This window comes from Coptis chinensis, chromosome 8, assembly GCF_015680905.1.
Source record: "Coptis chinensis isolate HL-2020 chromosome 8, ASM1568090v1, whole genome shotgun sequence".
Classification (NCBI taxonomy): Eukaryota; Viridiplantae; Streptophyta; class Magnoliopsida; order Ranunculales; family Ranunculaceae; genus Coptis; species Coptis chinensis.
This window is the reverse complement of record NC_141463.1, coordinates 35530468-35602556: the sequence shown is the minus strand read 5'-3', so window position 1 is coordinate 35602556 and position 72089 is coordinate 35530468. Positions and strand designations below refer to the sequence as shown.

Below are 72089 nucleotides of genomic sequence, written 5' to 3'. Positions count from 1 at the left end.
CCATCGAGGCACGGCGTCGCCGCCGCCGGGCGATCTAATGGTGTTAGCCCATCAGAGCCGGGGAGCGATCTCGGGACCGTGTGCCCTCCGCTACCGATGCGAAGTAATTAGGGATAGCATCGTTTGATGTTTTATGTTTATTTGTAGTTTCATTATTGTTATTTATTTTAATGTAAGTTTTATTTCCTTAATTTGAATTTTGTAGTGAAATGTACTCCGAATGAAAATTTTAATATAATGCGGTTATTTTTATTATGCGTGGTTGTCTCATATTGATCCCACCTTCCCAAATTGTTTGGGGGTGGTTTTATCTATTCCAGCATGATTTTTATATAACCCTCGTGTTAGAATTTATTGCGGAGTCAAGGTGAAAATATGGCCGATTAGGCATATCCAGGAATAAGTATAAGGGTAGGATGAAATCTAGATTAAATAGGTAGATTCTATCATAAATTCAACCTAAAAGATACTAGGTTTGAATTAGAATCAAGATAATGAGTTGTTTCGTTTTGGGTTTGGAAATTTTAGGATTTCGAAACCGGCCAGTAATTAGTTTTGGCAACTTCCCGATCCGTTTTAGCAACTTAAAACCTATATAAACTTCATACATTCTACACTCACAACTCACACTGCACCTAAACTCCATCACTCACCTTTCACTCCCACGATACCCACGTTTCGGCTCATTTTCCGAAGTTTCAAGAACTCCGAGCCTTTTCAGCCTACTGAGCGCCTCTTTCGCACTCTGCATATTTTTTCTGAATTTTTGTCGAGCGCACTCGGCGCTTCAAGCGACGGCGACCGCTCAAACCTGGAAATTCCAAACACCGGAAATTCAACTATTCAGAGCGACTCGCGCCGACGACTTCGTGGACGAGAAAAATTTCCAGTTTTATCGGGAAGTATCCGGATCATTCGCAGCTATTCCAGGCGTAAGTTTGAGATGACATCTCCAACATTGATACCGAACAGTCTTTGAAGATTTGTTCCAAAGCACTACTTATGGAGCTTGGTTTTGCGAGGCGATCACATACGTTGGTGGGAGCCGCTTTATGGTAAGACCGATGCACTTTATTCTCCAACACTAGCATCTTATTTTTACGATAACTGCATTTTCTTTGAAAGACCAGATGGAGAACAAGTGCATTGATAATGAACCAATGGAAATTACCAGGTTCTTGCTAGCATTTGTTCTTGGACTTGCTATGCCCGGCTGAAATACAAGACCCATGGTGCTATTGGGTAGATAATATGTATGTCTACACTTACGAAGTTCTTGCATGAGTCATAATGCGGGCGGGCATTTTTGTATCGAGGACCAAGGGGACTATAACGTCGCTTTTGGTAGCCCCGGGTCCATGAACATAGGAACGGTTATGTTTTGGATCATGCTAAATATTTTAGGGAATGGCGTTTTCTTACGTGAATGATGCCACTTGCAGCATTTTCCTTGCTTTAGCCCGCGGGACGTATGTGTCATGACCTTCCCGAACCTTGATGTCTAGTTTAGCTCGATCCCATAGCATGAGGCATAAATTCCTTCTTATGCCCGTTCTAGTTTCCCGTATTATGCTATGTTTCTTTCCTGTTTTTTGTACATGTTTCACGGATTGGATTACGGTCGACACTGTACGACCCACCAATAGTATTATTCGATCCTTCCATGCAATGACTTGGCAAGGGTGGAGGATACAACCTCATCAGGTTGCACCCTACACCCCATCAGACCAAGTGGCTCTTAATAGGTTAGCAATAATAGATGATAAATGGCGGGAAGCCTGGCAAATTATCATGGCATGGCAGGACGCAAAGGAACCTCACTTCTTTATGGAAGAAGAGGATGAGTAAGATGATGAGTAAACGGGGAGATAAGGTAAGTTTTCATTCTAGTTAGTGTGCGCTTATGTCCCAAGCAATTTCATTCTTGTTAACCCCATAATGGGTAGAACTTCATTATAGAGTCAAGGCGTCGCTTTTATTTCCTATATTAGTGCGTTCTAACTTTGTTTTGCAGATATCCTTGAATTTCACGCCAGCGTTTCAATGGTATTTTTCCTACCCTCTTTATTTAAATGCTTTGAGGACAACGATGCTTCTTGTTTGGGGGCATAGAAACGTGTAATTAAGGCATCCTGTTAAGATATAGATAGAGTTAATATGCATTTGTTTTCTAGTTAAAATTTTAAAAATTCAAAAATATAAATAAATAAGTTCATGTTATACACTTAGGAATAGTGGTATTGTTTTCCTTCTCTATGCTCTTAACAATCTAGAAATCTCCGTAGCTTTTGCATCGTAATAATTTTTAGAAACATAGGTTAATATGTAGGTAATAATCTTTGCATCTATTTATAAATATATTACATGAGTATCGATGATTTTAGCGAGAAGTTTTTCTGAAATCTAGGCTAGAGTACTTATTCTACAAATCCTGTTAGAATATAGCCTAAAGCCTTATATGAATAAACATTTGAGAAATGACACAAGGGAGAAGTAAAATCTGGATAAAGATATCACATGTCCACTTGCTTGATCACTAAACCATATCCTAAGCGAGAATTTAGGCCCTCTTTGGATCGATATAGCCAGAAATTCAAACCTATGAATTATTTTCCGCTAGTAAGCCCCTCTAAGCCTTTCTTTAGCCTTTCATAAACCACAAATCCTTTATCCTGTTATAAAAAAAAAAAAAAATATATATAAAATAAAAATAATAATAATATTCAACCTATTCCCAATTAAGATAAGTCCGAGAATAGAATGAGGAAGAAAGAAGAAGAGAAAACCACGTGTAAACAAAAGTTAGTTAATTGCATCGGAAAATAAAAAAAGAAGTTTCCATCTAAATAAAAGAAAAATAAAAATAGAAATAAAATAAAAACTCAAAAAAAAGAATAAAAGAGAGTCAAAAGCCAAAGTAAAGAAAAAGGAAAAAAAATATGGCTAAGGATGGAAACAAAGTATAGAAGCAAAAGAAAATAACAAGGTTTTTTCTAAGTTACATAATATGAAGACTCTATTATCTCGGACTTGTCCTTTTGAATATCCATTTCCTTCCTTCTTAAACCATCTCCTAATCCCCAGAACACCTAATAAAGACCTCTAGCTCAATTAGGAATAGGTTAGTGTGATAGTAAGTGGCAGATGTGTTTGATCGACTCCGCTTCCTTGTTGTCATTGAAGATTGTAAGGTAAAGTGTGCCCACCGCACTAGACTAGAGTAGTGAAACTTGAGTGAAAAAATCAGAGTGTTGTATCTTGACTATTATTGTGAGAACCTACTTAAGGGCGTTTATTCCGAAGTTTCAGAAACGGACATGCTATTGCATTTCATAGTATTACTCATTGTATATATGTTTATTGTAGATGATTGATTATTATGCATATATTAGCTTAGGGTTTCGACTTGATTACTCTATATACATTGCTAATGAGAGGTATAGATAATTTGGAGCATGAATAAGGAAACAATAGTTTTATTTCTTAGTCGTTGTAGTATAGATGAAGTTTTGTGAGTACCTTTATGGAAAAAACTCTCACGAGGCTATAACTTCGTCCACTAGGGAATTCCTAGTGGTTTAAGGCCTTGTTGCATATGGTCAATGCAATCGCACTCAAATAAACGAGAGTAGTTAGAACTCCATTTTTGGTCACTTATTCTAATTTCTCATCTTTGCTTGAAGAGAAGCAAAATGCTGTTGGGGGTGGTTTGATAAGAGCCCAAAACTGTAGTTTTAACCGTGAATGACATACTTTTAGACCAATTATGTGAGTAATAATTAAGAGTTAACACCGACGTGTGTTTTTATGCATTTCGAGGCTTCAAAGTCCATTATGTGCAGTAAATGTGCCACTTTTAGCGAGATAAAGGAGCAAAGGTCGGTTACTAAGGAGTTCCGTGATTAAAGGCCAAGATTCAAGAAGACAAAGCTTTTCTAAAGCTTGGTCAAAAGCTGAAAAGTCGACGCGAGCAGAAACAGCACACAAAGTCAACAGAACTTCCGAAGGCCATATCTTTGGACTCAGACCTCGGAATGGATCCTACCTTATGTCAAAACGACCGGCTCGGAAAGAGCTTTCCAATGGTCTAAGCCGTGATCCAATTAGAGGAGCAAAAGTGGATGAAAAGTCTGTTGAAGCCAACTGCAGTTGAAGAGGCCTTTTTGGACTGAAAGAATTGGGTTTTGGGCCTGATTCTCTGGCCCAAAACATGGCTCCAAGCCCATGCACGATTTTTGGATCTGAAAGTATAAAAACAAAAGATTAGCTCTTTGTTAATGGTAGATTTTTTTAGTAGAGAATAGTAGATTTTTAGGTTAGAAAATAAAGGAGCTTAGAATATAAAGTAGCCATTAGAATAGCTTATAGATCTAGATTTAATTTTTTTAATTAAGTTTAATTTCAAATCCAATTCTTGTTTTAGATTAAACTATTAGAATCATTACTCTTAATTAGTTTGATTAATAAAATAGCTAGTTGTTAAATTTCGATTCTTGTCATTTACATTTGTGTTAGATCTGATTCATTTACTACTTGTTATTCAATTCTTAGTTATTAATTAGATTTTAATTATTGTTTAATTTAGATTAGTAAATTTCAATTCTTTATATCATGTTTAGTTTAACTTTAATCGAAATGATTGCGTAATGATTCTCGCTAAACCTCCATTAGAGGGGGTTGAGAAGCCTTGATGAAAGCTTGATTCGACTATCGTGAGAATCGCCGTAATTTCCTTTCCACTCTAGAAACGATTAGTTCACCATGAGAATGGGTTTAATCATTCACATGCTAGTTATGAATTGGTAGGAATGTCATGTGTAATTAGGGATTAGGAAAAACCAATTGTTCGCGATTCGATTCAATTCGGATTACGATTCGTCGTTAATAGGATTAAGTCGAGTTAAGGTGGAATCAATCCCCCTCTAACTCCTTATCATCGAATCAACGTAGCATTCCCTTAGTTATTTTGATAACCGACTAGTTGCATCTTGTGGGTAGTTGCATCGTAGTCTAGTTGCCTTTTTCGTAAATCTCTCATTAGACCTTAAGTAGAGTAATTACATTGATAACACGGACATCTTGGAAGGACTAGGAGTGGAACGAATCACTCTACTCCACTATATCTCATAAGATTGAGAGTAGAAATCTTTGATAAATTAGGCATCATACCTAGCATTTAGTTTTACTTACGTTTAGAGTTTCATCGCTTTATTTCATAGGTAAAACTATTCATTTTATGTTTTATCAGTGACAGTTCTCCCACCAGTTCTCCAACTTCATCCCACGATTGGAATATTGGAGAACGATGAAGTAACTATCACTAATCCTACCTATAAAATCCAACCTTCATCATTCTCCAGAACTACGCAATCGAGACTTGATCCCAAGTAATATCTTTGGGTACGTAAGCAACTTCAAACCGAAGTCCAGTCTCAACTCTCAACAACAACCATCATCTTCGCAATCTCTTCCGAAAAGATCACTTCCGACTCAACTGGTGTGTTTTGGCAAATCTTGTTGAAACATATTTGGCGTCGTCTGTGCTCATACTCTCAACCACAAAACAAAAGTTACGTCAATGGCTTATCTAAAAACAAACAACGGTGAAAGTTTCCCTCTTACCGCACAAGTTCAACACTCACCTTCTGCTGGGAATTCACTTTACAAGTCCGATGGTCCTCGGCCATCTGCGACTGAGAGAGTGGGTATTCATGTAGCCGATCCAACAACTCAAGTCAATCGTCGTCTCTAACAATTGGAAAGCAAGAATAAAAATTTGAAGAAACAGCTACGTCATATTCTCGAAAAAGATTCAGGGTCCATGACAAAAAGTGTTTGGGATCGTTTGAACTCTGAAGCATCTTTGTCAAAGACTCCATGCATAAACTCCCACACCAAGAGAAACCGTGTGAGTTGCTTACGAAAGGCTTCGCGCAAACAGAATGTGCAACGCCAAAAGCCAACACTTTCCAGTGTAATCTTAAGCGAATCCACAAACTCCTCTGCTGACCTTGATGTCGACCAGCCTGTGAGGGATCGCCAACTCATGAAAGATCTCATGAAGAAAATAGGTTAAGCCGATTCAAACCATTTAACTTTCAAATTCAAAAGCTAATGGATATTCCCACGTCTCCAAAAGCATTAATGGTTCCCAACAATCATCTAATGCAATTGAGAGAGTGGATATCCATATTGTGAATCCAACAACTCTAGTCAATCATCATCTCTAGAGATAGGAAAACGGAAACAACCATCTCAGGAGACATCTACGACGACTACTTGAAGTTAATTTGGAATCAACGAAACCAACACGTAATGATAGATGTATTTGGGATCGGTTGGACACTGTTGGATCTTTGTATAGCCAATCAAAGAAAAAAAAACACTTGCTCACGCTTCAAGAGAAATCGTGCGAGTCGGTTAAGGAAGGTTGCTCACCCAAATAAATATATATATATATATATATATATATATATATATATATATATATATATATATATATATATATATATATATATATAAATTTAGTTTTTCACTTTGGCCGATCCAAATGGTCGGCAAGAATTTTTTTGTCTTAATTGATTTTTCAATTTTGGCACTCCATACAATGATGTCAATAGCCTTCTATTTGTAGCCTCACTGAAGAATGGATCGACATATAACAAGGACAGTGGTTGACCTCATAATGGAACTCGCACAGTCGATAGTAGCCCAAACCTTAGGGCTTATCGACATGCTTATCTGTCCATATGATGATGTTGATAGCCTTCTATTTGTTGCCTCACTGAAGAATAGATCGGAGCTAGAACTGATTGACCTTGTCATGGAACTCGCACAGTCGATAGTAGCCAAATCCTTAGGGCTCATCGACATGTTGATCTGTCCATATGATGATGTTGATAGCCTTCTATTTGTTACCTCACTGAAGAATGGATCGGAGCTAGAAGTGATTGACCTCGTCATGGAACTCGCACAGTCGATAGTAGCCCAAACCTTAGGGCCCATCGACATGTTGATCCGTCCATACGATGATGTCAATAACCTTTTATTTGTAGCCTCACTGAAGAATGGATCGACATATAACAAGGACAGTGGTTGACCTCGTCATGGAACCCGCACAGTTGATAGTAGCCCTAAACTTCGGGCTCATCAACGTGGCTGATCTGTTCCATATGATGATGTCGATAGCGTTCTATTTGTAGCCTCACCGAAGAATGGATCGGAATACAACTAGAAGTGGATGATCTCGTCATGAAACTCGCATAGCCGATAGTAGCCCAAACCTAAGGGCTCATCGACATACTGATATGTCCATATGCTGATCAATAGCCTTCTATTTGTTGCCTCATTGAAGAATGGGTCAGCATATAGCTAGAAGTGATTGATCTCGTCTTGGAACTCGCACAGTTGATAGTATGCCAAGCCTATGGCTCATCGACATGCTGATCAATCCAATATGATGATATCGATATTCTTCTGTTTATAGCCTAAATAAAGAATTGATCGGGCATACAACAAAAAGTGCTTTACCAACGGCTCAAAGAATGATGATACTTACAACCTTTCTACCTCAAAGTCATATTGATTCACTACAAAAAAAATATTGCAATAACGACATTCACTCAACCATCAAACGAAAGACCTTCCATTCATACATGGGGTGTCTTAAATAACTTTTATATTTATAATTCATTTGTTATTCATACATACATACATACATACGTATAAATGAGCATTCATAGCATTTCATTCATACATTTTACTCATTAAATCATTATATTATTATTATACTTTGGGCTTGGGACACCCCAAAATTCAATACATTACCATTGCACTTGTGGTCGGCGACACCCCAAATTTCATTACGTTATCATTACACTTTGGGGGCGGCAATACCCCAAACTTCATTACATTATCATTATACTTTGCGGCGACACCTCAAATTTCATTACGTTATCATTATACTTTGGGGGCGGCGACACCCCAAACTTCTTTACATTATCATTATACTTTGGGGGCAGAATACTACAAATTTCATTATGTTATCATTACAATATGGGGGCAGTGACACCCCAAATTTCATTATGCTATCATTACACTGTGGGGCGGCGACACCCCAAATTTCATTGTTATCATTACACTTTGGGGGCGGCTACACCCCAAATATCATTACGTTATCACTATATTATAGGGGCGGCAACACACCAATTACGTTATCCTTAATTCTTATATCTCTTTTGCCGAACTACCTCAAGGCCAGATTACCCGACACTTATATCTTTTGACCGACCGCTACTAAAAAAAGGAGATTTTATGATGGCTAAATTTTATGTTCCTTGACATCTTTCGTATAAACCGTCAAGAAATGTTACTCAACATTCTTTTTATGACACTTGATGTATATTGTTGATAGCTATAGTAAAGACGTCATCGACTTTCTTAACGGTTTTTGGATAAACTATCAAGAATCTTAACTTTACATTTTTTTCATGACGCTGATAGTGGAGCCGTAATAGATTTTATTGATTCTTTTTCTAAAAGCGTAAAGCTAATTATATTTAACTTTTCTTATTTTAAGCAACCATTTTTTTTAGGTCAAATAGTCAATACCCAATATAGAATATCTAAAGTATTCTAAACCACACTCGCCAATTGCCACCAAGTAATAAGAGCATTCCCAATGCAAGTCATTATTTTTCCCCTCTTTTCACCTCCACGTAGGCAGTATTTTCCCTCTTTTCCATTGTTTTGGTGAAAAGCAAGGTGAAGCTGCCCAATGCAAAGGTGAATATTAATCTCGAACGGGATGTTAGATTCCGTCTGGACGTAAAAATTGAAAAAACGCTCCGGACGGAATGAAACATCCCGTATGAAATTTTTTTTTAAAAAAAAAGTCGAAAAATCATGCGAGACGGAATGAAACATTCTGTCAAAAAAACCCATTTAAAAAAAAAAAAAAAAAACACACACATGAGACGGAATCCAACATCCCATCCGAAGTTCACAACTTAGCCACTATCTCAATTGAAGGTTTCACCTTCGTTTTGACTTGGAAAAATAGTCACCTTAGTATTCACCTTTGCATTGGGCAAAGGTTTTGAACTATTTGGAGGTGAATAAAGTCACAAACCCACCATAAGAGCATTTGCAATGTAGGGATTATGAGGGGTTTGTGACTATAGTCACCAGTTTTTGGCAAAAATGGTTGTGTAATGCAGTGGTGAATACCTGGTGACTATTTTCCCTAGTTGATTTCAAAGGTGAAACCTTCCACCGAAATAGTGGCTGACTTGTTAACTTCGGATGGGATATTGGATTCCGTCTCGTGTGTTTTTTTCGATTTTTTCTTCGGACGGAATGAAACATTCCGTCTCATGTGTTTTTTCGATTTTTTTTTTCAGTTTTTTTAACTTCAGACAAAATACCGGACGAGATGTTACATTCCGTCTGGATCAAAAAACCTCTAGACAGAATCTAACATCCCGTCCGAGATCTTTTATTCACATTTGCATTGCACAACTTCACCTTGTTTTTCACCGTTTTAGTGAAAAGATGGTGAATAAGTGCTGAGGTGGCGATGATGAGGGGGATTATATTGCATTGCAAATGCTCTAATGACTTGCATTGGGAATGCTCTAAAACCCAAAAAAATTTAACCTAAAGACTACGGTCGTCGCTCAAAACTCAAAATTTCGGTACTCAAAATGAAAGTAGGGACAATTAAATTAAAAAAAATGGTGCGCATGGATTCTTCTCTCCAATCTTTTCTCAAGCTCTAACCTCTCTCCACCATTTGCTCCGACTCCGGCTCCGGCTTTGGCTTTGGCTTCGATTCTATAATATTTAGCTTCAAGATAATACCGTGGGAGATAGACGTACGTCAAGAGCTTAAGAAAAACTAGTGTGGTTACCCCCAGCTACTCTCCACTCTCATCTCATCTCATATTCTTATCTATAAAACAAAACTGTTATCTCATTATTTGTAAACCATGCCTAACCAAATAAATTGGAGCTCCCACATTCCAATGGAGTAAACGAGAAAGATGAGTATTGTGTCCCCATGAAACATAGAGGATGCGATTTGCGTAACCATCTTTCTACCTAACTTTATGGTAAAAAACGGTTATTTTCTCTTTCATTTCTTTTATTTAAATCTCTCTAATCAATCTTCATCTTATATGGGTATTCAATTCCCTTTTTATTATCCCTATTTGTATTGATTAGTTGGATATGCAGAAGAAATAGGCGTGAGCGTGCTAGACAAGGGAACAACAACGACAATCCTTATCCTATCAATCAGTGAGTTAATACCTCAAGGTATAGTATTACTCTCTCTCTCACAGCTAGTATGAAATGAAAATGGAAATGGAAAGTTTCTTGCAATTAATTATGTTTGCTTTTTTATCACTATTATAATGCATATATATAATTCGATCATTTTTTAAACTGCCTGTGGTCTTTGTGCAAGTGCATATACACTGTTTGAATGAACTTCTAATAGATATATGCCTGGTCTTGCCCTCTCATATTCTGATTCACACTAGCATAGTACTACTTAAATATTACATTGTACATCATTGATCATTTAGTGCTTCTAGTATTAAATTAACCATTTTTCTTGTCCATCAAACTCATAGTGATTCATAATGTGGAATGAGTGACTGAATTGTTTTTGCCAGGTTATCAAGCCGAAAGAAATCTAATGGTAATGGAAGTAACCAGGTTCACATTTGGATCAAACTAGAAAGTCAATGTTATTAATTAAAGAAGGTATGTACTTCGCACAGCTTGAACTAATGTAGTTGCTAATTATGTCAAATATATATTGATGGAGAAATGTAAGCTTGTTTGGAAATTCTTGGACTTGGTAGAAGTTGGAATAATATAGTAGGAGATATAAGGATGGATATGAGATCTCTGTATGTGGGTGGTTTGTTTGATCTTAGGGCTATTCAATTAAACATCGGTCATATATCTTAGGTAGTAGAACACTGTTAGAAAGCATTGACGCATTAATCACCACTCGGATGGAACATGGAAGCTAAAATAACTATGTTTGTAGTTGCAACTTATCAGTAAGGGCTTGTTGCCATTGATTAACTTTGTTTGGACTAGCATAGTCTGAATTTTCAGTAATAACTTGGTACGTTCTAAATTTTCAGCACTAACTTGGTACGTTTCTATGTAATTTCATCGTCTTTAATTTGGAAGTGTGTATTAGGTCCTTGGCTCCTTGCCCAATAGGTTTCCACTCTCAAGAGGAATGACTTTGTAAGTGTTCGGCATAGATGAGTATTGAAATCATTGAAGTCACATTATTAAACACACAATCTTGTTCTAATAAGATAGAAGTTTAATGAGCTAAAGGTGTCACTTTGTAGAAATTTCTAACCACCACGTACTATCCTTCTAATACAATTTTGCTTCATTTATGTCCAATAATCTTACTATTCCTTTCCTTACATGAATTATTAATTGGTGCTTACTTAACTTTTGCAGTATTGTATTGAGTCCATTAATATCACATCGGTGGTTTATTATGCTTTCAATTTTATCTTATTTCGTTGTTTTTTCTTAGGTTTTGCATGAGGTTCGAAAGATGAATGAAAGACTGCAAGTATTGGCTGTTGATTAACATTTTTGTTGGATATTTGTGCTTAATAATGTAGTTAGTTTTTTGTAGTTTTTCAATAGTGTATCCATGTTAATTGTGAATGAATATGTATAATGATGTTATGATCTTGTTATTGACAACATATATAGATTGAATTGAAATCTCTTCTACACTAATATAGTACGGTTTAAGTTTATGGTAATGAGCATAGAGGTTGAATATCTAGTCCATCAGCGATAGAGGTTTACAGTATACGAAATGCAATTTTTTTTTTTTTTTTTGAAAAATTAGAAATTTTTTATGATGTTTGTAGCATAAATGTCATTAAGTGAACTATATCTTGACGCTTTTTGTCATTAAATTTTGACAATTGTACAAGAAACTATCATAAACAGTGTCCTGTTATAACATTTCTGAACTAATTTTTACCAATAAAAATAGAATTTTCTTGACACTTTCACTTAAATTGTCATGGACTTTATATGACAGTTTTGGTAAACTTTTTATGACACCCCAAGAATGACGACTATTTTTTCAACTAGAAAGTGTCATTATATGTATTTCATGACAACTTTTAACTGTTATTAAATGTCCTTTTTTTAGTAGTGGACCCTTTATATTTTGATCTATTTTGATTACCAATCTAATAAAAAACAGATAAAATCCAAATATCATAAATACCGTGCAAAAATAAACATAATAGAGAAAGAATAAATCGTAATCTAACCTCATCAATAAAAAATAAAAAAACAATCTTCATAAACCACTAGGACTCTCTAGCTCACCAAAGACAACTATGTCCATAACCTGGTTTTTTAGATCCTCTCAACATATTATAATTCCTTTGCCGCTACTATATGTTTGACAATCACTAACAACAAATCAATTTTGAACTTGCCGCTGGACACTATCTGATTTTTTGATGCCGATTAGTTTTCGAAACGATTCAAACCGACCGAAATTCCAATCATTCTCCCTATTATATATTTTCAAATCAATCTATCAATTGCTTCTAAATCAAATTGTCGATCGTAAGTTTATAGCCGATCAATTCATTTCAATAATTTGCCGATCATATATATATATAAAAAAAATACACACAAGCAAGTACGTTGTCGCTCCAACACTTAACAATTTACTGATCATCCTAAACAAGTGTACTTCAATCAAGTTGTCGATCCCTTTGAACTGCCGATCCTTTTGAAACTGACGATCTGAACAGTTGTGATTGCCACTGAATGAGTTGTCGATCCTCTGAATTACCGCTGTATACTGTTGTCGTTCCTTTGATAAGAGAAACCGATGCTTTTTCCATTATATTACTTGCCGATCAAATTCCTAAAACCAATTAACGTGCCGATCAATTTGGTTTAAATTGAAATCATTTGTTTTGAGCTTGCCGCTCGTTGATACCGATCAGTTTTCGAAATAATTCAAACCGATCGATACCAATCCTTCCACCACCATCAACGGCGACTCCTGCATATCCACCACCTGTAGAGGCAGCAGCAGCAACAACAGAACAACTGATAAGAAGACAGAACAGCAACATAGATAGCGCGTTCTCTAGCATGATCTATATTAGGCCGATTTGTTTGCCAATCTAATTTTGCTGTTCTAATTTGTTTGCCGATCCATAAGCAGACATTTTTTTTTGCCGATCCTCTTGGTGAAGGCAAATCTATATATACTAAGCATATTAGCAAAAACTCACTTCTTTTAGTCTACCAATTCTTCAACTGCCGACCATACCTTAATTTTTTTTTTTTTTTTTATTTTTTTTTATTTCCCACAATTTTATTTACCAAGCAGCCATTAGATTTTATTCAACCAAAAAAGTCCAAAACCCAACTTTAATCTTTAACCTACCCAAGATCTAAATTGTCGATCATTTTATCTAATATATATCTCATTTTAACAAACTGCCCTTTGTCATTTCAATCAAATTAGCCGACCCTTATATCTTTTGGCCGACCCCCTTTTAAATCTTTGGCTTTTATTTACCTATCTAAATTAAATCTAAAAATTCCGAACAGATTTTGGTAACCCAAATTGAAAATTGGATTGAGTTTCTAATTGTTCTAAACTTCTTATATTGTTACCCGATCCCTTTGATTGGTAGCTCCATTTCTCTCTCAACCTAAAGCAAGCAATTGTGAATATTGGTACCCGTCTTTTCCTTTTTTGGGTAGTAGCCTAGATATTGTTTGCCGATCTAATTGTCTTATTTTGCAGATCCTATTCTTTCCTTTGTCGTCCAAACTTTCTAATTAAAACCATAAAAAAGTTTGCCGATCCTTTCTGTCAGAATTAGAAAGGTCTACGCCTAATTAATTAAAAAGCCAATACCCAATTTTGATTTTTTGGCCCACCCCTTTACATTTCAGCCACTCTAAAAATCCCATGGACCCATCTTTTATGGTCTTTTAAGTTTTAACTTAGCCTCCAATTCCTAACTGCCGAGTGTCAACCCACCAAACAATTCTATGCCGTCCAAAACAAATCAGTTTGAACTTACCAATCAGTCTAAACTTGATGATCAAATTCAATTTCTCAAAATCAAACAATTCAAATATTTCCCGCTCAATCACTTTGCCTATCAAGTTTGTCAATTGCCCAAAACAAATCAGTTTGAACTTACCAATCAGTCTAAACTTGATGATAAAATTCAATTTCTCAAAATCAAACAATTCAAATATTTCCCGCTCAATCACTTTGCCTATCAAGTTTGTCAATTGCCGAAAAAAAAAAAAAAAAAAACAAACAAACACGGAAAGGAGAGTAACACCAGTGAGTGGTTGCTGTTTGAGAGTAAAAAAAAAAACACTCATCAGGTTACGATCACAACACTTATCTTTATATCCATCTCATTTTCACCTTGCTTAAGCTATCCGTTCTATGTTTGCCAATCAAAATAACTTATCAAGTTATCGATCTGTGCAAAGTTGAACTTGCTGATCAATTTGAATAACTGTTGCCTCACCCAAACTTATCAGCCTTACCGATAAACCAAAATTTCTATCAAGTTACCCATCATTTTGTCGTGCATATGCTCTGTTCTATTTTGTCGATCCTTTTGTGAAGGCAAATCTATATATACTGCGCCCATAGTTATATGCTAAGCCCAAACAAATCAGTTTGAACTTACCAATCAGTTTAAACTTGCTGATCAAATTCAATTTCTCAAAATCAAATAATTCAATTACTTGCTGCTCGATACCATTGCCGATCATTGAACTGCTCAATTTTAAATTTTGAGCCGATTGGTTTTTCGAAAAAGCAAGTTGTCGATTGGTCAATTTGCTGATCAAGCTCGAAACCGAAACCCAATCTCAATTGGCTGGGTTGGGTCATCTATCAATTGAAATTGAAATTCAATTACTCATCCAATAACTTGCCGATCAATACAAAATTCTCAATCAATCAATATTCACTAATCTAGCTTAGCCAACCAATACAATCAAAACCGATCAGTTTTACGAAATTGTACGCAATTCACCTAATTAACTTAAGCAATCCAAACAATTCACCTCTCAAACCAATCGAAATTACCAATCCTTGATCCTTCTCCTATTATATCTTTGCCTATCCACCAACAATTACTTACATTTCGAAAAACCTAAGTGTTTCAATTGCTCAACAAAACAACATAACCTAATATATTTCTTTGTTGAATCTTTGATAGCCGAGCAACTCAATACAAGCGTGCCTAATCAAACTTTTGTTAAGTTAACATCCCTTATCAACAAACCAATCTATGTGTGTGCCTATCCCAATTACTTTTCAAAGAAATATCAGTACACCTGTTTGCCGCCCCATATATAATGTTCTTTCATGTTTTTTGCCGATCCTCTTGGTGAACAATCTTTCCATCTAATTTAATTTAGCCTATTAGAAACCCACCATCAAAGCCACCTTTTTAGATTTCGTCCGCTTAACCAAATAAAACTATAAAAAAGGCCCATAGGCCATACATCCCATTTTCATATTCTTTTAACTAGCCCTTCCAATCATTATACTTTACTTTAAGATTCTTTTATATTTACCAAATTGCCATTAAATTTTATAAACTACAAGAAAACCATAAACCCAACTTTGATTTTTACCTATCCTAACTTCAAATTTTTAGATCATTTTATTTTCAATACCTTTTTTTACGAAATTGGCCACTTATCAATTAACATATAAATTGACCAACCGCTTATATTTTGAAATTATTCAAAAGATTATCTATTTGTCTATCATTTAATATCCATGTACATAAACGAATTCCTCCAATATATTAACTATCCCACCAATTTCATAAAACCTACCAAAAATCCATTATTTGCCACACGGGCTTTGCCCATATAACAAAGAGAGGGCGATGTTCCGGCCCTACAGATGTGGCCCAATAAAAGCCCAAATCAATACAAACTCACACTCAGAGCTAGCCTACTTACCTACCTACAATAAAATCTATGCTCAGAACCCACAAAGCCCATGTTCAGAGCTTATCTATAATAAAGCCTACACTTAGAGCCCATGTTCAAAGCCTATGCTCAAAGCCTATGCTCAAAGTCTACATACCTACACGTAAAATCAATATCAATTACGCACATGTTTTGTGAGTTAAACAACTTCCACAACTTCGTCCACATTCAAGATTCACTTCCATCAACTTCATATCGTGTGACAGTTCTCCCACCAGTTCTCAAACTTCATCCCATGATTGGAATATTGGAGAACGAAGAAGTAACTATCACTAATCCTACCTATAAAATCCAACATTCGTCATTTTTCAGAACTACGCAATTGAGACTTGATCTTAAGTAATATCTTTGGATACATAGGCAACTTCAAACCGAAGTCCAGTCTCAACTCTATCTCTTTCGAAAATATCACTTTCGACCCAACTGGTGTGTTTTGGCAAATCTTGTCGAAACAGTTATGAAGCACTTACCATAATGATTATCTTCTCAAAATTTTAGCTCATTTGGAAACCTCTAACATAGATAAAATTTGTTGTCATCTTTAAAATGAAATCTAACAGTCCAGAAATATTGTGTTTTTGTAACCGTTTTTTGCCAATATTATTAGAGGTTTCCAAATGAGTTGAAATTTTGTGGAGATGATCTTAATATTGATTTTATCATATCCACAAAAAATTAGGTTTGAATTCATTTTGTAGGTAAAATTTTACTTACGTACTTATTTTAAGTTAACTTAAGCAGTTATATATATATATATATATATACGGTTTGTCTAGGGTGCCACTCTTAGAGTGCCACCCTTATCTCACTCTTCATTTGAGCCGTCCGATCTCGCCCTCTAGATCTCAAGATCTAATTCACCAAATTTACCGATATTTACCGATATTCGATATTTATTTCTTAAAAAAAAAAAAAAAACCCATCTTCACCAATACTCTCGGCTTCTTCTTCACCAATACTCTCTCTCGGCTTCTTCTTCACCAAAAAAAAAATCAACAAAAACCGATCTTCACCAAAAACCGATCTTCACCAAAAAAACAGACCGATCTTCACCAAAAAAAACAGACCGATCTGTTTTTTATTAACAAAAAAATACCAAAAACACGAAATTGGGTTAGGTTCTCTCTCTCTCGGCTTCTTCTTCTCCAATTTGAACCAAGCTTCGGATTAAGGTATTTTCGAACATTTAATTGCGTTTGATTTGTTGTTTAATTAGTAAACAACCCTTTTTTGTTCCCTCCAATTGAAAGAAAGAGAGGAGGAGAATAAGTTAAAGAATAGGCGTGTGAGAGAGAGAGTCTTAATTATTAATATGGATATTTGAGAATTGAACTGGGAAGCAAACTTTGTAGCAAAATAAGTGTCAAATTATCACTAGGTTCATTTGTCGAAAAGAAAATTAAAGTTTCAATGATGAATTACATGACAAGATACAAAAAGAGTAAACACGGTTTAGCTAAAAATAGATGTTGAGTTAAGTTACTATTTAGAGAATAAATCATGGTTATTTTCATTATTGATTTTGAATTAATAATTTAGCGTAACGGAAGAAGTTATGCGAGAGGATTTTGCATTGTAAACTCCTCGGCTACTAAGACAAATTTTAAAATGAAAGTATATTATGAATGCTAACCAATTTGCTGCATTTTTATTTTCTTCCTTTGCTTTTGGATTTTTTGTTTTGTTCGGTGAAAGAGAAAGAAAAAATGTTAAGGTTTGTACGTTTCATCACTCGTCACTAATGCTATACTCATCTTCACATTATCTATTATAAATTGATAATTATGGCTAAGCCTTAACTCTGCCATCCAACAGACATTTCTGTTTCAATATTAAGAATACATCCTCCAATCGAATTCCATACATAGGACCTACAGTTAGTAGTTGGTACTACTCAACAAACTACACAATCCCACCGTGGAAGGAGTGAGGGAAACAATGATTAGTTAAAATCAAGGTATTAAGATGATTGATATTTTTTGGTAAAAAGTAGATGGATAAGTTTAACCGCATGTTTAAGCCCATACAATTAATAATAATACAATTCTTAGGACTTTGTTGAGGGTTTCAGCCGAGTTTTAAATTTTGTCGAGTTTTGAACTCTGTCGAGTTTTGAATTGTCGGGAGTTGATGAACTAGCATATTAGGTGAGTTTTAAATTGCGTCGGAGTTAGGTGAACTCTGTCGAGTTCGATGAACTCTGTCGAGTTCGGTGAATTGTCGAGTTTTGAACTCTGTCGAAGTTCGGTGAATTCGTCGAGTTTTGAATTTGTCGAGTTCTAAATTCTGTCGAGTTTCGGTGAACTCGTCGAGTTTTGAACTTTGTCGAGTTCTAAATTTCTGTCGAGTTTTGAATTACGTCGAGTTTTGAACTCGTCGAGTTTTGAACTCTGTCGAGTTCTAAATTGATTAGAGTTCGGTGAATTTCTGCCGAGTTTTGAACTCTGTCGAAGTTTTAAATTTCTGTCGAGTTCGGTGAATTGTCGAGTTTTGAACTGTCGAGTTGGTGAATTAACATATTGGTGAACTCTGTCGGAGTTTTGAACTCTATTAGAGTTTTGAGCTAAAGTGGATTGATCCGGTCGGCGTGGCTAAGTTGAAAAAAGAAGGGAGTCCTATATATTCTATCTTGTATTGATGGCTCATTTTGGCTCACTTCCTCGATATGGGATCGAAAATGTTAAGTACTCAGATTTATTTGAGAGGTAGCGGGTTAATTTGTACAAGCAATTCGACCTCTTATGGGGTGGGGTTTAAAGCGACTTCTCTAGGGGCTGACCCGAAGCAAGATTCTAGGCGGGGCTTAAGTGGGGATTTTGGTCTAGCAATTAGAGATAGAGAAAAAGTTGAGCCAACCAAGGCTTTGGTAAGAAACCCGAATATGCTTAACACACCCAAGTCGAGGGGGCTACGAGTGGGGATTTCTAGGGAGATTCAAGTTTGTGGCGCAAACTAGCTTTAGTCGGCATAAGAACAAACAACTAAATGGGTATCCTTAGCCTTTTGTTAGCTTCGTGGCTGGAGTCTTCTCACGGGCATCTCTTCTTTATAGCTTTATAGATTATGAATTCGATTCGAAACACACAAGAAAAGCGTTGATGGAACCATGCAAGCAAAGTGCTCATTAACTCACTAGCGCCCCAATCAAATCATTCCAAAGTACTTCCCTTGCGCCAAGTGCCGGAACAAGCTCTTGGTGAAAAAGACGGCGTGTAGTCGAGCGAAGATTATCCGTCGTAGTTATTTCCTTTTTCTTGAGAAAGCTCTGAGTAAAGGGAATGCTCGTGTAGTCGACACTTGCACTAAGCTTTTCAGAATATCTTCCGAAGAAACCCGAGCCGAGTCCGAGTCCGCCGTCTTGAGTGATAAGCACCGCTAAACCTCGGTTTAGTGCCTAATTTCTTCCATAGCACCCTTTATTAGAATTAGATGGTGGTGTATTGATCGGACATAATGCTCCCCTTTCGTCATAAAGTGGTTTCTCACGCTCTATAATGATGATCAAATCACGATCATGGGATAGCCCGGTTCTAATTCTATATCGGATTAGAATTGAAATTAAGACCCAAGCTTATTTAGTTCCGGATGATGTAGAGCCAATTCGAATTTATTTCCTTAGGTTCCTAGCTCTCCTCTACCGGGTGGGTTGGAAAACTTTCATATCAAAGGGGTTAGCTCTATCGAGCGAAGGTTAGGTTTTCAAAGTGGTAGGCTTAGAGCCGCAATAAAGCTAGAAAAGTCTACCGATGAAGCGAGTAGTCTTTGCCAAAGCAAAAAAGGTAAATGCTTATTTCATCTTTCTTGAGATGAAATGCAAGCGGTATTGGTGGTCTTTGGGGTCCAACTTCTTTCTTTTTATGCAGTATTGGACTTGCCGACATATATCCAAACGTAAGTGAGTCGGAATCAAGCTCTTGTCGTCATTCCATTCGAAACGATGCTATAACTTAAGAAAGAGGCGGCCCCTCTTATAATAATAGTAGATCATTTTCGCATGCTATCCATTTGAATTGTTTTTTCCTCCCTTTCCCGGCCAGTCATTTCGATCATTTTTGCATTATAGTCCTCCTCAACTAAAAACAAAAACACCTAAGATTAACAGAAGAAGGTCTATCCCTTCAATCCATTTTGAAAGCCAAGCAAGCTCGGGTAAATGGCCTAGAAATACATGCACACCTTAGATATAGATTGGCATGCACACCGCCTTTATTTTGTTCTTTGTTTTTCACGTTGGTATTGCAACAATTTGAATTAGTTGAATGTCTTATTTTTAACTCCTATTTATTTTGTAGCAATGCCTCGAACAAAGAATCTGAATGTGAAGAATGCAGCAAAAAGTGTTTTCACGGGTGCTAAGAAGTTGTTAGGTGGGGGGAGTAGTAGTTCGGGTCGCGAGGAGCCTGAGAAAAAAGAGAAAGGGCAACAACTACTACCGGCATCAGTCCGTAGAGGGGATCGGAAAGCGGATGATCCCAGTAATGTAGTAAGTGGTGTAGAGTTAGGAAATCAAAAGAGAAGAAAGCAAACAATTATGAGTGATGTAGATTTAGATGTAGATGTAGATGTAGATTTAGATTTAGATTTAGATGAAGATGAAGATGTAGATGTAGATGATGTAAATATGGATCGTGGGAAGAGTGTAGCTGTAGGTGATGATGAAGAAGATGACGAAGAGGGTGTTGATGACGCGGAGGATGAGGAGGACGCGGAGGATGAGGAGGAGGAGGAGGATGATGACGAGGAAGTCCCTGAAGTCTCCACGTGCACTGTACCTCCAAGTGAATATTGTGAGAAAGTCCAACAATGACTTGGAGTTCCAGAGAGGTGTTTATGGAGGTGGCCCTCGTGTGTCACATCTATTGTATGACTATGCAGTGCACGTAGCTCGCGATGTTTGGGAGGGGCAGGTAATATTATCATATAGTGTCTATTAGTATTTAAATTTTTATTATTCTGAAACTTGTGCATACATTAATACTAAGTTTTTGTTGTTTTAAGGGCGGCGAGAGGGGTGTTGAAGTGCCATGGGCACCCCTCAACAAGTTGGTACAATGGGATATCCGGAGGAGAGTGTTCGTGACCGTTCTACTTTTTCACGTGGAGCTTCAAAGGACCGGGCTTATGTGCTCGGGTCTTAGGTGTATACAGGCATCGGGATCCCGTGTTGGTCTCTCGTTTGTGGAGAGGTGGCATCCGAGACCAACACGCTTCATATGCCGTGGGCGAGATGATGACAATCACGTTGGACGATGTTTCCCAACTCTTAGGAGTTCGTCGAGAGGCAAAGCGTTGGATTGGGGACACGATTTGACCTTGGAACAGAAAAAGACTTCTCCACAAAAATCTTGGCATACCCATGGATAAGATAGATGCGGAGATGAAATCCAATAAGTTCACTTCCAAAGTTAGGATGGATTTCTTGATGAAGCGGTTTCTTTGGGAAGGTAAGAGATGAAGATTTCACGTGATGAAAATGGGGTTGTTGTGAAGAAGCGTCAACCCAAAAAGAGGTGCAGTTTCTTTGTGAGAGCTTATCTGTTATTTTTCTTTGGATGTACCGCCTTTACCGACATCGCCTGGAACTGGCTAGTTCCGTTTTGTTATCCGAGGTACTTTCGAAATTTGCGAGATCGAGACTACTGGCGTGGGGGGAAAAGCCTTTACCGGGCTTACTTGCGGGGATCTTGGGACCGCCACAAGTGCCAAGGTGAAGGGTGTTGGGGCTATTTCACTCTCCTACGGTATTAGTTTTTGTTTTCTTTTCAATGTCAATTTTATCTATCTATTACAATATTAACTTCGGTGTCTATATTAATGTAGGCATGGATTTATGAGTACTTCCGGTGTTAGAGCCATACCCAAATGAGGACTATCATTTGAGCATGTCCCGTGCTAATAGGTACTTCAGTTACTCAGTCTTTTATGCTAGCACAACAGCTGCATTGAAGTATACCGAGCCACCATTGATAATATGACCTTGTACCGATGTAAGTATTTTTGTATGTAAATAGTTTTATTTATTAATTAAAACACATCTGTGACACTTTCTTCCTGAATTGTTTAGGGCTATCTCTTTGGGGGATTTCCATCTATCCGCTTTCTTCTTCCCCCTCCCTTTTGTTTGAGAAATGTTGGGATTCAAAATCAATAGCTGAAATAAAGACCGAATTAAAATAAATATTTATATCAAATTAAACACCGAATTAAACACTAAATTTATATCAAATTAAACATTCAAATAAAAACCTGTGATGTATTAAACGAAGGTATCGAAGGCTCGCGAATCGGAGGCTCGCGAATGGAGGCTTTGGTAACCGAGGCTCTGCAGAATGGAGGCTCGCAGAACTTGCGTCTCCTTTGTAGGAAGTCTCATTAAACTTTGAAATTTCAATAGCCATTTCACCAATCTTTTCAATAAAATATGAATAACCCTCAAAAGTATGCGACGCATCGTAAGCCACTTGAGAAGCAACCTTGATAGAATGAGCCACTCTCAAAGGTTCATTTGAGACATTCCCGACCACAAATCCAGTATCAAACTCCGCTCTATAAGTGTTAGACTTTTGCATCCACCGCGTCAATCTAAAATGGTTTGGAATCTCTTCAATCTCGTATCGCATAAAAACCTTTAAGATATGACCACAAAGCAAACCCATAAACTGAAAGTACTTGCATTTAGCGATCTCCTCTAAGGTTCCTCTATCGAAACTCACTCTCCAAACTGAATTCTTCATGGGTCTCTCCATTTCACCATGTAGCTCCGGTTCCATACACATAATTTGTTCCCATCAATTTTGTACTCCATCTTTGCCTTTTCTAGTTGCTCTTTAAATTTATTGAATATTGAGATGATAGACCTTCGCGGCATGCATAAGGATGAAAGCATCGTTAGGCACAATCCGTGAACTATGCTCGATCGCGATATCGAATCTCTTTCTTTCCTAGCAAGCAAAGTCAAAGACTTCTCATTACCATGTACAAACTGCATAAAGCGTAGTCGCCGAATTGACAAACCGGGTCATAATGAGCATTCATCGATTCACCGACCCGGTCGTGTGCATACCGACAAAAAAAGGTGCCACCGAGATAACAAGGAACCCATTTCTCCCGATTGAATATATCTCTGTCAACCAAGGATTTTCGGGACAACTCATACTTCTCAATGATTGTACACCATCTTCTCTCAAAATCAACAATCCTATACTCTAAAAAGAAATAGTGTTCTTCAACTTTCGGTTACCAATGTCTCAAATTTGGTAAATGACATCTTCTCTGGAATTTCTGCATAATATGCCAAAGGCGAACTTGATGGCCAGTATTAGGAAACACTTTGGCAATGGCTGGCTTTGTCATCGCTCTATCCCGGTCGTGATGATGATTGCAGTTGGCGCACGACCACCCATGGCTGCAAGCCAGGCCTTAAATAGCCATATGAATGTATCTTCTGTCTCATCAAGCAACAATGCGTAACCAAACTGAATCGACTGATAATGATGGTTGACTCCAGTAAAAGGGGCAAAAGGCATGGAATATGCATTGGTACGATATGTGGTATCAAAAGACACAACATCTCCGAAATATTCATACCGGCATCGAGACCTCCCATGAACCCAGAAAAAGTTCACCGCAGTCCCATTTTCATCTAAATCAATAAGCGTAATAGAACCGGGGGATCCTCAAAGACTCTTCTTCAGATAAAATATTGGGTAAAGACGGCAGTTGCATCACCTTCTTTAGGCATCTTTCCGGTCAAACCATAATAATGGTTCCAACAATCTTTCGTGTAAACCCAACTTCCTCTCCATGGAAAACAGATGCCACTTTCCCAACGGATAAACTGTTATCACTAAATATCTCGGTCAAACACTTCACCGCCCGGGCATATGTTTGTTAGTTTTCATGCAAATTTCTTCGATGGGGTCACCGGACCGTGACTATGGTCATTATGAGCAACCGACCTCATATATCTCTTCATGCATTCTTTTTCTTAATACGAATTCTAGCTTGGCAAACCACGGATAGTTGATGTATTTCTTGATCGGACTTCATCTCTTAGGAGTCTTAACCCCTTCACGTGAGCAAACCAAGTAAACAACCACTAACCAAATCCACCGATTTTGTTGCTTAGAAGTCGTCCGAACACGAAGTCTCAAATCCCTCTTGTTGACCATACTCTTTGTAATAAGTCTTTGCCTCGTCAATACTTGTAAAAGTCATTCCTATATAAGGAGCGACTAATGTTTGCGTGCCTTGAGCGGGGGCTTTAGTAGGCGAAGACCCAACCACGTCTTCTTCGATATTGATTGATGTCTCTGTCTCCATTTCTATAAATCGAAAAAATTAAAAATATAAATAACTTAAACAAAAAATCCCAATGTACATAAGCGGTGTAAATAACTTAAACATCTAAAACTCGACAGAGTTAACCAAATATGCTACTTCACGAACTCAGCCGAGTTCAAAACTCGGACAGAGTTCACGAATATGCTAGTTCACGAACTATGACGAAGTTCAAAACTCGACAAAGTTCACCGAATATGTTAGTTCACCGAACTCGACGAGAATACGGCATGAAGAATATGACATGAGTTCAAAACTTCGACGGCGTCAAAGTTCACGAATATGATACTTCATCGAACTTCTCACGAGTTCAAAACTCTAACGAATCACGGCATGAAGAATACGCGAGTTAACCGAACTCCCGTAGAATACGACGAGTTCAAAACTTTGACAGAGTTCACGAACTTCGACGAGTTTACCGAATATGCTACTTAACGAACTCGACAGAGTTCAAAACTCGAAAGAGTTCAAAACTCGATAGAGTTCATCGAACTTCGGCGAGTTCAAAACTCGGCGAATCACGGCATGAAGAATAACGACGAGTTCACGAACTCGAAAAGAGTTTTGAACTTAATTTACGAGTTCAAAACGACGAGAAGTTTCAAAACTTCGACAGAGTTCAAAAACTCGAAGAGTTCAAAACTCGATAGAGTTCAACGAACTCGACGAGTTCAAAAGCAGTTCAAAACTCGAAAAGAGTTCAAAACTCGATAGAGTTCAAAACTCGAAAGAGTTCAAAACGATAGAGTTCCGAACTCGACAGAGTTCAAAACTCGACGAGAACACGGCATGAAGAAGAACGACCGAGTTCACGAACTCGAAAGAGTTTTGAACTCTCGATACGAATCTGACGAGTTCAAAAACTCGGCAGAGTTCACCGAATATGCTACTTCAACGAACTCGACAGAGTTCAAAACTCGAAAAGAGTTCAAAACTCGATAGAGTTCACCGAACTTCGACGAGTTCAAAAAACGAGAATCACGGCATGAAGAATACTGACGAGTTCACCGAACTCGAAAGAGTTTTGAACTCGGCGTAATCACGACGAGTTCAAAACTTCGGCGAGTTCACCGAATATGCTACTTCAACGAACTCGACAGAGTTCAAAACTACGAAAGAGTTCAAAACTTCGAAGAGTTCAAAACTCGATAGAGTTCAAAACTCGAAATACGGCATGAAGTTCGAAAAAGTTTTGAACTCGAACGACGAGTTCAAAACTCGTGAGTTCAACCGAATGAAGAAGTTCAAAACTCGAAAGAGTTCACCGAACTCGAAGAGTTGAAAACTCGACAGTTCAAAACTCGACAAAAGTTCAAAACTCGCATGAAGAAGTTCAAAACGGCGAATATGCTAAGAATACGACGAGTTTTGAACTCGAAAGAAGTTCAAAACTCGAAAAGTTCAAAACTCGACGAGTTCAAAACTCGACACGAATAGTTCAAAAAAGAGTTCATGAAACGGAATGAAAAGAGTTCAAAACTCGAAAGAGTTTTTCACGAATTGAATAGTTCAAAACTCAAATACTCTTCAACGAACTCGGCGAGTTCAAAACTCGAAAGAGTTCAAAACTCGAAAGAGTTCAAAACTCGATAGAGTTCACGAACTTCGGAGAGTTCAAAACTTCGACGTAATCACGACATGAAGAATACGATGAAGTTCACCGAACTTCGTGGAGTTCAAAACTTCGGCGAAGAATCACGGCATGAAGAATACGACGAGTTCAAAACTCGGCAGAAGTTTCATCCGACGTATCACGACAGAGTTCAAAAACTCGGCGAGTTCACCGAATATGCTACTTCAACCGAACTTCGACGAGTTCATCGAACTCGGCGAGTTCAAAACTCGGACGTATCACGGCATGAAGAATACGACGAGTTCACCGAACTCTAATGAATCGGCATGAAGAAGAACGACGAGTTCACGAACTCGACGAATCACGACAGAGTTCACGAACTCGACAGAGTTCAAAACTTCGGCGAATCACGGCATGAAGAATACGACAAGAGTTAACCGAACTCGGCCGAATCACGACGAGTTCAAAACTTTGATGAGTTCACCGAACTCGGCGAGAGTTTACGAATATGCTATTTTCAACGAACTCTAACAGAGTTCAAAACTCGAAAGAGTTCAAAACTCGATAGAGTTCATCGAACTCCCGACGAGTTCAAAACTCGGAAATCACGGCATGAAGAATACGACAGAGTTCACCGAACTCTGACAGACTGTATACGACAGAGTCCACCGAAATTGTCGCCGTCTTTAAACGAGGGTATTAATCATAACTATAATCATAGCAACCTAAATTAAATCAAAATTCAAGGTTTTATGGTATAATGACAATCAAGTGTCAATTAAAGCATTATTAATAGGCAAGCACCATAACCAAATGTGGACTATAGTTGAAGTGCCAAATGATACCTGTCAGAGAAGAAGAAACCAAGTGAAGAAACCTAATTGCCAAATGATGAGAAGAAGAAGCCGAGAGAGCCGAGCCGTAGAGAGAGAGAAATTTAATTTCGGTTTTTTTTTTTGGTTAGATCGGTGTGTAGAGTATTGGTGAAGATGGGTTTTTTTTTTTTTTTTTTTAGAGAAGAGGATGAAATATCGAAATATCGGTAAATATCGGTAAATTTGGTGAATTAGATCTTGAGATCTAGAGGGCGAGATCGGACGGCTCAAATGAAGAGTGAGATAAGGGTGGCACTCTAAGAGTGGCACCCTAGACAAACCGTATATATATATATATTAGGAAAAAAAAACCTTATGCCTTCTATGCACCCGCTCTCCGACCGCCCCTAGCGTCTTTTAGAACGCTGCTCCGTGCTTTACATGATTTTTTTTTTTTTTTAATTTTTTTTTTCATATGAGCTGTAATTTTAGGCCCATACATATAAATACACGCACACCTTTGTTGAACAAGGAAGCAAAAACTATTTGTTTTCCCACCTCGACTCTCAGAAAAGATTTGCATCGAAAAAAAAAAAGACTCTCAGAACAGAAAAGCCGCCACTTCTCTCAAACAGGTAAACAAATGTCGCATTACCATGTCCTTAATTATTTATTTATTTAATCGTTTGAATCATAGTAGGGGCATATATTGTTGACACGTGTTTTTATATAGCAAATTATGGAGGAGCTTTGGAGACTAGTAAATGGAGTAAGACTAATAGCCAAAGAAATAGCAAAGCATCGACAATTACAACAACTCGTTTCCGCTACAGATTTAGCTGGACTAACTAAAGGAAAACTTATCGAGTTTTCGAACATTACTAGACCCATCCAAGAACCAACCCTTGTTCATTTCAAGGACCCACCTCCTCATATTCAAGAAGAAATGGAAACTATTACTCCTGTGGACCATACCTTAAAACACACAAATAATGTTGTGACCATACCCCAAGAAGTTGAATTACCAAAAAGGAGAAAGCCACGGGAAAGACGAGTCCCTTCCACTCCTTTTTCAAGGGCACTTGGGTAATTTTCATTTTTATGTGTTATTTACTTTGTAATTCATTTTGTTTTACTTATATTTATTGTTGGGACAAGTTTTCAAGGTTTGCTGGTTTGGGAGCTGGGCTTGCATGGGGAACTATTCAAGAGTCAGCTAGAAGGATTGTGTATGGGAATGGGAATAGTGATTCACAACACAAATCACATGTGTTGTCTGAACAAAATGCGCAAAGGTTGGCGAGCACGTTTTGTAGAATGCGTGGTGCTGCACTTAAAGTTGGACAGTTGTTGAGTATACAGGATGAATCACTCATACCTGCCCCGGTACGATGAACCCACTTATAGACATATTTTAGTTTGTTGCTCGCTGTAATTTTGTTGATCAAGTCCTATGGTTGAATTGCAGTGGTAATATAGAGAATAAAAATATCTAATATTGGATGCTTAAACAGGCATCTGTCCAATCTGATGTTGGTGTGTTAGTAGCTCAGTTTATATTAGAACTTCTTTGTGCATACCTGGTTGGATGTTTGCTTATTCAATTTAGTCCTAGCAGCTATTGTAATCATTCACTCTGAAAGCAAGTTGAAGTGAGTAGGAATTTTCGTGTAGCAAGCTACTTATTAGGGGGAATTTTTATGGCTCGTTTCCCACGGAGAGAGAAGACAACCTGACTAAACATGATCTTACTAGTAAAGAAATCTGGTTTTGGTGCTGTATATATAGTTTGACATCACCCGAGTTTCTTAATACGAGTAAATGGTTTGACCGGTTCTGGGGAGATGCATATTGTGCTGTAGTAGTGAAATCCCATACCATTGGCACTCTCCTCAACTTTGTATGTTCCAACAGTCAATTTAGCACGCCTTCAGATTACGAGTCTTTACTTTCTGTGCCTCTGACACCTTCCACCTTCAGCATGTGGAAAGTAACAATTGGTTATTCCACCTTTGGCATTTGTTTTTCAATGACAATGTATCTTCTTTTAGAAGTTGAAAAATCTTTGAATATCTAGAAAAAAAATCGTTCCAACAAGACCAGTTTCATCAAAAACCCAATATTTAGAACAAAGATTGTGACATTTTAAAGTACTAGAATTTCGCAAGTCCAATGATCTTATCATTACCCCTTTGGCCCTTTCACATATGTACTCTAGTGTTTTCAGTAATGAATATTTTTCAAGAAATTAGTTTTGATGATTAATACGATTGAAAGATTCAGAAAATTTGTTCACATCAATAGTGATTTTATCACATGCTGATTGGCGGAAGTAAATGAAAAGAAATTCTCGATTGCAAGGCAAGTCGACAATGAAGAGAAATTCTTGGAGTTTGGAGATAGTTGGGGTGCAAACCAGGGGATTTTTTTGAAGTTGCTGGACGAGTGAGAAACTGAAAGGCTAACAGAATGGCGGAGGCAAAAGTAGGAACTTGGACTGATGATGACTTGAAGGAGTATAAAGATGATGATGAGGAAGATGGTATGGTCAAGTTTGAGTACTCAGAAGGGGAGGAGGAATGGGACATGGACTACCTGTGGTGGTGGTTCCACCATGGTGGTGGTAGTTAGGTTCTTGCAATTTTTTCTGCTTGTGCTTTTAGGCCTTTTCTGGCTATTGTAATTCTTTTATTTTCTTTCTTTTGTGTTGACCTTTTTTCGGCTGTTTCTGGTTGGGGTCGGTCTTTTGGGTGTGGTCCTCGCCTTATTGTCTTTGCTATTGGTCTTGGTGTTGATGTTATCTTCCGAGCTATATCAATTTACCAAAAACAAAACCCATGTATAGATCAGGAGTTGACATTTAAAGTATAATTTTTTTTTGAAGTAAACACAGTCCTTTACCTTCTTCTTACATTTGCACATTTTGATATCTGTTAATCTGAGCTGAACAATCTTGAGGAATCGAGAAAAGAACTTAATCTTTCATCTTGTACTCTTGCTTGTGTTCATCTTTTCTCCAGAAGCATATTTATCCCTTTAATATATAAATAGTTACAACTGAAATGGGGGATGAGGGATAGTTGGACGCTATTTGCTTGAGCTCTAGTAGGAAGTAGAGGAGGAAAGAGTAGGATGAGGATAAATTGAATTGTTATAAGAGATATGAGGTATTGAGTAGTAACACTTAAAAGCACTAAGCTTGCCATTTGTAATTTAAAGTCCCCTAGGGTTAGTTGATTTTTTTAGACCCCTCCTTCAGAGCCAGAAACTTTTAGGGAAGTGACACTATGCTTCTAAAACTTCCCTTAACTGTGGTCCCAGACGCTAATAGACACGAGCATGTCAGCCCTAGTGCCAAGCATTGTGTTAGGCATATCCAAGGGTACACAGTTGAAGAGAATTTCAAGATCATTTTCGTGTATGATGTTGTGCACTAGATTGAATATTGTGAAGGATCTAATTTATTGATTGGGTGTTAGAACACTGTAATTCACATTTCTTTCTTGCATTCATTTATGAACTTTCAAACTGTGTATGCACCAGCTTAATGAGGACTGTTAGAACAATTTAGTTGTCATGCTTAGTAGCTCATAATTAAATTAGGATTGAAGTTATGCTTGTTTCTGTTTCCTAGTTTTTTTTTGTTAATCATCACACACACACACACACACACACACATATAGTCAAAATGTACAAAAAATTTATCACTGTCCAGAATGTCCCTGAGCCATAGTGGGCAGGGTTTGTACCCATTCTTTGGAATCAGGATTAGATCTGCCATGAGAAGCAAGCATATGGGCAACCTTGTTACCAGTTCTGTTGACCCATTTAATACAGTAGTTATCTACAGTAGATAATAGTTCTAATGCATCCATTAGTAATAGCTGAGAAGACCATGATATATTTGCATTCTTCATCTCCAAAAAGGTGCTGACAGTTTGGGAGTCAGTTTCCACTTCCAAGTTCTTTATGTCGAACTTCCAGCTCCATTTGATACCTTTGAGGACTCCACTGCTTTCTGCTTCTTCGTGTGTGAGGTCTCTCGTTCAGTTCCTGCAGCCTACAAACCACCATTAGAATCCCTTAGAACATAGCCATAACTTGACCCTCTCCCTCAGATGAAAGATGCGTCAGTGACTAGCTTGACATTGGTTGATGTCAGGTGGTCTCCAGTGCAGTACCTTCCTGAGTGTCACCTTTGGTTCCTGCAAGGTCAGGGATTCAAAGAATTTTCTAACTAGTAAAGAAGTTTTGAAAATATTGGTGGTCTATTTTCATGTAACAGTGAACATCTCTCCAACCAAAATTTTCAGTACAAATACAAACAAAATTTTGTCCAGAGTTTACTGTTGATAGGCCAATTTGGTGGTGGATTATACCACAAATCGATCCACTGTTTCACCTGCAAGCTTTGGAAATGAGATAATCTAACACTCCAAGGAGTATTAACCCATAAACATGGCTACCCTCCAAGGACTAATTTGTGGTTCTCGGGTTAGCCTCCTGTGGCTATGTTTTTATTTTTATTTTGTTTCATTGTAATAGTAAGCTTTCTCAGCCTACTTTCTTTTCACTTTTAATGAGATTTCAACTTTACCGAGCAAAAAAAAAAAAAAAACTAACCCATAAATATCTAGTGAAGTGACAAGGATAACAATAAATGATGTACAGATTCCACTGGCATTCCACATAGTGATATTAGTTATATTGGAAATCACTTTGATGAAACGAAATACGGGGGTAGCAAACCATTTTTTTTTTTTCATTTTATTTATTTTGTTTTAAGAAATAAAATAAAAAATCTTTTTCATCAAAACAGCATACTTTTTATATACATTTTATTTTCTTAAATCATTAGTTCATTAACACTATTTGATATTACATTTAACCTGCAAAGCATGCACTCTGCACTTATACGCACACTGATAAATAGATAGAAGCACTCCAAAAGAAAATAATGAGACAAACCTAGGAGGAGAGCAACAACAAGTCTTGTTCCGAACTTCACGAAATGATCTGAAATACTTGAACACTGCTGGATAGTTTGAATGATGCTAAACATGACAGATTTGAAGCATGCAAAGCTTCTTTCTAATGATAAACATTTCATGAATCAAAATTGTTTTTCTTTTTTCTCTTGGACTCAGTTGGAATCGTGAAATTTGGGGATAGAATTATATATGGTGTAGAAAACCTCTGGAATCAACCAGAAAAAGAATCTGAAAGTTATTCCTTCACCTGAAAGAAAGCAAGTAAATACTATTACACAAAAGGTGAATATTACCATATGTGCAGTAACCATGTAGAGCATGGAGAGAATAGTAAGAGGCTCCCATGAACGGCTATTGTTGAAGCTGTTGAGGTTGCTGTTGCTGGGAACTGGTGGTCAGTTTGGATTAAATCTGAAGCTGTGTAGGCATTTTATTCAGGAAAAATCCATTGGCAGCAGATAACTAGATGGTAAAAATGTAAGTCAAAGTGGGTTTATTATTTGATCTCTCATACATAGAGCATTAAAAGTCGCAGCTGATGAAGCTGCAAAAGTTGGATCTAGGCTTGGCAGACCCATAGAAGGGTCTCGAGTGACATGGTATAGGAAAGCAGACCCATGGCTTTATAAATGGGAGGTTCCTGACTTTTAGTACTATAGATTCTAATGATCATCTAGCAGTGGTGTTTGTCTTACACAAAAATCCCTAAAACATATGTATGCCTATGTTACACGGACACACCATATTTTAAAAATAATCTTTGTCGGATATGTGTCCGTGTCTGACATGACAAGGACACATATTGTATGTGATATACCTCGATTTTTTATATTTGGCCGTGTCAGACACTTCGCAACTGTGTCAATGTAACTTAGATGTACATTGTACTCTATTCGATTATTTAAACATTTACCTAGCAAAAGAAAGAAAACGGATGTTGTAATACCAATGTGACCATATTTTTTTATTACTTTAGTGACCAATTTCCGGCTCCAATATTCAATTCTTTTTGGCTAAGTGAGCTTTGAAGTTTGAATGTATTAAAGATAAGAAAAAAATAGGATTTACAAGTAAAGGCTCGAAAGACATGCACCAGCCCGGAATGGAACCCGGGTCTGTACCTGTGGCAGGGTACTATTTAACCAGTACACCACTGGTGCTTTTGTTAAAATGGTTTTAAGAATTGGGTGTGGGCTGCAGAATTCCATCCTGCGCAGATAAAGCCCACGTGATTTTTAGTCATGCAGTCATGCCCAATAACCACTCTGGCCGCCCACTTGATTTTTTTTCCGACTTTAATAAGCATGGATGATCTTACTGTTTGCTTAAAAGAATCTCTAGGAAACTGTCTTCCTGTTCTTCCACCCAACATTAACTTTATGGCTCATGTTCTGACCAAAAGGAAGTATTTAGAGTGCCGGGCGATTCTGAAGGAACAACTCATTAGTCATCTCTAGTTTTCTCAGGAGTTGCACATCTTCCCCCTCTCCTCCAGTTTTTATATTAATAAAAGGTACTTCATAATTACATCGTGATCCCTTCTTATTTAACGTTAAAAGGAGCTACAAGTCAAATTAACTACCAACACTTCACACTCGTAAGAGTTACATGTTTATTACATATTACCATGCAATGGATGTTATTAGATTTTAATCTGTTATATGTATCATCCACTTATAGGTTTTGGCTGCTTTCGACATTGTCCGCCAAGGCGCAGATATTATGCCACGAAGCCAACTCGATCAAGTTTTGGAGGCCGAATTAGGTACAAACTGGACTTCAAAGCTGCTGAGTTTCGATTATGAGCCTTTGGCTGCTGCAAGTATAGGGCAGGTGATTTGAATTGCAATTATGTTACTTGTTGTTTCCTTTTTCATATGCTGCTGCAACATATTAATCTTCTAATATTGTGGGGATATGGAGGTTAGTTAAAATCTTTATGTAAACAACTTTTCAATGTATATTTGATCCTTAGAATGCATTAAGGTAGGCTGAACGCCTGAACCCAAATACAGAAGGAAACATTACAACCAATAGCATATGTTAAGCTAAAATTATATTTTCCCACCCGAATATGATGTCTTCTAGATTAAGACCTCTCACCCAAACATCAAGCCCAACCCCAAAGCTACAAGCCTACATCTTTGCAAGTTACAACACATGGTTTTATCAATGGAAGAAAATCCGTCTTCAAAGAATATTCGGTTCCTCTCCTACTGTTGAGATGTTTGTCATAGTCCCACATGGGATGTGTGAAGCCTTGCAGCATAGTAAATTCATGGGTCTCTCCACTTATCACCAATTGCTTTTAAGTTGGATGCTCATAATGTTTAAGATGATTTGGTTGAGAGAATAGTTGCAATTATTATATTAGTAGGAAAAATAATTGCCACGCCATACTTTTGTTGATGTTACCGAGGCCCATTTTGAAATTTTTGTGAAAGTATAATCCCTGTTTGACAATTACCCTAAATGAAAAGAAAGCGCAATAAAAGGAAGAATTATATCTTAACATGACTTGGTTGAGAGAATAGTGTTCTTGTCACTCCAGACCCTTCTATGGTCTAACACTAGTTCTCTTAATTCAAACCAGGCCAATAATTTGAGGTTATTTTACCAACTTATGCACATCCCAACCGTTTATGGATCTCTAAAGCCCAAGGTATCATTCTTGGGACCGTGGTTATTATGAGAGTTTTGTTTCACTGTGGTCATCTTCTTGGTAGAGTGGTGCTGTAAATTGCATTAGCACAAAGGAGCTTCTTACTACACCAAAAATCCTCAGTAAAAGGGATTTTCTCACCAATCTCAAGCTTGAGCCATGTGCTTTTAGAAAACCTCCTTGTTGTTCATGATTTCATTTCGTAAGGCACAACTATGGTTGAATTTACAAGATTGGTATGCCAACCTAATCCATTTGCTCCATACTTGCCTTTTATTTTTTTGTGAATTCCATTGCCACCAATCTCTTTAAGGCATTCAAAATCCAAATGCCGTGTTTGATTTGTGGGAGTTCTAACTTTATGGTGCGTTTGGGAAATGAGAATTGCAATTCTTGTGGGAGTTGGAATTCTTAAAGAATATGATTCTCATGATTATGGCTATTTGGCAAACAATGAGAATTTTTGGTAACTCTCACTGTCAATTTCCTACGCACCCTATGGTTTCTCAGAGAGTTCTTACATTTTTTATCCCCTCTTTGTTTTTTGTTTTTATATTTCACAAAAAAATAAAGGAAATGTTAATACTTAATATACTGGATAATTAATAATTTTTTATATACTATCTCCATACAAATAGCAAATTATTTTCATATAAATCCAAAAAAAGAAAAGAAAAATGGAGCCGTAGCATTAGAAAAAAAGCTACAGCCGTAAAATAGTACCTCAAATATAATCAAAAAATTATTCAAAAGTTAAAATCAACTTGAAATTCTTAAGCATGAAAGGGGATGTCGTCATTCACAACATCAGAAATCCTATTAGGTAGTTGATTTCCAATCTCCATAGGAGTTCAATCCCAGTCCTTGCTTGATTATCAAAATATTTAACAAATCGTTCATATAGACGAAGTGATCTTCCCTTATATTGCCACAAATGCTTGGTTGCCTGCCAGAATGTATTAACTTAAATGACATGTCATATAAATATAGTTTATACAGAGAGATAAAATTTGGAGGTACCGGCATTTCACATTCTTTAGTAGCCTCTCAATTAGCAATGTTGGTGCCTCCAAATTTTATGTCTCTACTATATTTATATGACATCACTTAAGTTATTAACACCTATGATTGATACATTATGTCACTTGACAGGCAACTAGGCATTTGTGGAAACACCAAGCATTATGTCTATATGAGTGATTTGCTAAATATTTTGATGATCAAGGACTTACTGAATTTTTTGATGGGCAAGGACTGGGATTGAACCCCTGTGGTGATATGAAATCAACTATTTGACAAGATTTCTGAAGTTGTGGATTCTAACTTTTGAATGAATTTTAACTTCTATTCGAGGTACTTCATATTTTATCACAGGCATTATTTTTCTTATGCTAGGGCATCACCAATGGGGCCTTCATATGGGCCTCTATCTTCAAATTTGAGGGACCAAATACAGAAATGGGCTTCCAAATGCAGCCCCTATATGGGCCTGTATAAATACCATCCTTCAATGATATCTTCATTTCTACCGACTATTATATGGGACCCGGCCCGTTTTGCGAATTTTATGTGAAACAATGAAAACATTAAATCAAAATGTTGCTCTTGTGAAGAGTCAAACTCGCAACCTACCCACTCCCAAACTAACTCAATACCCAAACATCTGCCACTGATCCATCAGAACTTGTTTTGATAGAGTCTCTAAGCAGTTTAATCTTAAATTTAGTGGTCGCACTGTAGAACCCCTCATTTAGAGGTCCTCAATATCATGTTTGTCCTTTATCCTAACCTCTAAAATGCTGATGTGGCCCTCTATTTTCTATTTTGAGGGCCTGCATTGGTGATGCCCTTTTTTTTTTTTTTTTATGTTTGGATTCATATGAACTTAATTTGCTACTTTTATGTTGATAGCATATGGAAACTATTATTTTTCCATGCTATTATGAAATGAATAAAGAAACAAAACAACATTATCTTTTGTTTTTGTGACATAAAAAAACAAAGCGAAAATGGTGGGGGAGACGGGAAAAGAAAAGTTGAAAATTCTTAGAGCAACCAAACAATATGTAGGTGTGAAATTGACAATGAGAATTGCAAATAATTCTCATTGTTTGCCAGACATCCACGATTCTTGCATAATCATGAGAATCCAATTATTTAAGTATTCCAATTCTCATTCCCAAACGCACCCTTAGTGAAAATATAGGCTAAAATCTTATTCTTATTTATTGTGCATTAAAGTGAGAACTTTCCTACTTAAGAGCTTTAATCCCACCCAAACTCTGTCAGTTCCCCTACTTAATCAATGTTTTCCACTTGATACAAGTTTAGTGGCGAAAAGTTCCCACAAGTTGGGAGATTGATCCAACTTTACCGATGTTACATTGACACTTCATATTTTAAGAATAATCTCATGTCTGATACATATCCATGTCGGACACGTTGCATATGATATACCTCAATTTTTTATTTCGCCGTGTCAGACAATTCTTATCCATGTCGGATACGGACACACTTATCCGTGTCAGTGTAAGTTAAAAATATTTCTAGTAAAAAGAAAGTTTGTCACGATAAAGCTTCCCACAGTGCAAACATACCATTTATTCATTGAAATGAGACGATATCTACTAACATCATCAGATGAGCCCTCAAAGTTGCATGAGCTTCTTTAATCTTTTAGCCACTCCACTAGGAATTGAGAACAGAGAAATCCAGTACACAGGTAGATTTCGACACCTTTAGATATTCTCTTGAGAACTATATGTGTTCTTTTGTTTGCATGTTGTGGTTATTGCTTTTTCTTCTGGTCTTTTTATATATATATTTTTCCAAAAGGTGGTTCAGGATATTACATTCTTGTCTTCCATTGTTCTCTTATTCATATGGCACAAGATGAAATTGTTAACAAACATCAAGTAAGGAATGTGTGTATATGTGATTTTGCAAACCAATGTTATAGCGGCATATTTCGATGCTAAAAGATTTCATACAATTTGTTAGGGTAGGAAATTAAAAGGTCTCTATAGTTTTTAACTAAGTTTTTGTTGGTGTTTTTCCTATCGGAGGTACTTATCCATTTGTGAAAGTGCAAATACATGCAATTTGTGTTGACAGTGACATTTCTTGGACTTTAAACATCTAAATTCCATTGTTTAATATTGAGTGCATGATTTTCTACTGTTGGTTATGGTAGCTTGAGTAACATTCTATGTGATTAGATTGAAATGTTTGGCAATCATTCTTTGTTAGTTTGTTTAACTGATATTTCACGAGCTATTATGTCCATATCTTTCCCTCTAAGTTTCAAATACTTTTCAGGTCCACCGAGCTGTCACCAGAGATGGTTTTCAAGTTGCAATGAAGATACAATATCCTGGTGTTGCAGATAGCATTAGAAGTGACATTAAGAATGTGAAGCTGCTTTTGGATTATACAAATCTTCTTCCAAAAGGACTTTATCTTGATAGTGCCATGAAGGTAAATGCTTGTGTATGTAGGATAGAATTGTTTTTTGTGGGTTTCTAGTAGTCCTCAAGTCAATATGGTGTCTGGATTTCTTCTTACTTCTCAACCAGTTTTACGTAAAGTAGGAGATGTCAGTTGTGGCTTATAAACCTGTGGAAGAGTAATACTACCTTGCATCTTGGCCCTTATCTCTCTTTTACCCCTTCTTTGTATAGGATTTATTAAAACAAAATGAAAATTACATACGGAGAGAACCATGCCAAGGAAGCCTTTAGCAGAAGACATAAGGCAAAGTTATTAGTTTTGCAACCCTACAACCAAGGCTAAACGCCCTTTTAGCTGGATCCTCATCCTAATAGAAAAGTATTTGATCCATAGCTGGATCCCCATCAATTTACAAATGTAGAACGTTGAAACAACCTCGGCATAATACTGTGCATCTGCATCGACCAAAAAATAGCCCCTCTCCAAGTGGATGTGCACGGCTCAAAGAAAAAGAGTGACTAAACCAGCTCTTGTATGCTCAAATAATCCAAGGAACTTCATTGTCCAAAGAATGAACAGATGCAACTGTTCCATTATCCACCAAAACTGAACACTTCGTTGTACAGTTGGTGAAAAACTTGTGGATCATCTCCTTCTTACTTGTGCCTTTGCGAAGAATATTTGGGACTTTTTTTTCTCGTCATTCCTTAAACCTTGGAGGGCACCTTCTAACATAAAAAAAGCACTAAGTATAAACTCATACTACAACCACCTTTCTAACAAAGCATCATGGATTGTGGATCACCTCCCTAGAGCTATTGTTTGGAACTTGTGGAAGGAGAGGAACACAAGAATATTTGAGCAACTAGAAAAAGACATCCACAAGGTAGTGGAAGGGATCAAAGAGGAGTTACACAATTGGGCATGTGCTAACCCATGTTTCAAAAGGGTGACCTACCAAGACTTTATTTGTAATTGGGATACCCTTGTACTATAAAAGGGTTTGTAACCGGGCATAGGGGATCCTCTTGGGCATTGAGTAGCTCCTTGCTACTTAGCCTATTACTTGTAACGCTATATCTTTATGATTTTTACCAATAAAAAAAAAACAGTTGGTGAAAAACTTAAACTAAGATGCCTAGAAACCCGCTTGACTGATTTTGTTACCTTTTGCCAAACTTCTACTCAACATCCACACCCTTAGTAAATGCCATGTAAACTCCCTTCAGACTGTAGGTGTTTTAGAACTGCTTTCACTATGAAACTTTCAGGAATTGCTAGATAAATGAGTTGAAAATGGAGCATTCTGAAGGGAAACGTGTTTAAGGAATGCTCATACCTAGTTGGGTTTGAATATAGGGTTTTAGGCTTTGGCCTCTATCGCTAATAGGTATTCTGGCTTTAACCCTTATTTCTGAAAAAAATGTCCAAGTTGCCCCTTATGAAAAAAGGGCTGAAACCAGAATACCTCTTAGTAATAGGGACATAGGGGCAAACTCTAAAACCACAAAAACTTTTACAGCAAAAAAAAAGAAGGAAAATAGAATCCCATAAACCAAAGAGATCCCTGTAACACTTGTTAACATCATTTGATGATGAGTACACTTATCTTATCAACAACATTCCCATTCCAGAATCCAGATTCAGATCCACCTCCCAAAGAATTACACACTTGAAACCCTAAGAAGCCATAAGCAAAGCAACACTTTGGCTGTTTCAAATTTTAACAAGATCGTAAATTAAACTTTTGTGTATTTCAAAGCTTCATAAAAAGTACACAGAACAACACTTTGGGTATGTCAAATTTTTTCAAATTACTTTTAGGTATTTCATATTTCTTTGAAATAACACAAATCACCACTTTGGGTATTTCAAACTGCTTTAAGAAAATTCTAATCAGAACTTTGGGTATTTCAAATTTGTTAAGTAAATAAAGAAGACTATTAAAGAAGGTTAATGGATATTGTTGTTTGAACAAATTTGGAGGTCTAGTTCCACTTTATTGTAATATGTATGAAGTGGTTGAATTTGGACTGAGATTGATGAATACAAATATGGGTATGGGAGATTAGGACATGTGTCCAATTATTACTTGCAAACATTTTGGGTTTTTAGGCTTTGGCCCTTATCACTCATAGGTATTCTGGTTTAACGATTTTTTCATGAAGGGAAATTTGGTCATTAATAATGTGGATTCACTGCAGAAGGGCCAAATATATTTTTTTCAAAAATAGGGCTAGAGCCAAAATACCTATTAGTGATAAGGGCCAAAGCCTAAAAACCCCTTGAATATATCCACCTCAAACCTCCCATAACCAAAGATAATCATGCTCCTTCTAGCTTTTCATTTCACGCAGTTAGCCTTCCACTGCTCCCTGTCCTCAACTCTTTATAGATATAAGCCTACGGAAAATTCCTTTTTTGAGACAAAGAATCAAATTCGAAACAAATAGGAGTCCCTTGCTTGATTGTATTCCTTGGTCAGTTGTTTGAGATCTTTGTCATGCACATGACAAAGGACACATCTAGAAGCCACTTTTGCGACCTCTCTTCTTCAGAACTGCATTGCTAGAACTTGGATAATGACAAACATTCCAACTCATGGATGGAGTTGATTTGCCAAGGAATCCCCATCGGATTAGGTCTCAAAATTTTGGCATCTCTTGACTTTGTTACACCCAATGGATATAGGCTATCAAGACTTTTTATGTTATTGGAAGGCTCTTGTGGGATAAATGGCTATATTACTCATTTGTATTTTGTATGGAAATTGTTGATTTGCTAAAGCATTACAGCCTATCACCGAGGGATGCCTTGGTTTTGCTGTTTAACTGTTGCATTGATTTGAATATAAGATTGACTTTTATTGAGAAATAAATTTAAAAAAAAAAACGGTGCAAAACAACTACATGAAACACCTGTACTGTGTGAGGGATCTTCCATACACCATTAGAAATACTCACTTGAGCTATTGTGAAATACATAAATGCCTCTCATTTTAGTTAATGACGTTGCATTTTGTGTTCTTTGTTCTGGTGTAGTACCATTACGGATCTAGGCTCACAAGGAATGAAATTCAATCCCTAAAGTTGCAGGAAGATATCTATACAAGTCTTGAAAATGTGCATTTTGAAATACTTTGCAGGTAGCAGAGGAGGAACTAGCTAGAGAATGTGACTACGAGCTTGAGGCAAGCAATCAAAAGCGCTTTTACGACCTGTTATCAAACACAGAAGGATTCTATGTACCCATTGTCATCGATGATATTTTGACTAAAAGGATTATTACGACTGAACTTGTCACTGGTAATTAAGTCTGTCCTTTATGTTTTCCCAATAAAGCAGTATTCTATTGTCAAAGGAGAAACAAATGCAAGATGAGGGGGGCACTATCTTGGTTCTTGAGAAGCCAAGAAAATAAGAACAAAGAGTGTTACAAGGGATCAAGCGTGCTCCCCATCTGATTAGTTACTCTAATAGCATGACTCAAACTGAAATCCTGAAAGCAAGCGTCCCTCTCTTGTTGCTTCTTAGTAGCCAATATCATAAGCAAACTCTTGTTCCCACCTACCCATCCACTATTCAAATAGCAGTATAACTTAATATGGAATTCTGTAGCTGTCATTAGGTCCTGTCTTTGTCGTGGACATCTGTATTAAAATCATTTTGGTATAACTAGTGAGATCAAATCATGATAGAAAGCACTTTATGGGCACATGAGCTTATATTGAAATCAGTATCTCACCGCCCCCTGCATCATGTGATGCAGGACCGGATAATTTTGTAAACACTACTTCATTATTAATCCCGAGTGGATTTTGCCGATCAAAAAAGAAAGAAGAAAAAGAAATTAACGTATCTTTCATTAAGAAACATGAATTTTTTTAGCATAAGTGCATAACGCTTAAATATAACACACGTCATTGGTCCTCTTGTCATTGTAACAAGAGAAAAGGTGATTTAATGTCCCTTTGGGATCTTCCGGAAGCTCCTTTATATAAACTTACTGTCAGGCATCAGCTAGAATTTATAGTTGTATTTTTTGTTTGTACAGGAGTTCCTATTGATAAGGTGGCACTATTAAGTCAGGAGACTCGTGATTATGTCGGCAAAAAATTGCTGGAGCTCTCATTGAAGGAGCTTTTTGTCTTTCGCTTCATGCAGGTAGCTTTTCTTTCCTTACGTGTGTTTACCTTTGTTTGAGCTTAGCTTTATCAAAATATTGCCAAATCTCAATGATGAAATATGGTGGTGCCCTCATCTGATTCAGGCCATTTGAGAATTCGATAACGTAGTGAGTCTGTGCTAAATCAGATAGACATGGAAAGCATGTTGAAAAACAGAAGCACTTTAATGATAATTTGAGGTCTTTCAAAAGGCAGACACCGATCATAACATACAAAGTTCTTTTTAAAACACACACTAATATAGTTAAAGGCTACTCTTGGCGTTTTGGAAGCAACCGTGATTCTGATGTTGCACGTCAACTCTATCATCGTCCTTGGTTGCCTCAGAAATAGTTCTAGTTGCAATACGGGTTTAGACTCACTCAGCCATCCAATCTTGCTCTTTTGGAAGTCAGCAGAAGCTCCAGCATGATTGTGGGTTTAAGTAATTAAAATAATTTTGAATGCTGTAATGCTATAATTATTGTTGTTATTTTTATTGTTATGAGTAGTATCTCTATTATCATCACTATTATTGTTATTAGTATTTTTATTGTTGTTACAAGTGTTGTTTCTATTATAATTATTGTTTTTAATATTATAGTTATCATTATTTATGATCTTACTATTCATCAAGGTTTTATTTGATGTTGGAAAGGAAGTAATCCTTTTAAACTCTTTACTTTCTGAGGGAATTGCATATCTTTCGATGAGTTTCTTTTGTTTTGTCTTCCATGTGTTAGTTTGTGTGAATTTTTAATCTTATTTTCAAAGTTCTTTTAAAGTCGGTACTTTCTGAGGGAATTGTCATTGCATGTGTGTGTGTGTTTGTCTGTGTTTTCTTGTGACCTCATGTTTGTTTGCTTGTATGATTTTTTCATATCTTACAGACTGATCCTAACTGGAGCAATTTCCTTTATGAGGAGAGGACAAATGTGATAAATCTCATTGACTTTGGTGCAGCTAGAGAATATCGAAAGAGTTTTGTCGACGACTACCTGAGAATGGTATGTCCTCCTTGCACGTAATGAGGATATCATGGAAAACAAGAAACCTATTTTTAATGTTCATTATGCAAAAGTTCCTTTATATTATTGTAGAACGCATAGAACCACTTAAACTGTCTGCATGATTTAACTCGAGGTTTTGTTTTCCTTCTGGTAAACTATGTTCCAGATACTAAATATAGCAGAAGAGAATGTTATTTTCATAAAAAGATTTCACGGCATGTTTTTCCATCCCTTAAACACATTATAATTGGATGTAAACATATTAAATGATCACTGGTAGGGTTATGGTGACAGCAACATATTCTATCGGCAGAACCAGATTATATTCTGTTTTTTTTCCCATATGAACTTTTGTTTATCTTCATCATAATTGCCTGAAGATTTTCAACTGTGAGCAGGTGCTTGCATGTGCAAATTGTGACAGAGATGCAGTTGTTGAGATGTCTCAGAGGCTTGGATTCCTCACAGGGATGGAGTCGGAAGTAATGTTAGATACTCATGTTCAAGCTGGTTTTGTTGTGGGTTTGCCATTTGCAAAGCCAGGTGGATTTGACTTCCGCTCCACCAATATCACTCAAAGTATTTCTAACCTTGGAGCAACAATGCTGAAGCACAGATTGACCCCTCCACCAGATGAGGTTTACAGTCTTCACCGAAAGCTTTCAGGAGCATTCTTGGCCTGTATCAAACTTGGGGCTATTGTACCATGTAGGGAACTATTGCTCCAAGTTTATGATCAGTATCAGTTTGGTGATGACGATGATGATGTCCAGTCAAGGATCTCCATATCGTGATACACTCTGCACCGTGACTATCATTCTTTATTCATTTTTATTGTATAATATAATGTTGGAGTGGAATATGGTGACCTGTTGCCTTCTGTATTTGAACGTTGGCTTGGCACCTGCATTGGAGGATGAATAAAAGTGTTGTTCACAGCAGTGAGCTGCAAGCACAATGGGAAAATGCATATGCCCTCGCTTGTTCTTTAAATTGTTTTTATTTGGTTTGTCTATCATACATTGCACTTTTTTTTTTAAGGCGTCTCTTATTGAGGAGAAAGATCAACTCAGAGACAGGAGCAGCCAAAGTCAATTTCTTCCCCTAATGTTAATGCTCTGTTGCTTGATGAGTATTGGTGTTTGCTCTGTTGCATAAATTGTAGTATTGGTGTTTGCTCTGTTGCTTGATAAGAAGACGGGCACCAAAAGAATATTTATTTTAACGGTGGCTTTGCGAGCTGCATGCAAGTCAGTAGTCATGTTATCTTTGGGAAACAAGGTCTGTAAAATGGTTTCCCTTATAAAATGTTCACAGGAGTTGCTTGTTTCTGTTATGTTTTTGGCTGGTTACTTTCTGCTTTATTCGAGTTCATTTGATAGTTGTGTTTTGCCTAGTTCCTAGATGTTGTTTGTGATCTTGACACGTGGTGACAACCGACAAGACCTTAAAATTTATGAATGAATTTAAATTTAATATATATGATGTAATGGAGATAGTATTGTAATAGTTAGTAACAGTGTAACACTGCCAAATTAAGACATGTTTTATTGGTGAGGACGTATATGAATGAAGTGGACCCTGGGAATATGTCATGGTTCACTAATCTTGATCTCCTTGGTACATATTCTGGTCGTTGTTGTTATTAACCGATGACTGTTCAATGGATAGAAGTGTTGGAGTATCAACAACAGATAATGGATAGAAGTGTTAGGGTCAACAACAACAGATCCGCTGGTTGTAAACCTGTAGTGTTGTTGGCGCTTGACTGTGTGTCTGTGTGTTAGTTATCTTAGACACTTTGGTACGTTTATAAGATTAGTCCGATTTTTGAACAACCATTCAAACTCTTGACATACCAATTGAGTGGGACGTTTGTTCTTTGGTTTAACTGTTTCTCAACAGTCTGGCTCTGTTGTAGATGTTGGTACATTTATTAACAAAGTATGCAGAGTCGCTGGACTCCTTTGCTTTATTCATGACCTTCAACAGGGTACAGGACTACAGGGTCAGTCAGGGTGCTGTATTTGTTGGTTAAGCCTGGGGGCGGTCCTAAATGTTTTCATACGTTTCGTTCAGATTTGTATATTTTTGGATAATTTTCGGGTAACTTTGCTTGCTTGTTGAATAATTCATTGGCCATGCCACATTTTTTTTTTGAGGCTAACTAGTATTACACCCCCACTAGATTAGCCAATTAGGATTTCACTCTAAATAGGTAATTAGGGTCTCTCTTAAACCGTGTAGTTTTTTTCAGTATATTTGGAGAGACTCTAATTTTTTATTTAGTGGAGAAAAAATCCTAATTAGATTATCTAATGGGGGTGTAATATATTTTTTTAACAACAGAACGGTCCAGATAGTTATAGTTAACCTTTTTTTTTTCACACTCTTTATTCGACAAAATTGGAGAAACGAGAAACAACCCTCGAATCATCATCGTGAAAAAGAAACGTCGTCACACAATGTAGCAAATCTAATTACTATCTGGTTAAGAGTTGCGTGTTTTTGAATTTTATTGAGACTAGAAAAGTAAACCTTGTCACAGTAGCAAATCTAATAGTGTTGAAAATTTTGAATTTGAGTTGCTTTATCAGAAGATGTTTATTTCGGTCAGAGCTCTAGAACAGCAGTGCTCACAGTAATGTACTGTATAGTGTATACCACTTATGAGAAATGTGATGGCCTGGAGAAGCATGAATTATGAATATGCTTTGTGTGAAATCCTTTCAAGCAGCCAGCTGCAGCCACCAATCCACCATACACTCGTCTGGTTTGGCCTCAAGATGCATCCCAAACTTGATACACATTGGTGTGCCTCTCGAGACAAATTGGATGGTGCATGAGGAGCTTGCTCACACAGTGGATGCGGCATTGTTGCTCCCAAGTACTTCTAAATTTCTCCTTGGAGTTTGAACATTAGTCGTCGATCTGTAGTCTGTACTACGTTGGATTTACTGTCTGTGGGTCAACAATTATTGGACTACATGTTGCATATGTCAACGAAGCCTTTCTCTTCAATGTTATATGCATTTAATAACTGCTCCTTCATGTGTTGAGAAAAATTGGCTTCTTCACATGTAATCCGTCAAGAAAAATGGTTGGACTGGAATACCTCATCTGGGATTGGTAGGTCTGATTTATATTGACTTAGGATGCGCAACCTTTCCACCACAGCCAGTCTGAAAATGGTGGAAAATATTGATTTCCCATTGTCAGTCTATAGCTTGCTTTGTCTCCGCAAAGCATTTAGAACTGACCAGATAAAGTAGCTAAAATTGTGTCCGTGCTTAAGTTCTTGGTAGTTACCTCTTGGCGTCATGTATTTTGAGAATTATATTTATTACAAGCATGAGATTGTGCACCTGTTCTATAACTATTTGACAGCAGTAAGTTTAATTGATTATGCATTTTTTTGGCAACTTAATTGATTCTGCATTGTGTGGCCGTGTGGGCTGCAGACTCCTCTTTTGAACTTGTAGCTGATTGTCATTTGTGCATAACATACAAATGAATGAAACGATTACCTTTGACAGTCAGAATAGTGTAAAGTGTAACATACAATAGCTGATTGTCAATAATTACTAATGTTCATTGTACATTTTGCTTCTATACAGGTTTGGGAAAAATTTCAAACTACATTTACCCTTTACAAATTTGCAGTAAGGAAAAGATGATCGAAGGACTTGTACGTGTTTCCACCACCAAAATCTGAGAAGAATACAATTTGTAGTTTTTTATCGGCGTCAAGGGTTTTACTGGATTTTATCAACCAGATTTCGGTGGTGGAATCACCTACCCACTACCAGACTAGTCGATATTCACCCCCAGTGTCGGAATGTTACGTAAGTACATATTTTTTTGGATTTTTTAGTATTATTCCCCTACTAGATGAGCCAATTAAGATTTCTCCTAACTAGATGAGAAAATTAGGGTCTCTCCCTGAGTACACACAAGACCGTATTTTTTTTGTGTACTCAGAGGGAAAATCCTAATTAGCTCATATAGTTGGGGAAATCCTAATTGGCTCATCTAGTAGGAGAGTAATACTTGTTAACCCTACTTTTTTTGTTAACTTATGTAAATACATACTGAATTGTATGATTGTATCAATAATACATCAATACATAGTGCTATAATTTTTGACAAATTTCGATGTTCATTGTCTTCCATAGTTTTACCGTCATGTTGGTTGCTTGAAACTTTCACAAATTTGCAGGGTAACACAGGCACACACAATCTTTAAATGTGAGAAGCTTTCATGGTTTCTTGATAGAGTTCACATGTGAAGATTTTTTCAGGAGGGTCCTGAAATGTTTTCTTGCTTTTAAGGCAGGAAAAACATTTATCGGCCATGAAAAACATTAATTCTCTGGACGCTTGGACCTCAGAGCCACACAAATCAAACACGTGAAAATTATAATTTTCCACAATTAAATGTGATATCATCATATCAAACATACCCTCAAGTTGCAGCACCACAAAGTAAAGAACGTTACCATCGCATCTTTCTTTCAATTATGTGCAATAATTTTTTTTCCTATCAGCTATCTCATTTACACTCTACATGCACTTTATAGACTGTTCTAACTTCTAATGTACCTAGTTGAGTTTTGGGAGAGAAAAGATCCACAGGGAATGCAGTACTTTTTGTAGTGTAGTAACGATCAGAGATGCAAATGAACGTATATGCATCACTTATTAGAAGAGCAGGCTCGATGGAGAGATGCTAAAAAGGTGTGATATAGGATTTTCAGATTTTTTAGGTTGCCAGCCAAATTTGGCGTGCCAAAATATAAAATAAATTTTTTTAAAGTAGTTTGTAAAATTGGTGGAGGATGTCACTATTCACTTAAAATCTATATAATAAAAAGTAATGGTGTGGGGGCTGTAGGGCTTCCATCCAGTAGTTGTCATTGTCTTTTAGTAAGTTGTGGCATGACAGATCCAAGTGTTTAGAGAGTTTGTGTAATTTTATTAAGTGTAATCAATACCATGAGATCTGTCCAAAAATCAACAATTACGGCTGGGCTTATAAATTGTTGGGCTATCCCATAAACTGTTGGCCTCCAATTGATTTGGGCTTATAGATAATGGGTAATTGGGATGGCTTTACGGCTGGACTTATAAATTGAGCTGTTTCGCTGGTCTTGTGCCGAATATTTTGCGCCTAAGATGCATGTACACCTTGCGACGAAGGCTCGATGAGTTATCGGGATAGTGCCGCAGGCACGTCGAGGTCTCGCGGGCGTATGCACGGGCATATCCTATAAACATTAAAATGAACACTAACAGACTGCGGACTCTGCCGTCCGTTGAAAAGTAACAGTGACCAGTGACCGTGAACAGTATACTCTGCCGTATGTTGCAATTTAACACACGGACGATAGAAACTCTGCCATCTTCCGAAACTTATACTTAGTAGTTGCTAGACAAGACTACAAATTTAGTTGGATATATCACACTAGCCAAATTTAGAACCCTTCTAGCAGCACATTGGAAAGGTTATTTGGTTTTTGGGGCTATATGGTCTTTAATTAAGGTGTGTTTCGGTCGGATCGGAATATGGGTTTTCGGAATATAATATGTTGTGCTGAATCCGATTCCATTCGATTATTTTTTTGAAATTTTCAAAAATTAGATGAAAATCAGAATTCGAAAAAAAATCGGGAATTTCAAAAATCGGATAAAAATCGATAATTATTGAAAATTCAAATATATTAATATTAAATCTATTTTATAATTTGTACAATAAATACTAATTCTAGGGTTTTTAGTTTGTTTATACTATATATTGATTAATATAAGTTAATCTACTGTAAATAAGTAAACAAAAGTGGGGTTATATTAAAACAATTCTAATTACAAATAGAATTTTAGATATATTGTGTGTAATTCCAAATAATAATTCAGCAAAATCAGATCAAATATGTATTGGCGGATTCGGATCAGAAAAAATAAAAAAATTGAAATTTCATAAAATATTTGAAACCGACCCAAAATTTAAATCGGATTTTCATAAATCAGATGAGTAATATTGATGTCGAATCCGAAAAAATTTCATATCAGAATTTGGAAAATTTGGAATTTTCGGGAAAATGACCCTACCTTTGGGAGTCTGTATATAAGACCCTATTGAAATTGCTCTAAGAGCAAGTCCAATGGGGGTTATATGGGCTGCTAAAGACAAATATAGCACCCCAACTACAAAAATATCATTTCAATGGGGCTGTTAAAAGGGTCTTAAATTTAGAAGGAGTAAAAAACTCAGCCAAAGTTAAGACCTTCACTAGTAGCTATTATAATAAGTTCGGGAGACGGACAATATAGTTTCTGCCGTCCGTGTGTTAAATTTCGACGGACGGCAAAAACTATGTCGTCCGTCCAAAAAAATTTCAACTTAAGTTACAAAATAATAGATGGATAGCAAAAACTATGCCATCCGTATCATTTAACACTTCAAAACAGAAAACGCGATTGGATTGGTTTTTTGATTTTAGGGCCAAATTTGATTGGACAAGTTAAAAGGCCTATGTGGTAGCAGCTCTCCGTTAGACTTGCTCAACATGATATCAAGTCTAACAGTACTTTGATGATTGATCAGTAATAATTACCTTTGCAACATTAATAATCGCAGCATCACATGCATATGGATTCTTTGATGGCCTAATATTTGCTTTGGATCAAGGACTTTTAGAACGTCCTCCTGCGCTCCGCCTTGCCACACCTGCAGCTTAGCCGTACGCAACGCCGGGCTGATATGTAAGAATGCAGCTTCTATTGGCGGGTTGAGCGGCTGATGTTGCAAACGCCAAATGAGGTCCCATCCACTATGTGAAATGAGATGGCCTATTCAAATTAATGTGTGCCTACACGAATACACGATTATGTCTTTAGAGTTTACTACTTCTTGTTTATTTTCATGAAAATATTTCCAATTTTACACCTCATTGCAATCTCAGTTTTGTTTGTTTTCTCATTATCCATCAATATCACATAAATTTCAAGTGTTTACTTTTTCACGATTTTTTGCAATCCTATGTGGCTATGTGTACTGTCCCTCTCAATCCTTCTGTTGATCTACCAGCTAGTTTTATAATTTGATCAGCTTATTAGTTTTCATTAATAAATCACTTCCTTGACTTATTACATTTTTCCTTTTGCAATCCTTGTCCATTTACCTTATATGTATGCATGACATTCAAAACTTTACTGAGAAGTACAGGTTTTTTTTTGGCTATAACTAGTCGTGTAGTCAAAGATTAATGAACAGTAGAAGTGTCCACACAACAATATAAAATTAAGATCAAAGTATAGCTCCATAACATTGCATGATGTGAAAAGGATGCTAATAATGATTGAAGTTGATAATGAGATGAGAGGATTAACAAAGTGATTTCTTTATGAGACAAATAAGTCCCAATACAACTACAAAGTAGTGTATTATTTTCAAAATCAGTCTTGTTATGTGGGTCAATAGCTTCATGGGGGAGTCCAATTTTGCATCACTGTATAGTAACCATCAGAATCATCTTTTCGCACTTCACATGGGCTGTTCTGTTACGTACAAATGGCAAGTTCTCATTGGACCCTCAACAGTCCATCCCAGAAGTCACCTCCCTGCCCCAAAGAAAGGGAAAACAATTAGAAAAAAAAATGTACCGTATACTACTGTAACCTTCCACTCTTGCAGTGCCAAAGAAATTTACCACACATTAATAAGGTGTTTTTAAACAACAAACATCCCAACCTGTGTCGCTGAATTTTATAGTGCAAAGGAACAGAGATTGATTTATATGTATATATATATATATATATGTATTAAAGAATAGGACATATATACAGAGGCCTATTTACATAGGTCAGGCTCCCTAACTCTTAGAGACAAGTATGATGTAACCCATTCCAGAGTCCAGTTTTGTACATTAGTAATTTTCATCACCCATATCTCCTACACTATCTTTTGGTATAACTTGCATACTTCACCCTATGTGGGAACTAAAGAAAAAGGTGTGGATTTGAGATGCCATACGATCCTTAACAACACAAGTGGATGATGTGGTGTGTTACAGTCCATCCCAGCTTAAAATTAATGCTTGCTTTTTCCATTTATATATTTCAATATTGTGATTGGCGAGAAACCCATATCACACCATACGTGATATGAGGTAAAGTAGAGGCAAGAAGAGAAAAGTCCTATATAGTTTGGGGCTAGCAACCTACTTTAGTAGATGCTCCTTTGGCTTAAAATTACATATGTCAACTCAGTGGTGTTGTTGGGTTGGACAAAACATGTTACCACCCACTCCTATACATTGTCATTGCCCTAATCTCAATGAGTGGTTATGTCCCTACAGAACGAAGTGTCCATCTAATTCTGAAATCTGAATCAATAGATTTAGCAATCAAAGCTTGGGAATTAGTTTACAGTGCCATAACTATTAATCATAAACAAACATATAAAAACAAGCCGATCACAAACTTACATGCTGAACATTGTCCTTTGGAGGGACCAGTTCATGATGATCTTTTTGACCCTTTTAATTACTAACTAATCGAGACTGGCATTATTGTTATGGCTTAATAATAATAACGAGGCACCATTGTTTTCATATCAGTTATCACTTATCACTCATCTCTCATCTTCTTCTCTTTTGCCTTGCTTTTCTTTGAATGTGGGTACCATTCAGATTATCTAAAAATTTTATGTGCACGTGTGTGGGGGCTTTGATTGATTTGTGACTACTGAGAATCATATATGATATAATCCTGCAAAATTGAACTTCAAGGAAGTGTATTCTGCAAGCAAGGGGGAAAAAAAAACACTAAACCATATAATAGTTCAGGATTCTAGGCTATACCTTATATATTTATATATACACACTTTAACAGTCAACTCTCCCTCCACTTCTCTGCCTTCTCTCGACTATGGTAACTCTCATTTTGGCCTTTCTTCTTCATTTTATAAAGATTTCTTATTACATACTAAATCTCGTGTGTTTCAATAATCAGGAGGAAAACAAGGGAGAATTTGGAACTGGGTACAAGACTTTGCATCAATGTGCTAAGAGAAAGGGTGGTTTCAGAGCTTCCATGTTCATTTTCAGTAAGCTTTCTTTCATAATGGTTCTTGTTTTGAGTAGTAATGTGTTAAGTTTGTTGCAATGACTTTTGTTTGCACTTAATATAGTTCTGGTAGCATTGGAGAACATGGGCTTTGTGGCAAACATGGTGAGCATGGTTCTGTATTTCATGCTAGTGATGCATTTTGATCTGGTTGGCTCTGCAAACACTCTTACAAACTTGATGGGATCAATTTATTTGCTCTCTGTCATTGGTGGTTTCATTTCCGATGCTTACTTGACTAGATTCAATACTTGTCTTGTTTTCGGAACAATCGAAATACTGGTAATATTATAATGCTCACTATTTTTTTTTTTTTGATAGTATAATGCTCACTATTACGTTATGTACAAGTATGAAGTCTAATTTTTCACTTGAATTGAAGTTAAGTATTGTGTATTGTAATGTAGGCTTTGGGAATGTTCACAATTCAAGCTTACATTCCTGACTTGCAACCAGAAGCTTGTGCCAAGTCCCCTTGTGTTAAAGGTGCTAAAGCACTTATGTTCTATACCTCCCTATGTTTGCTAGCATTGGGTGCTGGTGGATGGAGAGGGGCTCTACCAGCACTTGGTGGAGATCAATTTGATCAAAAGGATCAAAAGGGGAAGAAGTCTCTTTCAAGCTTTTTCAACTGGCTTTTACTTAGTACCACTCTTGGATCAACAATTGGAGTAACTGTGATAGTGTGGATTAGCATGAACAAGGGTTGGGATTTGGGTTTCCTCATCATCACATTGGCTACATTTGTGGGGTTCACTTTTCTAGCTCTTGGAAAGCCTTACTTTCATATAGAAACCCCTGGAGAAAGTCCCATTATTAGAGTGATACAGGTGTTTTTCTCTCTCTGACTCTCACAAGCACATACATACACAAACACACACACATAGTATTATAACATGAACTCAGTTGTGTTGTTTGCAGGTTATAGTCGTGGCAATTAGGAATCGCAGTTTATTGCTACCAGATAATCCTGATGAACTGTATGATATTAGTGAAGAAGCGACTATTGATGAAGAAAAAATTCTGCATACAAAACAGTTCAGGTACCATTTAGTTCTTTTCTTCCAGATAGTTAAGTTTAATTTCAATGGAACTGACAGTGATCCTGGCCAAGTTGAATTATGATGATTACATAGCTAAATCATAGTCCCTTACATTGAAGTTCCTCTAGAGTCTACATGGTAGCCTTGATTAAACTCTTTTATCCATAGCCCAAGCATCCCAAACTCAATAAACTGTCACTGATTTCCATCAAGGACTGGCTGCACTTATAATATTATGTACTACTTGAACATGCCAAATTCTAAACTAGTCCAGTTACTGGATCAGGTTATTAGATAAAGCTGCAATTCTTCGCCGCGATTCCACTGTTGGTCCATGGAGAGTTTGCACTGTTACCCAGGTTGAAGAAGTTAAGATCCTTACGAGGATGTTGCCCATTTTAGCCAGTACCATCCTAGTGAACACATGTTTAGCACAACTGCAAACATTCTCAGTGCAACAAGGTAACCTCATGGACCTCCATCTTGGTTCTTTCAAGGTCCCGGCAGCATCAATACCAGTTATCCCTCTGTTATTTATGGCCATTCTTTTACCCCTCTATGAGGTCATTTTCGTTCCACTCGCTCGGAAGATCACCAATCACCCCTCTGGCATAACGCAACTGCAACGTGTCGGTGTTGGGCTCATTCTCTCGGCCGTCTCCATGGGTATAGCAGGTATAGTTGAAGTAAAGAGGAGGCACCAAGCCATCAAGGATCCTACTAAGCCCATTAGTCTCTTCTGGCTATCCTTTCAATATGCTGTCTTCGGAATTGCAGATATGTTTACACTCATTGGATTATTAGAGTTCTACTACAAGGAAGCTTCATCGGGGATGAGATCACTTTCAACTTCATTTACATACTTATCACTCTCAGTGGGCTACTTTCTCAGCAGTATCTTTGTTGAGATTGTAAACTCCATTACCAGGAGAAGTACTAAGAGCAAACAGGGGTGGTTGGATGGCCAAGACTTGAACAAGAATAATCTGAACCTATTCTATTGGTTCTTGGCCATCCTTAGTTGTCTTAACTTTCTAAACTATCTCTTCTGGTCCTCATGGTACAAGTACAAGACTGACACCCCTGAGTTTGAACTCAAAGAGAAAGCCATGAATGGATCCCCATTTCTCAAAATAGAAAGTAAACAAGCTTCTGTAGGTAAGCAGAATGGTGTTTCAACTACTATGACATAAGGAATACTAGGAAACAAGTATACTCAGATGTTGGGAGTGTCGTAGGTGTTATCAAATGCTCACTCATTGTAAAGGAGTTACAGAGCTGATCCATGAGTTTGGGAATCAAATCATGGATTATTGTATGTGTGTGCCATTTTTTTTGTTTGCTTTGGATAAGTGTGGCGTGAGAAATATAAGAAATATGATTTTTGTGTAAGAACTGAACACTTGACTACTGATAGCACTCGTGTATTTAGTAATAGGAGCTAATTCTTCATTCTGCCTAAATTTCTCATGTATCATGCAGGAAATTTAATATCTAAAACAATAGTGTCTAAACGTCGTGCAGTTAGATGCTACATCTTGAAAAAGATGCCAGTCTTACGGAATACGGATTCACTCGCAGTCACCTTTGCATGTCGTATTAGGCTACATTTTACATGAGTTGCTTTTCTCTGAGTCTATGCTGTAACGAATGCTTACAATCTCATGGAAAAGTACTTTAAAACTTAGAAGTTGGCTAAATTATCATTTACATCTTGAATTGCACCCATCAAAAAATCATTGCAATATGTAGATACTAACATGATCTGCATATGCAGCATTATCCATAAACTAAGAGTATGAGATCACTGGAGTTCTCTTTTCTGATAGGTGGTGGAAAAGAAGCTTAATGCTAACATGGACACAGCCACAAAAAAAGAAACAATGATATCTAACATGGACACTGGAGCCACAAAAATCCGTGCGCACAAAAAACAATGATATATTTTTTTATCCATCTAAAATTACAAAATGGGTCTAAAAGGTAAATATGCTGCTATGGGCCAACTTTTTTTGTTCCTTAAGATTTTACATCCTTAAATTACAAAATAAATATTTAGATATCATACTAATAATTGGTATACTTTAGGGACAAAAACGTCTTACGATTTTTGTTAAAAAATTTGGCAAAACAAACAATTGCTCAAAACTAGTATTATGTAAAAATTTAAAACATGGCATTGTTCTCAATTAATTTAAAACATGGCATTGTTACATTGGTGGCTCCCATCCTCTGTACCTGAAGATTCTTCTTTGATGGCCGTGGTTGCTACCAAAGGTGTATATTCAGAAAAGACGATCCACTTTAGCTATTTATTAGTGCACCTGCCCATAAATTTATGCATGACCCACATGCCCAGTTGATTGAAACTCTTTTAGGCAACTCATTTAGATTTTTCTTTATGCCAGTCCTGCAGAAGAAAAGTCCATCTTACCAGAATGTCTGTCTGACTTTTATTCTGCTCTAAATCTGTTTGTCCTACCTGAATGGTCCAAATGAAGATAAATATGAAAGCCAAGGTGCCATAGTCATAATGGGACTCAGTTTGATCTTACTTTTCATATGGTCCAGGAAAGAGGTAAAAGGTAATCTGGATAACTAGACTTGAATTATCCATAGTCCCCCTTTTAAGGTCACGGGTGAAGAAGTATGTGCGGTATCGCGGTAACAATGGCATTTGGTATCGTTGTATCGATATCTCTTATAAGTTATAACACTGTAGCGACCCAATTTATGATGGCCGGCGGTCCTGCGGATGACAGATCCAGAAAGAGGACATACAGTGGGGTGAGAAGCATTCTAGAAGGGTCGCGGACATAGGAGTCAAGTGTGAAGGCTGAGAACCGAGAACCGACAGTGGAGAGCCGTGACTTGAAGGGATAGCTGACCTGGAGTTGTACCATCGGGACACGTGCTCAGCAGAAGCACGGGGAAAACCCTAGGGTCATACGGGAACCCTCCACGTGGCAATCAATGTACCGAGAGATGGAGGGACAGGTGAAGGGCCTAAGAGAGAGATGAGGGATTATAAATAGAACAGGAGAGGAGGAGAGAAAGATAGGTCACAACATTTGGCATTTGTGCGCGAAGGGAGCGAGAGTGAAAAATAGTGAGATGGCAACAAAAAGAAAGAGTGGGTCGACCGAAAAAAGGCGGCCGTCGCCCGAGATGGATGTGGAGTCGATAAAAGAGTGAAGGGGAGGAGCAAGGTAGGGAAAGCGATGAATGTAATGTCGAGGGAGGAAACAAGGTTGTTGCATGAGGGAGATAGCGAGGTTGAGAAGAAAATGAGGGGTTAAGGAGAGAGAAAGAGACAATAGAGGAGTCGGAAAGGGAGGTGTCGGAGAAGAGAGAGAGGAAGGAAGGAAGATCTGGGAAGAATAGACGGTGGTAGGGCTCACCAAGGAGCAAGTCAGAGAAATGATCGCCAGCGATCTAAAAGCTAGTCTGGAATAGGCCAAGGGCATGGGAGGTGCGGCAAGTCAGATGGTGGCAGGGTTGAACCGCAACCCACTGGCGGACGCGATCTGGAAGTTGGAGGTGCCGAAGAGGTTCAACCAGCCAAGGTTTGAGAGGTACGATGGGACTGGAGACCCCGCTGACCACATTCATCACTTCCGCAGCGAAATGCCCGGCGTGGTAGGAGCCGCATGGTATGACGAATTTTGAGATGTATGATGTTCCCAGCAGCTTTAAAAGGGGAGCATCTGACTGGTATTACAGATTACCTTCTAAGAGTATTAATAGCTTTCAGGAGTTGGAGCAGGCGTTCATTGACCATTTTATACACCAGAAGAAGCGTGTTGTGGACATCGCGGCCTTGTTCAATGTTAGGCAGAGGTCCGCTAAATCGGTAAGGGACTTCTTGTGTAAATTCAAGGTGGAGACCTTGAAAGTGGAGAATCTGGACGAAAGAACGGCGGTGATAGTTTTCAAGAGAGGATTACGCCCGGGAACGAGGGTACATGAGTCGATAGCCAAGAATGAAATTGCAACATTACAGGATCTATACCCGAGGGTGGAGAAATACATCAGGTACGAAGACACCATGCAGAAGGAGGTGAGAAGGCCAGGGAAGGCGGTGTTATCGCTGGAAAAAGGCGAGGGGTGTCGGCGATATGAGTCCTCGGACAAAGGGGGCAGCGGATACCGAGGATATTCGTCGCGGCCCGAGAGGAGCAGAGAAGAGGCTAGGAGGGAGAGTCGAGACAAAAAGCCTTATCGCGAGGTAGAACAAGTGCCACTGAACAAGTCGTTGAGCAAGATACTACCGTTGATTCAGAATTTGTAGGGGTATGAGGGTCCGCGAACCAAACCAATGGAGGTACAAGGCAGACCCTATTGCGCCTATCATCAAATACACAACCATGAGGAATTTTGCTACGCATTGAGATGGTTGATTCAGAGGATGATATGAAAAGGGTTGTTGAAGGAGTTTTATAAGGAAAGAGGAAAAGGTAGAGCAAGCACCGACCCAGGGGAGGATATTGGGGACGATCAACGTGATCTTCAATGGGAGATATTGAGCCACAATGCACACCGAGAGGCGTAATCAATGGGTGGCGAGCATCTGTGAGTCCATGAATCGGCGAGGACATTAGGCTTAATCCCCGGTTCGCGAATGGAAGGGGAAGCATAATGTTCACTGACACGGACCTTCAGGTCATCGATTCCCCGTATGAGGATGCGTTGGTGATCATAGTGGCGATGAGAAATTACATGGTAAAGAGGGTGTTAGTGGACTGCGCCAGTGCAATAGATTTACTGTTTAGAGGGACAATGGAGGAATTGAAGATATAAAGGAAGCAGTTGAGACCCTCGCCGATGAATTTGTATGGGTTCAATGGAAGTATGACGGAACCTTTAGGGGAGCTTCTGCTCCCAGTGACCACGGGACCAGTTACAGTGTTCTCGAGGTTCAAGGTGGTGGATGCCGACTCACAATACAATGCCATCCTGGGAAGGAGGTGGATTCATGAGATGAAAGCAGTCCCCTCTACATACTACCAAGTGATCCGATTCCCTACTCCTACCGGGGTATATGAGGTCCATGGGGATCGGTGGTGACTAAAAGCGAAAAACTAAGTACAGTGAAGAGATTGATCCGCGGATCAGAGGAAGAGACTTCACATTCCAGGAAAAGGCAGGCATATCAATTACAGTGCACCGTCGGGGAGGGGTCGGCGGAGTCAACAAAGGGACCGAAGACCTTGGATGAGATAGAGGTAGTGAATTTGGGGGAAGGCGACGAGGAGAAGTTCACATCAGTGGGGCCCAGTTTGTCTGAGGAATGGAAGGTTAAGTTAGTACAGTTTTTGTCTGCCAATAAAGATGTGTTTGCGTGGACGATTGAGGAGGTCACCAGATTAGACCCAGAATTCGCATGTCATAGGTTACATATGAGGGAAGACACTAAGCCAATAAGACAGAAGATGCGAGGAATTAGACCGAAGTATGCCGAAGGAATTCGCGAGGTTGAAGGGGGCAGGTATAATACGAGAGGTGTCGTTTACCGACTGGTTGTCAAATGTGGTCGCGGTGCCTAAGAAGAATGGCAAGGTACGTATATGTGTCGACTTCATTGACGTGAATTCAGAATGTCCCAAGGACAGCTACCCCATGCCAAGAGTAGACGAGCTGGTGGATAGGACTGCAGGGTTTAAAATATTTTCCTTCATGGACGCATCAATGGGATATAACCAGGTCGCCATGTATAGGCCAGATCAGGAGAAGACAGCCTTCGTGGTGGAAGGCGGTACATATTGCTCTACGAGAATGCCGTTTAGATTGAAGAACGTCGGGGCTACATTTCAGCGGCTAGGGGAGAAAATGTTTGAAAACAAGATCCGAAAGGGGATTGAGATTTACATAGATGACATGGTGAAGAAGTGCATGTCAGAGGAAGAACATTTAGAGGGTTTGCAAGAGACGTTCAATATACTGCAGTCGTACAATTTAAAGCTTAACCCAGAGAAGTGTACGTTCGACGTTACTACGGAGAAGTTTCTGGGGTACATAGTTACTTACCGGGGAATAGAGGCCAATCCCGAGCAGATAAGAGCCCTAGTGGAGATGTCGTCGCCTCAGGACGTCAAAGAGGTGCAGAGGCTTGCAGGAAGGGTCGTAGCTTTGAATAGGTTCATCTCAAAGTCATCGGACAAGTGTAGGCCGTTTTATCGGTTGCTGAGAAACACTCCGGATTTCGAATGGACTGCGGAATGCGAGGAGGCATTCCAGGAGTTGAAGAGTTATCTAGGTAAGGCCCCTCTGCTGTCGCGGCCGGAACAGGGAGAAAAATTATACTTGTATTTAAGGGTCATGGAGTATGCAATTAGCTCAGTACTAGTCATAATTGTGGGTAAGTTAGAAAAGTCGGTGTACTTCCAAAGTAAAACATTGCTGGATGCCGAGACCCGTTATAGCAGAGTCGAAAAATATGCCTTGGCATTGGTGTTCTCTGCCCTGAAGTTGAAACCATACTTTGAAGCACACTCTGTAGTGGTGGTGACAAATCTGCCTTTAAAGCAAGCATTGAAAGCAGAAAAATGCGGGAGGATCTTTGAAACGGGCGATAATGTTGAGTTCTTACGAGATATAATAGATCGGAAACGGCCGGAGAAGGCGTGGCGGTGGCGTAATTCTTAGCGAGTTTCGTGAGGAGGATCCCACATGGGGAGAAGAGATGATCATGGAGCCAGAGAAGATCATTGAACAGGACTGGTTGGACCCCTGGGATCGGAGAAATGGGTGGAGAGTGTTCGCCAACGGGTCAGCCACAGACACTTGCAGTGGGATAGGAGTGGTCTTGGGTCACTTATTTGGAGAACAATGAATGGAGCTAACCATGAAGTTAGGGTTCGCGACATCCAATAATGAAGCAGAGTATGAGGCGGTAATAGCGGGTATGAGAATGGCAGAGGATGTGGGGATAAAAGAGCTGACAGTGTATTCGGACTCGAATTTGGTAGTGTGCCAGGCAAATGGGGGGTTTGCCGTGCGATGCCCGCAGATGGTAAAATATTTGAAAGTGCTGCAAAAGAGGGCTGCCAGGTTTGCAAAGATCAAGTTCATACATCTGGGTCACGGCGAGAATAGACATGCTGACGCCTTAGCATACGTGGCTGCCGCAATTCACGGGTCGAAGAGAGTGATAAAAAAGTTTATTTGGAGAAACCTAGTACAGAGGAAGTGGAAAAGGAAGGGGCTGAGATATGTCAGGCTGAGGAGGAAGAGGGGGGTTGGATTAAGCCCATCAAGAGTTTTTTGTCTGGGGACGTGGTGAAAGATAAAAAGAGATTGGAGTAGATTTCTTGGAGGTATGTACTGATAGAAGGGGAGCAGTATCGAAAGAATTTTAACGGGCCTTTGTTGAAGTGTCTCGGGCCGAAGTTATCCCTAGAAGTGCTGGCGGAGTTACATGGGGGAGACTGTGAAAGTCACTCAGCGGGCAAAACAACGACTCACAGATTGATAACGCAGGGCTACTTTTGGCCACACATGAAGAGGGATGCGTGAACTACGATAAGCGATGTGAAAAGTGTCAGAGATTTGCTCAGATGATCTTTGTGCTAGCGGAACCACTACATAGTGTGTCTAGTCCGTGGCCTTTCGCAATGTGGGCAATGGATATAGTGGGTCCGCTGCCCATGGCTAGCGGCAAAAGGAGATTCATGTTGGCGGCCACAGACTATTTCACCAAGTGGATCGAGGCGTGGCCCCCGCAACAGTCAAGGGAAGCACAAGTGATCAAGTTCTTATGGGAGAATATCATCTGTAGATTTGGGTTGCCATATATTATCATAGCGGACAATGGAACCCGGCTCCACCGGATCAAAGTCGCGGCGTTCTTACAAGCATACAAGGTGAAGCAGGGGTTCTCAGCTCCATACAATCCAGAAGGCAACGGGCAAGTATAATCTTCTAATAAGACCATTATGAACAATCTCAAAAGGAAGCTAGAGGATAAGAAAGGCGTGTGGGAGGAATCCTGAGTCATGTTCTCCGGGGCATCTGAGACAACACCTCGAACATCAACCGGGGAAACTCCCTTCTCTTTAGCTTACGGAGTCGAGGCCGTGATTCCCTCGGAAATGGTGGCAGCCACAACGCAGACAAGAGCAGTGGAAACGGAATTGAATGAGAGCATACTGGCAGTGGATATGACTTTAGCAGAAGAGAGAAGAGACGCGATGCGAATCAGACTAGAGGAATATCACCAAGGCCTTCAGAGACGGTATAACAAGAGTCAAGCCGTGACAGTTCAGAGTAGGGGATTCCGTGCTGCGACGAGTGACACACAGTACCAAGAGAGAGAACGACGGAAAGCTGGGACCGAGCTGGGAGGGCCCTATACAGTGGTCGACGTAGGAGGAGCTAGTACTTACAAGCTGCGAACAGTGGAGGGAAAAGTGCTAGAAAAGCCATGGAATGAGAGAATGTTAAAAAAATTCTATGCTTGAATGTAATGAAAATCCAGAACGGCACACTGGAGTTGTTTGTAAATATATAATACAATGGCATTTTTGGGGAGTAAATTTCGCCCTTACGCATAAATTTAGCAGTCAGGCTAAACAAGGTTTGAGGGAAAAAGATGCCCAAGGACGAGAGGTCTACCTCAAATTAGAGCCGCAGATCAGGGAGAGCCATCCACGGAAGAAAGGCATACGCTGCACCTGGGGGCAAAGAGAGAAGCCCGGTGGTCGAAGCCACTCCAAAAGATAGGCCGCGGGGGGGATGAGCCCTCCGCGGACAAACTACTCAAATCGTGTCCACGGCAGGTTGAGCTGCCCCAACAGACCTCGTAGTCTATGAGTTCCTGTGAAGTGAAATGAGATATTCATGGGTGAGAGGTTTGGGTCACACATGGGAACAAGAAGAGAGAAGGCCCCAGTGTAGGCACTGACAAGTGGAGAGAGAGTAGAGATGGAAAGGGATGAATAACAGCATTTCAGGCAAAACAATAATTAAAGCTAAGGGACCATACATATAATGTGGGGGAGTAAAACAGTTCCAAACCAAATAAACACACAAGTAAAAAAATAACAATGGCACACTTAGTCGGATAAGTTAGTTACAAGACAACTAGCAAAATGACAGATAGCCAACATGGGGGCTAATCTAAGTTCGGCAACAAGTTTTCAGCGAGGGGTGCATGGTCGAGAGCACTCGAGGCTTGGCCCGGGGAGGTGGCCTCACAAACAGGGTCTTCGGGCAGCGGATTGAGAGTAACAATATCAACTGAGTCAGAAACAGTTTGTTCCGCGGCAACTGGGACCGTGACAACCGGGTCTTCTGACATGAGAGAGGGAGGTTTTTATGGGAGGAGTCGGCCTTCTTTGATTAAACGTGCATGTTCGTCAGCAAGCTTCTTGGCCACACGCTTGTCGGCTTGAGCTTTGAAGCTTATCCACAACTGCTCCATGTCTTGAGTGTGTTACAGAAGGAGGGCGGCAGTATTCTCAGTATGTTGGAGGACAAGGGCTTCCCACTGCTTGCTCAAGCGGTCATCACTCTGTCCATAAAGTCATGGTGTGAAGCTTCGGCAGTCCTTAATTCATCTTCAGCTCGAAGTTAAACCATGTTCGCGGCTGCCAGATCGGCGTGAAGGCATGCACAGGTGGCCCTCAGTCCATTGGGACCGCCAACCTCCTTCTCTAAAGATTCCACAGTACTCAGGGAAGAGAAAAGGCCGCGGATCATGTAGGACATGTCCAAGCTCACCTAGCAACAAAGAAGCAGTCAGAACAATGGATAAAGCAGAGAGTGGAAGGTGTGGAAAGAGGGACATACCTTCTCCCAGGCGGCATAGAGGGAGGTGCGATGCTGTTCAAAAGTCCCAGTATCTGCATAAGCCAGGTCGCGGGGGAGATGGGAACCATAGAACATGGCTGAGGCCACAGCAGGATTTTCCAGAGCAGAGTCATCCACATTGATAGAACGGCCTCACACCTTGAAGGTGGGGCAGAAAATTTTCGACCCCGCGAGACCACAGGGAGAGATCGAAAGCGGTTTCCTTGCCGCCGGCGCATCGGGAAGAGGGTGAGACACATGGAAGGTCTTGCTGGGAGGAGAGAGAGGATCCGCGCTTGTGTGGGGGATCTTCAGATGAGAGATCTGTGGATATGGGGGGGCCAGCTGAGGCCAGGACAGTTTGAGAGCTGAGGTGAGGACTTCAGTTACTTCATCGTCAGAGTCACTGTCAAATAACTTAATCTTGGAGACATCCATGGGGGAAGGCGGGGAGTCAGCAGGAGGGGAAGTTGGAGGAATATATTGATCTTCCCAGTCAGCAAGGGAACGGAAGGAAGAATGGGTATATCGGCAAGACTGAGGAGGAAGGTGGGCAGTGGATTTTCTAACTATCTTCGCTAAAGCACGAGCCTTGGTTGTTTTACGAGTGAAGCCGCGACTGCGAGGCTTACTCTTGGGAGGATGGGACGCGGATGGTGGAGAAAGTGAAGGCCGAGGCTTTCATTCTTTGGGGGGCGGTGGACGATAGAATGGAGCAGAGTATTTACCCAAAGTATGCATAGCGGGGTCTGTCAATAAGGGGGTTCCGTGGGAGGGATCTATGCCGAGAACTTCAACTTGAGAAGAGCCCAGGTTGCGAATCTGTTCAAAGACCGCGGACTTCACACCGGTGTAAAAGCGAGATTTCGAGTCGGTCCTTCGACCTGTGTAATAGAGAAATAAAGATAATGAGTGAGTCCATAGCACAATCGACATAAGAAAGAGATGTAGTAAATTGAACTCATCGCGAGGTAGGAAAGTGAGATGATTGAGAGTCACTTCAGAGGGTATATCCGCGGACAGGAAATTATCGGAGACATACAGGGGGTAGTGGTGCCAAGTTTTGTCCGAGGTGGTGAGTTTGAGGACGAAAGACTGTTTACCGGGACGGACATAGAAGGAGTGATATCCAACGCTCACGTCTTTGGTGCTTTTGCGTATATAGTAATGAGAAATTATGTCGCGAAGGACTATTCGGGGCACCTGGTGGAGGTTGTAATGGTTCGCGGCATACATGATACGCCAAAAATTGCCTATACCCTGGCAAGGGGGAATGTTGAAGTGGTTACATACTTCGACATCTAGTAGAGACGGCGGTAGCTGCAAGCCGAGATAATTTGACCAACCAACGGTGGCCCGGAGACATCCAGTGTCAGGGGGAACTAAATGGGGGAAGTGAGTCACGTCAGGCACGTGCTCAAGGAGGATGTCGTTTGGTATACCATAGCCAACCCTAATCGCTTCTAGGTTAGGTCGATGGGAGCGTGGGGGAGGCGGTGGAAGTTTGAAAGGCCGCCTAGTGGTGGAGGGGGCCGCAGTGGGATCTGACGGAAGAGAGGACGCCTCCACATACGACCGCGAGGAAGTCGGACCCTCTGATTGGGAATCCGACATGGGGAGAGAGGTAAGGAAAATGAATAGTTCACAAAAAGAAATGCAAAAGAGAAGAGGAAAGGCTACAAACCTGATGCGTCAACCCAACAGCAAGAACAAGCGCCTGAGCAAGCAAGGTATAGAGAAAGGAAGGGTGAGAAGAAACCTAGAAAGGGGAAAGGGTTGAATGCAAGGAGGAGAGAGGGTAGTGAAGGAAGAAAGTAGGGAGTTAAAAAATGGCGTCTGGTGAGAAAGAAGAAGAAGAGTGAGGAGTAAATGAGGAGGAGAGAGGGAGCGGGTGGAATTTGAAGTATGAAGGGGTAAAAGGGTAAAAGAAGGGGAGCGGAAACCAAGGAGCCGTCAGTTGAACAAGAAGATGCGTGACACGTGGAGGAATGGGAAACGAGGCGATCCGAACCAAGCACGCGTGGGACACGTGTGCCAATAATAAGGAAGCGTGAAACAGAAGCCAAGAGAAAAGGCGGGCAAAAATAAGTTCTCGAGCCAACGAACATTCAGGAGGTTCGCGGACTCGAGAGGGGGCATTGTAGCGACCCAATTTATGATGGCCGGCGGTCCGGCGGATGACGGATCCAGAAAGAGGACATACAGTGGGGTGAGAAGCATTCTAGAAGGGCCACGGACATAGGAGTCAAGAGTGAAGGCTGAGAACCGAGAACCGACAGTGGAGAGCCGCGACTTGAAGGGATAGCTAACCTGGAGTTGTACCATCGGGACACGTGCTCAGCAGGAGCACGGGCAAAACCCTAGGGTCGTACGGGAACCCTCCACGCGGCAATCAATGGACCGAGAGATGGAGGAACAGGTGGAGGGCCTAAGAGAGAGATGAGGGATTATAAATAGAACAGGAGAGGAGGAGAGAAAGATAGGTCACAACAAACACCTAGTCTGAATTTTTTGCACCTCTACCAAGGATTTGTATTGGTATTAACTTGATGCTAAGACCGGTTGGACTGAAGTCTAGCTTCCAGTCACACTATCATTCGAGCAAATTGAACCATGTACAAGGATTTGCATTGACTCACGACTTGCATGAGTGTCAACGAGCTAGTTTGATGAACATCACTATTTAGTTTAATAAATAAGATTTAACTGATAAGTTTGATTAGACCTATTATCCAATAATGACAAAGCAAAAGTCATAGATTAGGATATATTAGAAGTATTTGATGAAACAAAACATGATTTCCAACGAGAAGGTTTAGTTGTTGTTGAGGATAGGATTATTGCTAGTGCTTGTTGCAGCTATGGATAAAATGTGCACCTAGAATTTTCACACACGCGCAGAAACCAACCCTGAACCATATTTTCATATATCACCCTTAACGCAATTGGAGGCAGTCCGCCTTGAAGCCAAAGCACTCACGTGAAAAACCTCAATCATTGAAGTGTGTTTAGTACTGTAGGAAAATTAGAGTGTCAAACAAACGTCTTGAATTGCGATTCTGCCAAGGATGATCGTGACATTATGGGATTTGTCATCATTTTAAAATTGCTACCTTTGCCACAAAGGTATGAGGATTGCGTAAACAGAACAGCGTAAAAAAGTTTAAAGTTGCTGAAGAGAATTGTTATAAACATCCAAAGGGCTTAGAAACACTAACTACACCCGCTACAATGTGTTATAAGAATGTAACAAAAACAGACGCAAAATAGAACAGGCAAAGATCAACCATGTTTCAATTCATCTCTGTATATACGTGCGTGTAGCTCCATTTTCATTTAAACTTCCCGTTTCTTGATGATTTCTTTGATAACCCTTTCTTTTTGTTGATTCAGCATGCTTGATGTTGAAGAAGACTTTGCATCATCATTGCTCTCCTTCGCTTCCCCACTTTCTTCACACTGAGCATTGCCACAGCCTTTTCGCAAAGCACCAACTTTGGCAGCTTGTTTCAGATTAGGGAATGAAAAACATGTTGCTATACGGTACGTGGTTGAGTTTGGTCAGTTACCAAATTCATATTAGAAAGAGGCACCGCCACTTTAGTTTAGTTTAGGAATTAATTTCCATATTGGAAGACCAGCACCACACGTTTAAGGTTTTGGTTTCCTATTCTAATAGGATTCCAATTTGATACCCACGACCTTTATAAATACAAGACTGGTTTGTGGGATTTGTCATGCTCAAGTTTGGATGCTCAAATTAGTTAAGTTTAATTTGTGAGAGTATAGTATAGATTTGTGAGCTTCAATTTGTGAGAGAGAGTTTGTGAATTCTTCGGGATTCGTTTGTGAGTGATTGTACTCTATTTGTTTCTCTCTTGATTAGTAAAGTTCTCCTCTTTTACTCGGTGGATTAGGCTAACGCCAAACCATGTAAATCTCGTCTCTACTTCTATTGGTTACTCGTTTTGCATTGGTAAGTATTTTAATTGATTTGTTTTATCGATTTCTATCACCACATTTAATCTTCTTTGTCCAATTGTCACGCTTCCGCATTCGTTTACGTAACAAATTGGTGTCAGAGCCAGGTTCTACCTAGGGCTTCTTTTGTTGGTTTATTGATTGTTTTGTGGTGTATGAAAGTTTGAGAAAGTATGACGACGGATCCTCCATCGGGTACTACTTCTACGACGTCTAAGGAGAAATCACTTCCTCCGACTTTGAATATTAACCATGTAAGGATTGATGTGAAGAAATTCGATGGATCTAACAATTTTAGTATGTAGCGTTGTGAAATTATAGATGCACTATGCCAACAAGACTTGGATGATGTGTTAGACGAAAAACCATCGGATATAGAGGAGAGTGTTTGGGCTAAGAAAAATAGGCGAGCTTGTGGTATCATAAGATCGTGTTTGGCTAGGGATGTGAAGTACCTTGTTCTCAATGAGACTTCGGCCAAGGAAATCTGGAGAATCCTTGAAGAGAAGTAGTTAGATAAGATAATGGAAGGTCGTGTCTTTATGAAATCAAAGTTATATGATATGAGAAAGAAAAAGGTGTTTCATTGTCCCAGCATATGAACGAGTTTAACAAGTTACTTATCGAATTGTTGAACAATTGAATAAGAAACGAAGGATGAAGACAAAGCTTTCCATTTGTTAAGATCTCTTCCCAAGGAGGAGTATAGGCATATAAAAACCACCATTATGTTCAAGAAGAAAGCTTTGAACTATTCTGAGGTGCAATTTGTGTTGACAAGTTGAGATATGATGAACAACAATGAAAATGAGTCAAGAGAGTCGACGAGCACTGCTTTTCTGGTAAGAGGAAGGTCTAATGACCGCCCAAACTCTGGTGGTGGAAGAAGTAAATCTCGTTCCAAGTCGAGAAGGCAAAATCTAGCCCGTGATGAGTGTGTTTTTTGTCATGAGATTGGACATTGGAAGAATGACTACAAGAAGTTGAAACACAAGAAGAAAGATACTGAGCAGAAATAGTCCAATGTCAACATTACTTAAGGAGATAATGATTCTGATAGTTCCAATTTCTGTTTTCCTGTTACATTGAGTATTTGTTTAATTGATTCTAGTCATTGGATTTTGGATACGGGTGCTACCTATCATGTTTGTCCCATAAATGAGTGGTTTACAAGTTTCAAGGAGCTTGAAAGTGGTGATGTGTTGATGGGGAATGATCAACCCTGTCGCATTATGGGGATGGATAATATTCGTCTCAAGATGTATGATGAAACGGTTAGGGAAATAAAAAGATGTTCGATATGTTCCTGCTTTGAAGAAGAATCTTATCTCTGTTGGTACTTTAGAAGCTAAGGGCTACAAGGTAGTCATTGACAGTGGTGTTCTAAAGATAGTTTCTAGAGCAATGGTTATCATGAAAGGCATACGTCAGAATAACTTATACTATTTGAAGGGTGGTATAGTTAGTGGAGAAGTAGCTGTTATTGAGCATTCAGAGGCAGTTGCTAAGGAGCCCACCAGATTATAGCATATGCGTCTTACACATGCAGGTGAGAAGTCCATGCAAACATTAATGAAGCAAGGACTGTTGAAAGGTGCTAAGACCTGTAAGTTGGATTTTTATGAGCATTGTGTTCTAAGCAAGCAGACAAGGGTAAATTTTGGCACCGCTATCCACCTTACGCGTGGAACCCTTGATTATGTTCATTCGGATGTTTGGCTTCCAGAAATGCATATCTTGGAGGGAACAAACATTATTATGTGACCTTTGTTGATGATTACTCTAGGCATTTGTGGGTATATACCATGAGAAACAAGGATGAAGTCCTAAATATCTTTGTGAAGTGGAAAAAGTTGATTGAAACTTAGACTGGCAGAAAGATCAAAAGACTTCAAACTGATAATGGTGGTGAATATACGAGTGATCCGTTCTTGCAAGTATGTTAGAATGAGGGAATAGAGAGGCACTTCACAGTGAAAGGTACGCTGCAACAGAATGGGGTAGCTGAGTGCATGAACCGTACTATAATGGAGAAAGTGCGGTGTATGTTGTCCAATGCTAGATTGGGTAAATCGTTTTGGGCTGAGGCTGTAACTTATGCATGCTACCTTGTTAACAGGTTGCCTTCGGCTGCAATTGGAGGTAAAACTCCTATGGAGGTTTGGTCTGGTAAACTTGCTCAAGATTATGATTCCCTTCGTGTGTTTGGGTGTCCTGCTTACTTTCATGTCAAAGATGGTAAGTTGGATCCTAGAGCAAAGAAAGCTATCTTTGTTGGTCTGAAAAGTGGAGTTAAAGGTTATAAGCTATGGGATCCAAAAGATAAGAAATTTATTTTGAGCAGAGATGTGACATTTGATGAGACTTCTATGTTGAAGTCTACTGACTCTCAACAGGTAGATAGTATGGCCAAAGAGGTATTGCAGCAGGTGGAGATTGATGGGTCTTCACCTAGTCCAGATGGTTCTATATCTAGTAGATTGGCAACCATGGGTAGTCAGTCAGTTGATGTTCCAGTTGAAGACACAGAAATAGTGAATAAAAGTGATGGAACAACTGATGATGCAGAGAATATGACTCCATTAGAGGAGCAGATGAATGTTGGTCCTTTGGCTCTGGTTCATGAGCCTATTGCAACTGGTAAATCTAAGAGGAATGTTCCCCCATTGTATTGGCTAAACGATTACGTTACCTATGCACTTCCTGTATTGAAAGTCTTTATAAAGATGTTCCTTCCTCACATTATGGAGCAATCTAGTGCTCCAAGTCAAAAAGGTGGAAGACAGCTATGGATGAGGAGATGCAATCTTTTCATAAGAATGATACCTGGTTGCTTGTAAAGTTACCTAAGGGTAAGAAGGCGATTGGCGGGAAATGAGTGTTTGCATTGAAAGAAGGATCTCTAAGTGATGAGTTACGTTATAAGGCAAGATGGGTAGCTAAAGGCTACTATTTCGAGGAGGAGGGATTGACTATAATGAGGTGTTTTCTCCGGTTGTGAAACACTCCTCCATACGCATCCTTTTGGCCTTGGTAACTCAGTATGATTTGGAGCTAGCCCAACTCGATGTAAAAATTGCTTTTTTACATGGTGATTTAGAAGAGGAGATCTATATGACTCAGCCAAGTGGGTTTAAAGTTGCAGGAAAAGAGGATTTGGTGTGTAAACTGAAAAAGTCACTATATGGTTTGAGACAGTCTCCCAGGCAGTGGTACAAGCGGTTTGATCGGTTTATGCTAGGGCTCAAGTACACAAAAAGTCACTACGATCATTATGTCTATTTTTGCAAACTACATGATGGTTCTTTCATCTACTTGCTCTTGTATGTTGATTGCTCTTGTATGTTGATGATATGCTTATAGCCTCAAGAAGCAAGACTGAGATTGATAAGCTTAAACAACTTTTGTCCTCAGAATTTGAGATGAAGGACTTGGGTGAAGCTAAGAAGATTCTTGGCATGTTGATTCAGAGATATAGAGCAAATGGCAGGATTTTTTTGTCTCAAAAGACATATTTGAAGAAGGTACTACAGAAGTTTGGTATTGATGGGAACACTAAGTCTGTGAGTACACCTCTTGCCCCTCATTTTAAACTTAGTGCTACTATGTCTCCGAGTTCCAATGAGAAGCGTGAGTACATGAGTCATGTTCCATATGCAAGTGTTGTGGGTAGTTTGATGTATGCGATGGTGTATATTAGGCCAGACATTTCACAAGCTGTTAGTGTTGTTAGTAGATATATGCATAACCCTGAGAAGAAACACTAGCAAGCTGTGAAATGGATTCTACGGTACATTCTTGGTATTGTAGATGTTGGTTTAATGTTTGAGAGGGATACTAGTCAGCTTTGTGTGGGTTATGTGGACTCTGATTATGCAAGTGATTTAGATAAGCGCCGGTCCACTACTGGGTATGTATTTACTTTAGCTGGTGCTCCGATAAGTTGGAGGTCTATTTTGCAGTCTACAGTTGCATTGTCTACGATAAAAGCAGAATATATGGCAGTGACTGAGGCTATGAAAGAGGCTATTTGGTTGCAGAGTTTGTTAGATGACTTGGTTATTGTGCAGGATCAGCTCGAGATTCACTGTGATAGCATGAGTGCTATATATTTGGCCAAGAACTAAGTTCATCATGCCCGTATGAAGCACATTGATGTGCGTTTCACTTTGTTAGAGAAATTTTAGAGGAGGGTGATATCTTACTCACTAAGATAGACACTAAGGAGAACCCAGCTGATATGTTAACCAAAGTGGTTTATGGAATCAAGTTTCAACATTGTTTGAATTTGATTCATATCCTTCATTTGAGATGATTTGGCTCTTAGGGGCATTGGTAAACTACGGTCGGCTTATTCCTTTAACAAGGGTACATAGGCAGCCACTATGTGGTACAGTCGTGTTTGGTCTTTCAGGACATCTGTTATTTGTTTGGTCCTTCAGACATTTGTGCATTGAAGAGGGGATTTTCTATTCGGTTGATCTGCTCAGATTTGGATAAATCTTCACCGAGGTGGAGAATTATTGGTATACGGCACGTGGTTGAGTTTGGTCAGTTACCAAATTCATATTGGAAAGAGGCACCGCCACTTTAGTTTAGGAATTAATTTCCATATTGGAATACCAGCATCACACGGTTAAGGTTTTGGTTTTCTATTCTAGTAGGATTCCAATTTGATACCCACGACCTTTATAAATACGAGACCGGTTTGTGGGATTTGTCATGCTCAAGTTTGGATGCTCAAATTAGTTAAGTTCAATTTGTGAGAGTATAGATTTGTGAGCTTCAATTTGTGAGAGAGAGTTTGTGAATTCTTTGGGATTCGTTTGTGAGTGATTGTACTCTATTTGTTTCTCTCTTGATTAGTAAAGTTCTCCTCTTTTGCTTGGTGGATTAGGCTAACGCCAAACCACGTAAATCTTGTCTCCACTTCTATTGGTTATTTGCTTTGCATTGGTAAGTATTTTAATTGATTTGTTTTTGTCGATTTCTATCACCACATTCAATCTTCTTTTTCCAATTGTCACACTTCCGCATTCGTTTATGTAACAAAACAGC

At 38.8% G+C, this 72089-nt stretch overlaps 2 protein-coding genes across 3 annotated transcripts; both read left to right on the top strand.

Annotated features, from left to right (window-relative positions):
- Positions 1–27173: 27173 nt before the first annotated feature.
- LOC147481296 (protein ABC transporter 1, mitochondrial-like) lies at positions 27174–44107 on the top strand. 2 transcript variants are annotated; one of them, XM_086576976.1, is made up of 9 exons: positions 27174–27449; positions 27548–27900; positions 27981–28200; positions 33486–33638; positions 37786–37944; positions 41063–41222; positions 41971–42080; positions 42973–43089; positions 43491–44107. In XM_086576976.1, exons 2-9 carry the CDS (start codon positions 27554–27556, stop codon positions 43884–43886), a joined length of 1662 nt encoding a protein of 553 aa, XP_086433102.1. In that variant the 5' UTR covers positions 27174–27449; positions 27548–27553; the 3' UTR covers positions 43887–44107. The 2 variants fall into 2 exon arrangements, with proteins under 2 accessions (XP_086433102.1, XP_086433103.1); XM_086576977.1 differs by having other exon boundaries at positions 27211–27449; positions 27973–28200.
- A 7779-nt stretch (positions 44108–51886) lies between these two features.
- On the top strand, positions 51887–54656 carry LOC147481295 (protein NRT1/ PTR FAMILY 4.3-like). Its single transcript, XM_086580630.1, has 6 exons — positions 51887–52023; positions 52105–52198; positions 52283–52500; positions 52626–53048; positions 53140–53261; positions 53548–54656. Exons 1-6 carry the CDS (start codon positions 52021–52023, stop codon positions 54452–54454), a joined length of 1767 nt encoding a protein of 588 aa, XP_086436756.1. The 5' UTR covers positions 51887–52020; the 3' UTR covers positions 54455–54656.
- The last annotated feature ends 17433 nt before the right edge of the window (positions 54657–72089 follow it).

Bases quoted from the DNA above. Each gene is read 5' to 3' on its own strand.
- LOC147481296 (XM_086576976.1), top strand. From the start codon at position 27,554: ATGGAGGAGCTTTGGAGACTAGTAAATGGAGTAAGACTAATAGCCAAA. The intron at 41,223-41,970 runs GTAATTAAGTCT...TTGTTTGTACAG, and splicing joins TACGACTGAACTTGTCACTG to GAGTTCCTATTGATAAGGTG. The intron at 42,081-42,972 runs GTAGCTTTTCTT...CATATCTTACAG, and splicing joins TTGTCTTTCGCTTCATGCAG to ACTGATCCTAACTGGAGCAA.
- LOC147481295 (XM_086580630.1), top strand. The intron at 52,199-52,282 runs GTAAGCTTTCTT...CACTTAATATAG, and splicing joins AGCTTCCATGTTCATTTTCA to TTCTGGTAGCATTGGAGAAC. The intron at 52,501-52,625 runs GTAATATTATAA...ATTGTAATGTAG, and splicing joins TCGGAACAATCGAAATACTG to GCTTTGGGAATGTTCACAAT.